The sequence below is a fragment of the Triticum aestivum genome, chromosome 7A (genome assembly GCF_018294505.1).
Source record: "Triticum aestivum cultivar Chinese Spring chromosome 7A, IWGSC CS RefSeq v2.1, whole genome shotgun sequence".
NCBI classification, from domain to species: Eukaryota; Viridiplantae; Streptophyta; class Magnoliopsida; order Poales; family Poaceae; genus Triticum; species Triticum aestivum.
Window position 1 is genome coordinate 14,845,017 of NC_057812.1, and position 72,089 is coordinate 14,917,105.

Below are 72,089 nucleotides of genomic sequence, written 5' to 3' on the forward strand. Positions count from 1 at the left end.
AGCTATCATGTGAGATGGACACTTTACCAAGGACAACCATCTTACCCTTTGAGTTATCACCAAAAGTGACATACTTTCGAGGGTTGTCATTTTCAGCAAGCTCATGAAACATATCCTTATCTCTGGTCATATGATCGGTACATCCACAATCAAGGACACATTCCTTTCCTCTAGCCATGTAGCCACGAAGATTAGCCATAAGAAGTGTCTCATAGACTCATCGAGATCAAAGTCACTGTCATCATCCTCATCATAGTATTCGTGTTCAACATCGTCTTGTGATAGGTCAATTCCTAGATAGAGTGATTCTTTAGATTTATGACCATGACAATGTGCATCTTTATGGATTCTAATGACTTCGGAGATGATATTGCTAATGATTCCAACATCTCCTTTAGCACGCATAAGGTCACGAATCTCAAACAAGCAATCACCATACTTGGGATCATTTGGACTCATCTTAGTCAAAGCAATAAACTTGTGAAGGATCTCATCTAAGTTTTTCAAGGAATAGTTTGGAAAACGTTCCTCATGAAATCTCCATATAGTGTAGGCACAATCAAGAGTAGGCAAGCAACCAATCAAGTTTCTAGGCAAACCTCTAGTGATAAGATTAACAGTTCTAAGGATGCGAATCATGTCAATGGACTCATCAAGGGTAGGATGCATAGGATCAACATGAGGAGCACACGGGCTAATAATATACTTGCTCAAATGATATTCATTGAAAATCACAAGCATCTCATTTTTCCAATCATGAAAGTACTATCCATCAAGTATAGGCACTCTATGTCTAAGACTCCGCAACGTAGACTCATCCATCTTCCTCCAATGGTGATTAAACCAAAGCAATGGAGGCCAATGCTTTGATACCAATTGAAAGGATCGAGAAGAGGTGTCTAGAGGGGGGGTGAATAGACTCTTAGCAAACAAAAGTAGCTATTTTTAATTTCCTCAAGTTAAGGTGGAGTTTTAGCACAAGTTTAAACATTCACAATACATATCAAGCAAGCATGACAAGAGTATATGAGCAGCGGAAAGTAAAGCATGCAATTTGCGAGAATGTAAAGGGATGGGATTGGAGTGTGCAAAGGCAATTGGAGACACATAGATTTTTGGCGTGGTTCCGATAGGTGGTGCTATCATACATCCACGTTGATGGAGACTTCAACCCACGAAGGGTAAGGTTGCGCGAGTCCATGGAGGGCTCCACCCATGAAGGGTCCACGAAGTAGCAACCTTGTCTATCCCACCATGGCCATCGCCCATGAAGGACTTGCCTCACTAGGGTAGATCTTTACGAAGTAGGCGATCTCCTTGCCCGTACAAACTCCTTGGTTCAACTCCACAATCTTGACGGAGGCTCCCAAGTGACACCTAACCAATCTAGGATACACCACTGTCCAAAAGGTAATAAGATGGTGTGTTGATGATGAACTCCTTGCTCTTGTGCTTTAAATGATAGTCTCCCCAACACTCAACTCTCTCTCACAGATTTGGATTTTGTGGAAAGATGATTTGAGTGGAGAGCAAGTTGGAGAAGGCTAGAGATCAAGATTTATGTGGTTGGAATGGAATATCTTAACCTCAACACATGAGTAGGTGTTTCTCTCACAGAAAATGTATGCCGGAAGTGTAGGCATGTTCTGATGGCTCTCCTCACGAATGAAGAGTGGGTGGAGGGGTATATATAGTCTCCACACACAATTCACCAAACTCGGTGGGACCGAATCAGAAAACTCGGTCGGACCGATTTAGTTCATAATGTGACCGTTAGGCATTTCGGTGGGACCGATATGATCAACTCGGTGGGACCAATGTGCTAGGGTTAGGGTAAAACCTCATCTCGGTTTGACTGATTTCACAAACTCGGTGGAACCAATTTTGGTAATGAGCTAACCAAAGAGTTGGTCAAGCAAACTCGGTGAGACCGATTACAAATCTCGGTAAGACCAAATTTATTGCAATAGGAACCAGAGAGTTTGCATGCCCATTTCGGTGAGACCGGGATCCCATCGGTGAGACCGAATTTATTAGGGTTTCTGGCAGTGGCTATGTCAAATGAACTCGGTGGCGTCGGATAGATCAAATCGGTGGGGCCGAGTTTGACTTTTCGTTTGGGACATATGTGGATATGAGAAAGTGGTTGAGAGCTTTGGAGCATATCACTAAGCACTTTGAGAAAGCAAGCCATTAAGCAACACCTCATCCTCTTTTAATAGTATTGGCTCATATGGACTCAATGTGATCTTGGATCACTAAAATGAAAATGTAGAGTCTTGAGCTTTTGAGCTTGAGCCAATCCTTTGTCCTTAGCTTCTTGAAGGGGTTCCACATCCTCTTGTCCATGCCACTCCATCTGTTGAACTTGTATGAAATATACTAGATGAAAACATTAGTCCAACAAGAGATATGTTGACATTAATTACCAAAACCACCCAGGGAGCACTTGTGCTTTCACCAAGCCTTGCCGAAAAACAGGGGGCATGTGTTGGCGCTCGAAAATGGCATGATCGCAAAGAGTGACTTGAGGCTATAATGAGATGAGGTATTTGATGTCTCTCTTAAAAATGATCCAAATAGATATGAAGATGGTCCAAAACGGATCTCAGAAGCAAAAGGTATGACAATTTCGGAGATACCCATGTGGACATCAAATTAGAAAATGGCCTAAAACTCCCTCAATATGACCTCAAATGAAAAAGGGTTTAACATGAAAGTTGTGCGTCTCGTTGAAAGGTTAATTTTATATAAAAATCATCTTAGTCCGAGAACGTATGCAAATGTTATAGCCCATTCAATGTGCTGCTGTGAGAAATCTGGGCTTGGCCGAATCATCCGGGCCAGAGGTCGTGAGAAGTCTGAATGTAGTTAGATTTTGATGATTTGGACGGCAAGGCAAGTCCTTTTATTGTATGGGAAGTCCATCCGCCTCTTATATAGATAAGAGGTGACGGCCGATTGAACAACAAACACATAATCGCAAACGCATCTACAATTTTTCCATCTACGTTTTGTCTCTCCCTCATTCTTGCTCCCAAATTCTTCGCCGTTCTTGGTGTCAGATAGCTGCGAATCGTGAGCCTCTAGGGGCGGCTTAACCGACCTAGGTCAGCCCATAGCCGCCGCACTCCCCGACGGGGTCCCTACCAAGAGTGTGGGGTCTCGAGTCCTCAAAACTTTGCTCCGGTCATTTTCCGAATCACGCTTCTGGTGAGAATCCTTCGACATCAGCTATAGTGCATCACCCCCGGTGTCGAGGGTATATGTGACCTGTTCGTGTGCGAACACACGGATCAAAGTTGGTTTTAAGGGCAGGGAAGATGGTCATCGTGGCCTTCGCCTCCGTTAAGCACGGATTAAAGTTGGTCTTAGGGGCGGGGAAGATGGTCATCGTGGCTTCCGGATCCACCATATTTTCCCTATGTTTGGCAGCGCCGCTCATCGGAGTGGCCCCCAGAGGTATATGCTTCAGCCAGAGGGGAAGAGTGGCTCTTCCGCTTTCGCGAGGCCAAGGCCGAGGACGACGGTGGCCTGCGAACCGGGCAAGACACCTACTGTATATGACGGCGGTGGCGGTGGCCTTCGTCGGATCCAAGCGTCGGTGGCCTCCCATGGTCTACATTTCCTCGGTGTCGGCTGCAGCCGCAAACGTGTTGGCGCGCCTCCGCTGGCAGGACGCAGTTCCGCCAACCTTCACAACGGATGGCGTGGCTGCAGGCGCGGGAGGAGCGGGACGAAACAACATGTGTGGTGTGGTTCTTGCCGGCATGGCCTCGTTTAAATAGCGGGCAGACGCAAGGAGCAAATAGACGTTAGGTTTAATGATGGTTGGCTCGCAGACGGATGTGTGACCGGAGTAGGTTTCTTTGCACACCCGTGGGTTTAATGGAGGTAGGCAGTAGTTTGAAGCCGTTTGAATGCCACGAGGAGACGTTTTCAATCTGTGGTGCAGCGAGCGGCGCTATCTCGGCCGGTGCGCCACTTCAATGCCAGCAGTGCGTGGTCGCGTCTGCTCTAAGCCGGCGTCATTGTGGACCGGCCTCTCTATCAACGACAAAAATGCGGGCAGCTGGCGTCAGGAGGGAAAGCATGGGGCGAGAGCGGAGGTTTTTAGGTGGGCCATGTTAGCCAAACACTGACGTGGAAATGGTATGAATACCCGCAACTCCCCCCTCCCTCCCACTTTTTCGGTTTGCGGTAAAACTGTGTGCCTAGACCGCCAGGCGGGCGGATATAGGGCCACGTTGGATGGTAGAACACGTCCGGACCACAATCTGGACGGTTGCAGGCGGTTTAAGGGTCAGCATTGCAGATGCCCTAATTATGTATGTCTAGGGTACATCTGAAGATGCCCTAGATTATTGTGCATCTAAGTGGCTCAATGAAGCATAAAAAGAAAAGGCACTACATGAAAAATAAATGAAGCCGGGTATGAAACATACACAGCTAAGAGCATTTTAACCTCGGCGAAGTGTAAACCGAGTGTTGCACTTGGCTTATAGTAATCGGCTTAGGCACTGTAAGGCGAGGGTCACTTATCGGGTATTCGGCTTATACATAAGGCGAGTATAAACCGTGGCTCTCGGTAAAAAAAATGCGGGATCATGGTCGGCGGTGCCACGTGACGTCTCTATATGCCAAGTGCACGGCTAAGCCGTGTGTTCGGTTGTCCTCATGGTTTACAGGTAAGCCAGGTGCTAGGCTTAAGTCGTGCGCTCATCACAAGCCCAAGGTCTGCCACGTGGACCATGTAAGCCCGACATGAATACTCATACACTCGGCTTGACCTCGACTGCCATACTCTTTTGGCAAACTCCCATATCCCATGTTTGTACGATGGTCCAAATGTTACTATATCAGACTGGTCCAGCGCCACCGTTGACATATTAAACCACCTGGTTCTTTTTTTGTCACGTGGAAATTCAATTGGTTTTGCTACGACAATTGAATTAGCCACTTCACCTACTGCTTAACCCATTACATCAAGGCCCAGTTTGCTTTCCGAAATTTGATAATTTTATATTTTAATGTACTACTTGGACACAAAGTAGATAAAAACAAGTCAATGAAACGCCAAAATTTGCAAAAACAAACTGAATAGACGGTCGTAGAGCGAGCTTCTTTTACAGTACCCTATACTGGTTGGGAGGAGGGACTAGCACACATCCATCTCACCGCTGATAGTTTTAGGGTAGTACAGACATTTCCAGTTTTTAGGGACCGTTGTGTGAGTTACATTGAGTACGGTCCTTCAAAAAGTTAACAACATATACACACCGCCATCGTTCGCCATGACCAAAGTCGGAATTCCGTTTTCACGGGCGGTCAATTCTCCTCAACTCGCAGTCAGCTGGATGGCCTCCAAGTCGTGTCGATGAACGACCAATGACCATCATGGAGCAGGCACGCAACCGGAAGATAGCTACGTCCTGGAGGCTGTACCACACTACGCCGCCGGAGCCCAGGACGCTGCCACACCTCGCGCCGCCTGCCAAGATCCAACGAGAGAGAGGGGCGCTCCACCGCCCGATGCTGCCAGCCCCGCGGTCGCCGCGCCGCCGGCGAACGGTCAGTTGTTGTTGACGAGAGAGCCCAGGGGAAGGGAGTGCCCACCGCCAGCAACACCAATCAGGCTTTGCATGATGATGCCTGCAGGCCACTGTAGGGAGGAAGGACGAGACGGGGGGAGCTGGTCCGGAAGCTAGGGTTTCTCCCTAGGTCGCCCGCGGGAGCAAGCCGCGAGGGATGGTTCGCGTGGATAGATATGAATACTGGAGAATTTCCGGTCTCTATACAATGTACTAAACCAATATGCACTGGCCCTAGTTGTCTGCCCCTAGAGATTATTTCTTTCCCTCTCATCTATTTTTCATGTCGACCTCATAGCTTTACTGCTGCGTAGTTACAATGACTTGACGGTTTTAATCTCTCTTTCATGTCGATCTGATCATCAGTGGTGGGTAATAACAAACATGGACCATTATTACTATTATCACTTTCATGCCGATCTCATCTGCATTGCTTGATAGTGACAACAACTTGGACCGTTCTTAAATCTGTCTTTTTCATATCCACAACATGTTCATTGCTGAGTAGTAACGACGGCATGGACTGTTATCATCTCTTTTTCAGTACGGTCTCATCTCGATTGATGGATAGTAACAATGCCATGGACTGTTCCATATTTGTTAGACCAAGCTAAGCGTCGTTACAGTTGTACGACCAACTAAATCATTGAATTTAAGGCTGGTGGTGCTGGCCGAGCGTCCCCGATGGAGTCTGCTTGACCTCGACTGCCATACTCTTTTGGCAAACTCCCCTATCCTATCTTTGTACGCTAGTCCGAAGGTTACTATATCAGTCTGGTCCAGCCCCACCGTTGACATATTAAACCACCTGTTTTTTGTCACGTGGAAATTCAATTGGTTTTGCTAAGACAGTTGAACTAGACACTTCACCTACTGTTTGACACATTACGGCAAGGCCCAGTTTGCTTTCCGAAATTTGAGTGTTGTTATTATTTTGTATTTTAATGTATTAATGAGACACAAAGTAGATAGAAACAAGTCAGTGAAACATCAAAAGTTGCCTAAACAAACTGATTGAACGGGATTATCATAGAGCATTTTTACATAACCTTATACTAGTTGGGGGGAGGGACTAGTACACATCCACCTCACCGTTGATAGTTTTAGGGTCGTACAGACATTTCCAGTTTTAGGGTAGACACATCCATCCCACCGTTGTGTGAGTTACATTGAGTATGGTGTCTATAGACTCTACACAATGTGGACTGCAGCGTTTCGGTGCCTAGCATCATCCGCACACGGTCAAAAAAGTCACAAAAAATTCAAAATTCCAATTTTCTTTTGCATGATAGAAAATTTATTGCGTGAGGTCCGCTCGAAGTTTCAGATACTTTGGACAGAGAAAAGGCACAAATAGAATCAAAACAGTACATGAACAGTAACCTTTTTTACAGACCCGAATTTGTCTTCTTTGCCGAGAGCTGCTCAGATGTCCAAATGATTTGAAAGTTGGAGTGGACCACACGCATCAAACTATCTACCATGCAAAAAACAATTGGGGTTTGTTGATTTTTTCTAGTATTGTTTTGATATTTTTTCTTCAGTACGGGTGCAGATGAGCCTGAGCTCAGAACTGGATTATCGTACAATGTGCTAGTAGTATACATGACTTGAAACAGTAGTACAAGCATGTTCTTCTAAACCAGTATATTTTCTGGACGCGACTCATCTGACGTACAAGAGGCATGCCAGAACTGCCGTAGAGCACCATCCCGACCATTCTTAACCCACAATACTGGTCTGACAAATAGGGATTGTGAAAATGTGGTGGCGGCAATTCATGATTGACTTCGATTGATGGTGCTTCTCGAGTACACCGTCTGGAGCTTCGGGGTGAAAACCCAAAGTCTGACCCATGTTGGTTATACCTAGCAAAGACGATATTTTTGCATTGTTATCTTGTTGAAGGCATTGCACAGATTCGCTCAGACTTTTTCTTCAGGGTGAAAACCTAGAATCTGACTTTTACTGGTTGGATCCAGTGACGAAGGCGCTTCAGCGTTGTTCCTTTCATGAAGGCGTTGTCGTTGAAAAATCTTGTTGTCCTTCTATTGTCAAAAGATGCAGATATGGTCATTGTCATAGTTTGTCGATCACTTTCGGATTTTTTTTCCTTGCTTCGGCATAGCTTTGGTCTTGTATGACTTCGCATTTTACCGGTGAGTTTTTTGACGTGCGTGCATCCTAGCAATGCAGAGGCCGGATGTGTGCTCATTGTGTTTGTATCCACTTGATACTCTATTTTGAGGTAATAAAATCCACCATTTATCGAAGGGAAGATACCAGTCGACGTATTCAATATCACAGTGCATAGTGCCTTGTATTCTTTGGTGGTGCCAAGTAGCAGCTGCGACCCCCGCAAAAAAAAGTAGCAGTTGCGACCCTTTTTTTTATTCATATTAAGGCAGTACAAAGAACACAAGGGACGACTTTGGCTCAGCTCCAACAAAAGCCGCTGGCTCATATTCTAAGCCCAACAATGCAGAGTCTCTCCGCTGGCTCATAGACGGATCGGTAGTGCCACCCTGGCCGCTGATCGGTAGTGCGCATCGTCGCAACAGACGGCCACCAATTCTAAAGACGGCGAGCACGAGATAATGTTTGTTTTAGAAAAAAAGGAAAGGTAATGTTTGTGGGCTGAATGCTTCGGTGATGAATTTGCATCAACACACTTTGATGTTTCTTGATTAAACTTTGCATCAGGGACAGTGGATTGATTAAAAACCTGAGATAAGCGTTTAGGAGCAGCCAAGGTGGCTTTGTTTTGTACTTTCTGGTTTTGTTCATGTGTGTATTAGGCTGGCTCAGTCTAAACTTCAGGCTTGCGCTGCTCTCTCGCCTTTGGCACACATGACATGTCGCTTCCGTGATGACCGGCGGCGAACACGGCACCAAAGACAGGGACGATGCGCGCTGTCATGCCGGCAGCCATGGCGGCGCGTCGCCGGACGTGCGTGCACTGTGCTTTTGGCGTCAAGATTGTTGTTCGGTGTCAGACGCTGTGCACTAGGAAGATCGTAGGTGCACGTGGACTGGGATGTTTCCTGTTCATCCGATCGGTTTAAAGGGTTATAAGGACGGCTGGGATGTTGTTCTAAGGCAGTTATGATGTGCCTCCTGCACGTCAGACGAGCCGCATCCGTATTTTCCATAACTGTTTCTCGGCCAGAGATTGCTTGTTTCTCTCTCATCTCTTTTTCCTGTCAACTTCATATATGTTGTGCTGGGTAGTTAGGATTTTACGACAAGGTGGACTGTTATCGTCTCGTTTTCATGTCGGCCTCACCTTCAATTCTTTGGAGTAACGACGACATGGACTGATATCCTCTCTTTTTCGTGCCAACGTCATATTCATTGCTGGATAGTAACAACTTCTGCAGGAAATTAAAAAAAAACTAAAATAGACTACTTGACTGTTCTCAAATCTTCCCAAAAACTATGCTTCAAGTAAACAGTTGCACTTGCAGGGCATCGTGATGCCATGACACACGAGACATGTGCAATATATGTTGAATCTTATATCGGTGAACGAAAATGACACTTTTAAAGTCCAACTCTTCCACAAAATCACAACTTCAAAGTCCAAATCTTGTGCATCCATATGATCATGCCTCCAAAGTCGAGGTACCACGTGTAATAATGTGCATTTTTATTTTCTTAAATACCAAAGCCCACACAAAGGAGGCCCCCTTCCATGGCCCGCTGCATTGTCAATGCATGTGCGCACGCCAAAAGACATCGAGGCTAATGCCCAGTACTGTGGCAAAACTGACATGGAATTTTCCCGTAGCGCCACCGTCGAGTATGACTTCGAAACTAATGTGGTCTCACGGATGTGGTCGTCTCCTTTGTTGCAGCCGCCAGCGCGTACTACGCCCATGTTGTGGAGGGTACAACTGAGCATGCAACTACGCCACCTGTGACCGTGTGGTCGATGCCCGTGTCCAGACCATATCGAACGGCTGTGTGGTCTGCCTTGTCATTGCCACCTGACAATTTGCCACCCTCGCGAAAGCCAAGGCATCGTTGGAGGAGTTATCTCTCTGTGTCCGAGGAAACTGGTGGTGTCAGGGAAATGTACTCTGTGTCCAAGGCAACGCCCGCACGTACAACGCGTCTGCGAAAGCCAGGGAAATGTACTCTAAAATCTTTCCCTACTAATAAACCACGGATCGCTTCTGCTCGTACGTCGTCGGCGCTTTTGCAGAAAAGTCCCTTCGTTTTTCAGAAATTAACCCGCAATCCTCCTAATATGTCAAACTGAACAGGTACGGGCGATGGAAAAGAAAAAAAACACGCTTACCTCCCCCGTCTCCACCTCCAGCGCGCCGCCGGCCCCCGCCAAGCGCCGTCGCAGTCTGCCCTCACCCTTCCGCCGCGCGCCGCCGCCGCCCCTCCGCCGTGCGCCGCCCCCACCCCTGCGGCTTTCCACCACCGGCGACACTCGACGCCGGCGCCGCACCTTCCCCCAACTCCTCTCTCTCCTCCTCCTTCGCCGTCACCGCTCTTCATCAGCCGGCAGACTCTGTCCAAATGGGCAGGCGGCGCTGGAGTTCATCGGAACGGGTAGGCGGCCGGCGGGCGGCGCGAGGAAGATGGCGGATCTGGGCGCGGCATCGAGGGTTCAGGCGGCTGGTGCGGCAGCTTGCTCCGATGGCGCTGGTGTCCTGCTCATCCAGAGAAAGAGAGAGATATCGCGTGAGGGAGAGAGGAAAGAGAGGAAGAAATGAGAACGAGAAGGGGCGCAGGGTGAGGGAGGCAGTCGCCGGCGGTGGCGCCGCTCTGCCGCTGCATCTCTCTTCCCCCACGTCCCTACTGCTGCTCCTCTAACTCCATCTCTCTGCTGTCGATTCTCTGCCCGCTGCTACCTCTCCTCTCTGCTCCTTGCTGCCTGTGACTGTCCCATCTCTCCTAGCGCTGCTGCTGCTGCTGCATTTCTTCTGAAGCTCTTCTCAAACCCGTTGATGCAGTTCTTCTCTGAACTCCAACATGTTGCTGCTTCTCTCTCTCTCTCTCTCTCTCTCTCTCTCTATTTTTCTGTAATTTTGTGAACCACAAACCATTTTTGTGCCATTATATGATTTGTGGTATTTGCTTGAGTGAACCTGTAAGGTTTGTACCTTCTGGAAAGTGCTAGCACCTACATATTATCCAATTTTTTCTAAATGTCATGAGGCATGAGCCACAATATTTCTCAAGAACGACCGTTGGTATATATAAGGCATGCATACAATTTTAATAACACTCTTTTTGCTCTCATTTATCTGTTGGCATAGAGCATCGTATAATATAGAAGAGTCATTCAAACATAGCTCTTTGAATATCGGACAAAATATTGGTTGCCTGATTTATTTATAAGAAGATTCTTCTATGTATTTAGTTACATGATTTTAATTTGATCGTCTTCTTTCAACTTTTTTTTGCCAAGTATGATATTTCCTTAGGTTCACCTTGACCTTCACTGCTCTTGTGTAAGAGCTTAAGTAAATTGATGTTGTATCATCAGAATCTGTAGCCTTGCATAGTTTTTTTTTTGTCTGTACATACACTTTAATTTCTTGCTCGCACTGAAATCCCTCTTTGTCACAGGATGAATCAGAAACTGAAGATGATGATCCCATGGATACAGAAGAAGCTTCCTCTGTCCCATCGCTGCACTGCAGTCTTTCAGCCAAGCTCTGGTGAACTTTGAAATCCAGTTTAGAGAATTGCTCATGACTTGACAGAAATCATTCTTATGAGCACATCGTTTGATTCTATTACTAGGTCAGTCAACTTGAACTACCATGTGGAAGTGGAACTATTGTTGTCTGTCAGTTAAGACAGTCGGGAACTTGGTGTTGTCATTCCTGGCTATTGTATTAGGATACTAGCAGCACTTACATGCAGATATGCTTGTGATTCTAAAGATAGTACACAAGGTGATTGATGTGTGGGTCGCTCAAGTCCTGTGGGGTGCTGGGCTAAAGGTGTTCCATATACATGAACCATAAACTGGAATTGAAATTATTCTCCGCACACACAAGTAAAACCTATGCAAAGTGAACAATCTCACAGTTGCAGCTTATATTCAGTACTTCTTCATTACAAATGTCGATTTCAAAGCATTTTCTTTCTCTAATTCTGCAACTTTATAAACTGCAGCTCAGTTTTGCTCACAAATGTTTTGCTCCTCATAAAACTAATTTTCTACTAACTGATTTCCGTATTTCCATTATAGTTTATTCATTACCATGTTCAAGGAATTATCAGCGTTTTTTCTGACTTGGTCAACTTACCCTTGCAGTAATTTAGCAGTTGAGATCAAGATGCTACTCCAATCTATATATGAAACCAAATCAGGTGGGCTTGATGACAAAGAGGTAATAAGAGATGAACTCTTCCAGTATAAAAAGTTGATGGTCCTAATTAGTTTATAGCTTATTCCTTGATCACTTTAATTTACACGACGTCTCCAGGGCCTTTTGTGTTCTTTGGTAATATATTTGATTATAGTCACAGCTTACGCAAGATGATTATTTACGTTCCTAATTTATCTTCCTCTATCATGGTGGTAGGGAAACATCGCCGTTAGTTTGCCTGAGATAGAAGGACTTCACATAATTTTGTCAATAGCATTGATCAGGACTTTTTTCTTATTCTTTTCTATTTGTAGACAAGGAAGAACCATAGAGAATCTCGATCCTTACACTATAGCAGTACCTGAAGCAGAGCAAACCGCTGTCTCAAATTTAATAGTAGATGGAAAGGAATGGTTGTTTTTGTTGCAGGTTACTCCAAGAACAAGTGCATTGTCAAGCTAGATGTTTTATATTATCCGTCCATAATCTGGATGCTTGTGTATCCTGCGACTTGGTTCATCCAGGAGGTATTTGTGTTCAAACACAAGTGTGGGCTGCTTGCAGGGTAGAGCATAATTGGATTTTAAAGCCATTTATAATGTCCTGCAAAACTATAAGTTTGAACAAAGGTACATTAAGTTGTGTCACTCACATGGACAGTGTTGCCATCTATAATGCCTTACAAGTCTGAGCTCCATCATGATAATCTGATTAGTGTGTCGCAAGTCTGCTATTTCTAACTGTACAAATTCTGCACTTATTTAGCATTTTACATGATGCGTAGATTTTTCAGAACAGAAATAAGTCAATCCTTATAACCTGATTTTGCTATATTATTTAGTTCGAAGTTACTTTGTAAATCCCAGTTTCCCCAGTATTGTAACTCTGTGTCAAATTAAACTGATATTTCTCTTGTGAACAACTTCAATTTGTAATATCATGATTTTCTTTTTCAGAAACCACTTCAACTAGCCTAGGGCTATGTCTATTAGTCCTCCAGTATTTCTTGGAATGAGATAACACATGTTTCTTCAAGTGTCTACACACTACATGAAGTAAGTTTCTTATAGGAGTAGTCAAACCTGGATACCAATTTATTGGAACATTATATTTCTTATAGAAGTAGTCAAACATGGATATCAATTTATTGGAACTCATCAAGGAAGAGACACTCCTGGAGGGTCAGAAGTAATGCAATATATTCTCTCTCTTATGCCTATTTGAAATACAGTTGTAGGGTTGTACTTTGCCACTCATATTGCAGTACTCAACTGTAGCATGGATGGAGCAGGAAAGTGTGCTAAACCTTCTAACATGGACACTGCACTTGTACGAGCTACGGGCCACTATTGTTTGTCATATGGATTGTAGATGTAGTGGTAATGTACCACATTTTTCATGTAGTAAGGATGATACGTTATACGGAGTATAACAGTATGGTTGCCGTGACCTTCCTATTGTCCGTAGAGCCAGAAGAAAAATAGAATAAAATTTTCATTAGACAAATAATAGAATTGGTGATTGAATATCACATGTCTGTAATTTTATATCTATGTGGGAGCTTGACGTAAGAGTACATGCAGAGTATACAAGTGAAAAACATTATTTATTTACAGGCGTTATTGTCAAAGTTTATTTTAACAGGGAGGGATCCCGAAGCTTTATTACCATCGTAATAACATGATACAACACATATGACATCTAGGCCCTAAAGAAACAAGAAAATACATAACAAAACCATGGACTTTTACAAAAAAGGACCTCAAACTGAGAGACAAAAACATGATCAGGTCCCTGCGTCAGTGTAGGTTGCATCTTGCTGCCGTCGGGGACGAGCCACTTGAGGCAACGAGGTTGCTATGGCAGTATGGCTCGAGGCCATACATAGCCCCAAATAGAAGAAACACTACCTCCTTGTTGGCATAGCCCTAGGAAGAAGAAAGAGGCGCGCAGACAGACCCATCGCTTTAGAAGGTTGCACTTCAGCCTGAAGAGTCACCAAAGCGACGAAGACCGCCCATCGATTGCCAAAGACCAGCTTCAGCGAGTGGCGTAGCTTCATAACAATTACCGGTGAAAATAAGCTCATATCCAATCGTATATTATATTTTTGGATGAAGTTAACACCAAAGCTTCTACTGGTAAAAATTAGGGCCAGTTCGGAAGTGAAAATCCTAATGAAGTCTTGCTGACCTCAAATGTTGGCTTTACAAGAAAATACTCATTTTTTCGCAATAATAGATGAGCAAGAATTTTCAAAACCGATGTTTCATTGTTGTTTCCCGTGGCAACACACGGGCATTTTACTAGTTTAGTTTAATGCCTAAATGTCAGGTATGGTTTAAATAGTTTAACTCTCTCTATTTTCTATTGCAATGAAACTGTATTTACATTTGTCCACTTGGAGGTGAATCGCCGAGAAGTTCCACAGAATATTAGTACTAAACATTGGCAAGTTGGGTATTGAACATGGTGAACCCCTCGGGTTCTCTCATCCTCAAATTGAGTGGTTAGAAGTTGAAGTCCGACCGATGTTGCGACACTCTAATGACTACTGAAGTGGCACTGGGATGCGATTTTGGTACATGGGCATAAGGCGGTTTCCATTATGCCTCTAAGCATTTGTTGATTATACTCAGACCGTTGGAGGTGGTTCCAAAACCGATAAGAATGCTTCCATTCGCATGCAAGTTACGTAAGAGTAAACCCTCCTCCTTCACCGTGCAACGAAGAATGAACCCTCCTCCAGGAGGCGTGTTCGCTACCTCTTCTACTACAGTATCATTGGGAGGGTCGCTCCAGGTCGAGTCCCTCAACACCGATCGTGATGCCTGCGGGGAGTTTGGCAGCAACCGCGCCCTCCACGGAAACGGGGCTCGCCTCATTGACCTGGGGGAACGTGAACAGACTGCACTATCCTTTCGCATGTGAGATCCTATTTTTCAGCTGTCAACTTATCCCTTTGAGGCGCTGCTCAGCGACCGGTGAGCAATTCTAGACATACGTAAAAAAGATACGTCTAACGGGTTGTTCCATATGGGGCATTATTATTAGGTGTAGGGAGAGGGACAGACCCACCCCCTGAAAATCAGGGAGGGAGAGATTAGTTGGTTGAATGGATTACGTAAAGCTTCATAAAAGTTACGTAGGTGTAGTATTATTGGTGACCAATACTGCAGGAAGTTTAGTGCAGTATTGACAGATCTGGACCCTTAGATAACAATAAATTAACAGTCCTTGTTAATCAGAGGGTACCGGAGAATGACTCACAAGATTTAGCTTTGTGAACTGTGTGCACTGACATCACACATATATTTTTTAATACGGTGCAGACATAGACACTCGTACATATACACATGCACTTATCCCTATGAACGCACGCATGCACATTTTACCTCTATGAGCATTTTCGAAGGACTGAGCCGGCACACCATCTTAAGATTGACGAAGTCGCTAAAGATGCCTCCGTAGCTTACTGGAACGTCTTTTCACACAGAACGTCTTCTTCCACTAAACGCACATCATCGAAACACCTGAAATAAATATAAGAAAATGCGAGCACCAATGTCAAGTTTAAGACATGGTTTGATTTGAGTTACACGGTTTACATTTTAAACTGCGTGCAATGGTATCATCACGTACAGTCTGTCCCTCTAACGTTTGTGATTGGGCTGTTAAAAGTACTTGCTGTAAAAGAAAATTATCTCCGCTCAGCCATCTCCGCCCCTATTTTGTTCTACATGTACCCCTACCGGCCGACCAAAAAATCTTTCATTTGTTCTGAGTAGCTGTAAATATTTATCCACCCTTGAAAAAAATAGCATGCTATAGCATCGCTAATAGGATGCTATAGTATTCTGAGCAATATCTCGCTAGATGAAACCAATCTTCAATCGTTCGCTATAGAAAGTTATCTCCGCTCAGCCATTTCCACCCCTATTCTGTTCTACGTCACTATACTGGATTTTGACGGCTGCGCTATTTTATCATAGCTTGCAGTTGTCTTCCTTGGTCCCACCATCAACACCTCCATAAAGCAAGCTACTGGAGCAACGGACCAACCGTCCTCCGTGCATGCTAGTGCAAGACTGAATTAGAGCTTCTCGCATCGCCGCAGGTACGACTTTTTGCATACTGTTGTTGTGAGCATTTGTTGGGAACCTGCTGTGGAAATTAACAAATGCCGCGTACGTTTAGTTTCAATGGGCACCGCCGTCGCTACGGCCTACACTATGGCGGGGGAGAATGAGGAGGATGGTTCGACAGTGTTCCGGCCAGGCACGGCGGCTTTGTCGCCGGTGCGCACTGTGGTGGCTTTAGCGTTGTGGCTTGGAGCCATCCACTTCAATCTGTTGCTTGTCTTGGCATCCGTCTTCGTCTTCCCCGGACACATCGCCGCCTTGTCCGTCATCTCCTCCATTTGTCTTTTCCCCTTCGTTTAGCTTAAGCTTTGCAATTTGTATGTAACCATGTTACTGCTTGTGAGCTTGTGTTACTTCATATATGTGCAGGGTACTAGGCACGCAGCTCTTCTTCATGTTCGCTCCTGTGAGTAACACTAACGGATGGGGGCGAAACGTCGCCAGGTCTAGACAATTTCCGTCTTTTCTTGGCCGACCGACCGGCCCGTTTTTCTTTCACCCATCTTTGCATTAGGATATTCCTGGATGATGAATGTTACTGTTGCCAGGTTCATATGCAAACACGCGGTCGGCTACTTCCCCATCACTTTGCATGTGGAGGACTACGATGCATTTGATCCCAATACAGCTTACGGTTTACTTTGCTTCTCTCGCATAGCTCTCACGCACGCAAGCGGTACTCGAATTGATCTTTTTGTGCGATCAGTACTGATGGGATCTTTGTCTTGATTTGCAGTGTTTGGTTATGAGCCGCACTGCGCTATGCCCTTGGGCTTGTGGGTCCTTGCAGCCCCCATGGGGTTTATGCCTCTGCCGAAGATGAAGATCTTAGCGAGTAGCGCGGTAGTTGATTAAGAACCTCAATTTTATTAATGTTTCTATTTGTCAGACTTGTTCAATATTATTCCCTCTTTACGAATAGTCAAATAAGTACGCATGACAACCCTAAAATATAAGGCCGCCTTAGGTTTGATAGATCACAAGTTAGATTCAGGAAACTCACTGGAAACAAAAGTTTAGGTGCTCCCTCGGATGTGCGTGAACCGCACCAAAGCCTCAGTGGTATTGGTTGTTATCATGCTACGCCGTTGACACGTGCTCGGCTCCATATGGCTCTGTGCAATATATGCAACGACGAAGGGCATGAAGGAATATTCCCTATAAAATCGACTTGGGAAAGTCACTATAAAGTCCTAGGGGATGATGCACATGTCCCTATAAAGTCGCCTTCAAAAAAGTCGACAGCTGTGCACATGCATCACAGAATTCTGAAAGAGCTTGGACGGCCATGCCGCACAGCTAATACACGAGCTGTAATGAGCCGGCTGAATTTCAATACTTTTTTTAAAATAATAAATTAATTCTGGCCATAAATTGATTAAAAAATATGAGTTATATTACAAAAAAATGTACAACATTTCTTTCGTATTTGAAAGAAGTTCCAACAGTGAATTTATGGCCTATAGTTTATATTATGTAGCATGCGACCAAGCACCCTGTGGGGTTGGAAGAGCACAAGTCACTGAACGACTATTTGATCATAAATTACTATTAAGTATATTTAATAAAGCTAAGAAAACTAGCTATCGGTTCCAAGTCAGTGGCTAGTATGAGAATTGCAAAATCATTGGTTTTGTAACTTTCAACTTAGGTCAAAAGGAAAGCAACTAGATTTCTCATTTGCTTTGTTGCAAATACAATTGCTATGTATTAGTTGCACATATATAGCTGTCAAAAAATTAAATCTGGAATCAAGAAAAAAAACGTTGATTGGTGTTGATATTATTCCTCTAACAATTAATTATTGACTATTTAATCAGGCATTCTACACACCTTTCCAGCGGCAAATATGGACCTGGCTAGGGTTAGTTCCGGCATCGAGAAAGAACTTCTCCTACTATCTCGGAGCCGGCTATAGTTGTGCCGTTGTGCCAGGAGGCCTGCGTGAGATGCGATATATGGATCATGAACCCGACTCAGAAGTAAATTTATTTCTAACTTCTACCATCATGGACTGAAAAAAAAAGAGTCTCAGAGCAACTATACTTCATGCTACTAGTAATGAAAAATTTGCAGGTTGCTTTCATTAGATCAAGAAAAGGATTCGTAAGAATAGCCATTCAAACCGGTTGCCCTTTAGTCCCAGTGTTCTGCTTTGGACAAGTAATTAACTTCATCAGACACATTACTTGAATGAATTCCTCCCATTGTTTCATCGATATGCTTTTCAGGATTACTATGTTTTGATAATTTAATTTGTACAATATTTGTTCCCAATCATTTGTGAGTTACTCATGTTTCTACGCATGCATTCGGTAATCATCTTGAAAAATTCAACCACAAGTGTTCTTTCATTATCATCTTTTTGCTTAACCAGGATCGTGTTTACAATTGGTGGAGACCCGGAAGTAATTTACTTGTTAAGATTGTTGGATTACTCAAAGCTCCCGCAATTGTCTTCTGGGGTAAATTCGGGTAAATGCTAGTATGATTTATATAATATGTTTGTCACACCATTCTTTCAGTTGACACGATGTCTCGTTCAGTAATTATGTAATATATATAATGTATCCATTAGATTCAGATTTAAGAAATGGGGTTTTACTATATCTTATAAATACTCTGTCATATGTTTATTCAAAATGGAAACTTTAGATAACTGCAGGTTTGCTCATACATAATACTCTAATGCAGAACCTTCATACCATTTCGGTTGCCTATGCATGTGTTTGTTGGAAGACCTATTGAAGTGACGAAAAATAACCAACCTACAATGGATGAGGTGGAAATCCTTCTACCTTATTCTGTTGATGTATTATAATTGATATGAACATATTTCCTATAGAGGTAAATCGACAATGATCAAGGGGTGGATGTAAGGGTAATAATATGTGCTCTGTAGCATCTGTATGTGAGAAAGAAACATGATTTGTTATGTCATAAAAGTAAGAAAGAAATAGCAATGACAAAATGGCTTAGAGATTTTTGGGTTGCATGAAATGAAAATTGTAGAAATAAGAAAGGAGGCATTAGAATGTCATGCAATATGGATTTCTACATGGACTAAAAACGTAATAACAATGTCTTTGGATGCTTTGTCCAAAACACATGAACTCTCAGGAATGGGGGCATTGGTGTCAAATGAGAAGTCAAATGTCATATACTTGGGCCCACATATTAGACATGATGTCGAGCAGATGCAAGATTTTTCTATTGAGTGGTAGTTTGCCCCGGTACTTGTGAAAGAAAAATACCAACAGTGGTGTTCTTCATATAAGCCTCAATTGTTGTGGTGCCCGAATATTTACTCTATAAAAGACAGTGAAAAATTAGCGCCCTATAGCGCCATTAATAGCATAATAGCACGCTATAGCGTTCCGAGCAATATCTTGCTAAGTAAATCAGTGTATAATGTCTCGTTAATAGCACACTATAGCACCATATGGCACGCTAAATAGTGTATTTTAAGGGCCACGCAATTTCATTATAGCATGCTATTTTTTCATTGATACAAAATCATAAAACCTGGAGTAGTTTGGTATTCCTATGAAATTCCCATAATTAGGCAAAGATAACTTTTATTGCAACTAAAAGTGGCAAGTAAAAGGCATAGTAATTTTTGTATTGCTTGCGAATTAGCATGGGCTGATTATTTTTAGTCTATAATGATGCCTGGTACGTGATGACTGCAGATAAATGAAGTGCATGAAAAATTCGTGATGGGTCTACAGGAGTTGTTCAACAAGCACAAGTATAAAGCTGGATGCCCTAACCTCCAACTACAAGTTATATGAGGCAACAAGTCTTGCTCAACATGCACGAGAATAAATAATCAGTGTTGTTACCTTAAAGTACCACAAAAAATGTGTGCTAGATAGAGCCAATACATGAAGGCTCAACATTATCGTTTTTCTGAAAGGGACATCCGTATGCTAATGATGACTGTGGATGAATGAATTGATCTCATTTTACTGGATGACGTTACTCATATTTTAAATAAATATGATTGTGTGCATTGCAACTATGCAAAGGCTGGGGGTTTCAACTTCTTTCGAAATAATTGGAAGTGTCATCTATATGCTGACATTTTCTTCTGCATCATCCGACCTGGTAGAATATTCAAAATTCAGTATGAGCGGAGGGTGAGGGTTGGAGGTAGCCTTGTGCAAGCATCTTATATGAGATAGCGCCACATGAGAAGCTAGGGGCGCTAATTGTTTACACTATACCGTCAAGTTCTCATGTAAAAGGAGTTTTTAATGATATAATTTTGATATCATATATTTCATTTACTATTAATTTATCCGTACCCCTTGGCGTCTCTCATGACTGCCCGGAAACTAGGGTTTCTCTACCTCCCGTTAGCACCGCCATCGATTATCCTCGTCTCCGGTGTCTTGGGGCCACGGAGGCACGGTGGATCTCAGCCCTTGCTTGAGAGAGAGTTCATGCTCTGTTTTTAGTTGAGGTAATATCACCAGGAGTCATAAAACTTGCGCTCAATGTTCAGTTTGGTGCTAAAACTTTAAAAATACGGATTTATGGTCACATAACTTGTCCCCGCGTGCATACACGGTGCTTCCTCTCGTATCCAGCCACATGGCCTGTCAACATGGCGTGCCAGCCCGGTGGAGGCCCACTTGTCAGTGGTTGGGAATGCACAACTAGGTGACCATAGCACGCTGGATTTTTTACAGAGAACTCCCTCACAATTTATTCAATGCGCACAAAGCCCTCAAATATAATGAAAAAAGATGGCACACATGGGGTTCAAACACGGGACCTGTCAATAAAATAGTTCGCCATACATCATTCCATCAGTGCTGATTGACGTTCAACATGATCAACTAAAATTCGTTTAATCACAAACAGAAGCCCCAACACAAATTGAGTGATAAAAAAGGGTGGCCCAACAGATTCGATCTCTCAACCTCAAGCGTGGACACACAGCAGCTAAACGCTACACTAAGTACCAAACAATGCCTGTAAAGAGAGAAGCCCAATTTGATATATTGTCCACGACCACTACTCGTATTCAGGTTCTTTTTCTCTCAGACCGAATTTTCGACAACCGATCAGTCCCCAGAAAATTTGGCGGTCCCCGGAAAAAATGTTGTCGCCCGAAATTTTGAATTTAAACGACAAAAACAATGTCAAATATAATAACTTTTGTGTGCATACAATATCATAATGACATAGTTAGCTTAGTGGCAGGGGCCGCGATTCTATTCCTTGTATTGTGAAATATATTTTTCTTTATTCATGCTCATTTATAAAAATGGTCTCGAACTATAACAATGAATTGAACATGCAAACTTCTATATAAGAGAGGAGTTGAGCTGACCGCTGTAACAGGCGTCACTTTTTTTTGCTAAATTAAATATATTTAGACGATAAAAAGATTTGAATTCAAAATTCATTTCAAAATTTTGGTAGATAAAAACTGGAATTGCCAAGATATTTTGAAACTCGGATTTTTTCCAACCCTCTCGAAAAAATGGAATAAAAAATTCTCGCTCATGACAAAGTTTTGTACAGTATGATTAAACATTATACATTTCGAAACAGTTTTCTTAATTGCTTTTTGGTGAAAAAAGGTGAGATTTTCGGGTATCCAGTTTTTACTAGCCGAACCTGGGAAAAACGGAATCTAGGAAGAACTGCGTCTAATATAAAATCAGGTTTACCTCTTTACAGTAAGGAATATGTAGTTGGTGTAGTGGTTTGCTTGTGCATGGATGTACCCGAGGTGTATGGAGTTAAAATCCCTGTGCGTGTACTTTTTATTTTCATTTTTCACACCACCTCATGCTGACAAGTGGGACACACAGAGGGGATTATGCTCAATTAAATTAATTAAATACAGAGCAAGGGTGCTTCTGCAAAGAAAAAATGCGGCGAGCTGTTTCGGTCACTAACAATGGGCCGTAGCCACGCTGGGGTGCCACGTAAGTGCGGGATACGTCTGAATATGACCAAAGTGACCGTATTTGCACAAAAACGCAAGTTGGATGACCACAAATCTGTACTTTTAAAGTTTTAGCACCAAACTGAACATCGAACACAAGTTCTACGACTTCCAATGATATTACCTCTTTTTAGTTTATTACTTAAGGTCAATTAATGTTTGTGTTCTGCTCAAGAAGACAAGCCAGTGGCGGCTCCCTGGAGATGAAATAAGTCCTCCTCACCTAGTCCCCATCTTGACAATGCGTCTAGCATTGTTGGAAGTGTGTTTCCAACGGATCTCTTGGGATTCGATTTGCGTTGGTCTTCGATAAATCCCCGTGGATACATTCTTTGTTCATATGTCTTCAGGTTGGACCCTCCTGATCTTCGCTTCTCTTTGTTGGCGGTGGTTGTAGTTCTTGTGCGCTGGTCTTATGGGGCCCTAGCACGACGATTTAAATTTGTAAATATTCTATATATTTAATTTTATATATACTAATAAAACACTTTACATGAAAAAATTGAAAAAAATTAAGAACCGATTTGGAAAATGATACACCTGTATAGAAAAATGTTAATTATGAGTATGGAAAATGGTAATTATATACTACAAAAAGGAACAAGACATTTAACTAAAATGAAAATAAAATTCAATAACATGTTTGTGCAATGTTAAAATAATGTAACACACATTCAAAAAGTGTATGTTACAACTGAAAAACTGTTCACGAGTTTCAAAAATTGGTTTGGGACATTTTAAAGAAAATTTTCCGAGATTCAAAAAACTGTTTGTGACGTTTAAAGTCTATTTATTCTAATATGAAAAATGTTCTCGTTGGTTAAGAAATTTTATTTCCATTAAAAATGTGTGTGAAATTTTTAAAAATATTCTAGTTTTTGAGGAAAAATATCCATGAAAATCTTAAGAATGCTTATACAATGTAAAAAAAATGTTCGTGCATTTTGGAAAAAACTTATTGCTAATACAATATATAAAAGTGTTTGTCAAAAATGTTGCTGTGTATCCAAAAAATTGTTCAAAACATATATTTTATAAAAAAATATACATCATTTAATTCAAAATGTCCAAAGTGTATCAAGAAATAGACAAAGTGTACTCACAAAAAGTAGATTCTGTGTTTAAAAAAAGGAAGTCGATTAAAACAGACAAAGAAAAACGGAAATAAAACTAAAGGAAACCAACAAAGAAATGAAAAATGAACCAAAAGTATAATGAAGAACAATTATCAAAGGAAACCAATGAATAACAAAGAATAACGAAAAGGAAATTTAAATAAAACCACTAAAACGCCCAAGAAATACCAGAGAAAAAATAATAAAACGAAAAAAACGGATGCCTTCACACACAGCCAGAATCAAGGAAGGGTTTGTTGCATCAATTATACTTTTCATTTTGCTGTTTGGTTTTGCTGTTAAAAGAGGGGGGGGGGGGGGGGGGGTGGACTGAAGTGAGCGAGCTAACTACAGCAATGTACGAGCGGCAGCGAATGAATAGCCCTGGCCGCGCCTGCCTATGTCTTACAGCGAGACGGAGTAGAAATTGTCTGCGACACATATTAGATGGGCCAGAACCAGCCCGTGACGGATACTTTGCCCTTTATCGAGGCTATAACACCTACGGACAGGCTTTCAGGTTGTTTTGTAACTTTTTTCCTTTTTACTCTTTTCTATTATTTACATGTTTGATATGAAAAAACTCATGTATTGTTAAACAAAGGTATGCACAACTTTACAAAAATGTGCTAGCATCAAAAAATGTTATGTGTATTGGACATCTATTTAACAAATTTTAAAAATATGAATCATGTATTTAAAAAATTTTAATCTGAATCAAAAGGTTATATATATATATATATATATATATATATAATAAAAATGTGTATGAAAAATGTGTTGGAAAAATAGAAATAAAAAGAAAACAAGAAGGAAAAACCAAAGTCCGAAGAATATAAAAAAAGGAAAAAAACATAAATAAAAAACTAAAATCCGAAGAAGGTCGATGAGAATAGTGAAAGAAAGATGAGAAAACCTCACAAAAAATTGCGGGCAGGTTGTTTATCATTTCCTTCATTTTAAAAAGTGTTCTGGTTTTCCAAAATATGTTTGTGGTATTTTTAAGAAATATTTATACAATGTTAAAAAATACTTTTACAATGTGAAAAAAATTATACAGTGTTAAAAAAAGGCACCATGTATTTGGAAAAAGGCACCATGTAATTGGAAAAAGGCACAAAATTAGTAATAAAAACAAGTGTTCATGGAATTCTTCAAAATCAATATGGAATTCTTCAAAATCAATACAAGAAAACAACATGATTAATAAAAACAAGTGTTCAAAGTTTTCCATGTGGAGCTCCTCAAGACTATCAGAAGTAACAAAAACAAGATCTTACCAAGTATTTTAAGATCTTACCATAGTGAAGAGTTTTACTTTATCCCTGTTTGAAGCTTCTGTTTTAATTTGTTTGACAACATTGATGCATTCCATATGTGGTAGATTAACTTCTATGACTCTATAATTCAGCTCATGCAATCTTCGTTCATGCTTAGACACATGGGACTGATTAAATGCATCGGATCTTGATCTCGAAGTCATCATATTTCCTGGTATGTAAAATTCAAAAATCGGTTAGAAAAGACAAGATAAAAACTAAGATAAAAACACCAACGGTAGCTACTATCCATTCGACATTTAGTTCAGAAGAAAAGAAAAAATTCTAGAAGCAATATCAGTTTAATACTAGAAAAAATGCCATAGGTCAAGAATCTATATAGTACTCATCTACGTGCCTTAATCAGTTCAGTGCTACTCCAATGGTAACTAAACTGCATAGAACTCTGTAGATAATCACTTCAGTGTTGTCATATTATTAGTTTACTGATTTAAGAAAAGATCATGTATGTCAGGGATGTTCTATAGAAGATCTCATGTGTAGCAAACAGGTTAACTGAAACCTGATGCAGCAAGATTAGAAGCAGATAACACAATACACAGTGCCTTCAATGCCATGATTTTGTGGTGTTTAGCAAAAACGCTGGCAAAAAAATGCCTCCTAATGACATACGTATTGTAGTGAGCATTTATCCTATTTCCTTTTAATATATATCAAAATTATCATATCGAGCTATTGAGTAAAATCGAGCGAGCAGTGTTGGCTCAAGATCATCTTGTTTCATACTTAGCTTATTTCTTTTCGAGTCGAGCTAAAATAAGAGTCGATCTTGAGCGGATTTTTCTTGCAGCCCTACCCTAATCCCGTAACTTTTGTCTTCACCACAACTTCATGCGCCCCACGCACGTCTACCTCTTCCCCAGCCCCCGCCCCAATTGACAAAATTTCTTTCAATATGTAATACATCTCATTAGAACTATGTAGGAATCTGGGACTTTGAAAATTTTGCTAAAACTACTGACTTCGGTACTCGATGTTATCCAGGAGTGAAGTCTAGAAAAAACTTTGAACATCAAAGGTAGGGGAGGAGCTGGGGCCGAAATAACCAAGGCCACGGGCCGCAGGGGGTGGAGGAAATAATAGCTTCAATATTTTACTTTGATGATCGGAAGTAGACCATGGCCTAGTAACGGATAGCGGTCGCCGATTTCCAGCGGTTTTCAGGACCGGCCCTAGGGATGTGGAGGAGCGGCTACCCCGTGCCTCAAAGATCTAGTGGGCCCTCCCAGGAGCCACGTACATGTATATAGGCCATATTCACAGCCCACGGAGGTAGGCATGTCATGACGCCGATGAACACCACTGCCCGGTGAGGCCCAGGCCTTGTGTTAGGGCAATATGTCGCTTGTACTGGCTCCTAATAAGAATCGCTTATGGAGAACAGTAGAGGGTCGGCCCACTTTGTAGCGCGGGTGCTGCATGCATGGGTTCGCTTTGTCTGGCTCATAGATGTCGCCGTCGAATTCGCTCGCTCTTTTTTTTGGTATTTTTCTTAGTTTTCTTTTGTTTTCTCTTCGGGTTTTTTCATCAGTTTTTGGATTATCTTATCTTTTTATTCTTTTATATGCTTCGGTTATCTTTGTTTTTTCCATGTTTTTTTTCCTCTTCCCTCTTTATACTGTGATTTTCGTTGTTTCTTTCTGGGTTTTGTTCGGCTTTTTTGGTTTCTTTGCTTCTATTTTTCTTTGTTTTGTCATTTTTCATTGGTTTTGTCTTTTCAATACATCTCTACGTTTCTCTCATCTATGTTGTACATTTTTCATATACAATTAAAACATTTGTTCTGTACCCGTTTAACATTTTTCAAATACATGTTTTCCACTTTTTACATAAACATGTTTTGAGTTTTTTTAAAGACGTTTTGAATTATAAAAAACATTTCTTTGCACTATTCAAACATTTTTAGTACATTGTAAAAAAATTATTGAAAATGTCATGAACACATTTTTCTAACATTTATTGCTATAATCAAACATTTTTTAAAATGCGATGTAAAAATTTAATTGCACGACACATTTTTGTTGAATTATAGAAATTTTTTTCCATTTTATATAAACATTTTTAAAAATTTCACGGACATATACAATTTATATTTGTCATATTTTCCATACATATGATTAACATTTTTTGTACATATGTGCGACATTTTCATAGATATGATTAACATTTTCGGTATACACAACTCACGTTATTATAATTTTTTATATTCACATTTATGCATTTTTCGTACAAATTTTTATTTAATGACCGGAACTCATTTTTTTAAACTAGTGAACATTTTATTAAATGGAACGTAGAATCAGTTTAATGTATGAATCATTTTTTAATTGCATGATTTGTTTTACAAAGTATCAACATTTTTCTTACACAGGATTAACATTTTCATACACATGGCTAATATTTTCTACATTTTTCACATTGTACATTTTTTTCATGTACAATATTAATATTTTCTACAATTTTATGTAAAGTATTTTTTGAAATATAGAGTTTTAGAATTTTGGAAATATAAACAAAAGTTTAAAAAGGAAAATAAAATGTGAATAAAAATGAAAAGAAGCAACATGGCGTCTGCAGACGAGCCGTGGCTACTGGGCTGGCCCGAAAGCGGCGCCCTACAGTCGAGACCTAGTACGACTCGCAGAGGGCAGCACAGAACCGCGCCCCCGGCTCCGTCTAGGCACTGAAGCATTTGGCCGAATGAGTCCCACTTAGGCTGCGTTTGGTTCAGCTTTTTTTACCAACTTCTGCTTTGAAAAGTCAAAAGCTAACCAAAGGGGTAAATGTTCAAAGCAGCTTTTGAGAATCTGTAACTTCTTCCTAGTGTAAATTTCAAAGCTGGGGGTACCCCAACTTTTCAGCTTCCAGCTTTTCCACAGCAGCTTTTTCGCAGCAGCTTTTTCACAGCAGCTTTTTCAGAATCTGCAGCTCAACCAAACATAGCCTTAGACACCAACCCACATCGTCGAGCGCCCCTGAGGACAGCCCATGTCACATCATTCCTGATGCTCAGCATGCTAAAAAAAGTTCGAACAATATAATTAAATAATTTTACCTTGGCATACATGATGTAAAGCTTACACTGCTCAATCTTTGTTGTATATTTATTTTTATTTTCAGCAGTCAACACTGTACGTAGTCATGACAACTAGAAAGTATGCGTCCAATAGGAAAAAGAAGTGTGCGATTGGCTTGATAGAATCACATATATGAGTTATTGACAGTTTTGCCGAATTATTGATGAAACCATAGAATGAGTTGGTGATGGTTCCCACGGAAGGAGAGGAACCAACTAATGGTAATTCTAAATTTGCACAAAAATAAAATGTTGACATCAACCAAAAATACAGTAACACTTCATAAATAAGTATATTAATTATTATGTTTATGGTGTTCATATCTCAATGGGCCCCGAATTTCTGATTCGCCTCGGGCCCCTAAAATCTCAGGACCAGACCTGGCGGTTTTAGGCACTTTCTAGGCCGGTTTTGGAACATTCCCCATGGTTTTTTCTTTTCTTTTTACCTGTTTTTCTTTACCAGTTATATCATTTTAGCTCTTGTTTATTTGTCCATTTTGCTTTCGATTCATTGTTCAGTTTTAAGTATAATTAACATTTTTTGCAATGACCTAAATATTTTCATTTCGCAATTCTATTCTTCATTTTAAAAACATTTATAGACACATTGACATATCTATAAATACACATCGAACATTTCCCAGTAAATGTAAAATATCTTCAGACACATGTAGAACATTTTTACGAACACATATGAAACATATTACAAATGCACTTGAACTTCTTTTAAATACATGGTCAACATTTTTGAAAAGTGGTATGAACATATTTTAAAAAAAGTGAACAGTTTTCAATTTTAACATTTTTCTGAATTTTTGACACATTGTTTTTCGAAATTACGTTAATGATTTTTTACACTTCGTGAACAATTTTGTAAATGGCATTAACAAACTCATAAAACCGTATGAACCGTTTTTGAATGTCATGAACAATTTCTCGAATGGTCTGAAATTTTCTTCTAATTATGCGAATAATTTTTCACAATTCCGTAAAAAATAATATCATGCACATATTTGTAAACTTGTGTATTTTTAGAATCATAGAATCATTTTCAGAAATATTTTTAATGCACAGTGAACATTTTTAAGTGAAAGGCATTTAAAAAATGCATGAAAAATAACTTATTCAAACTTATTTTTCTACAATATATTTGGAAATATATAAAAGAACTGAAAACATAAATTATGTAAAAGAACGAAAGAGAAAATAAAAAGAAAAGACAATGTGTGCGAGTTGTCATCGTTGCGTTTCGGCTGGCGGGAGAGGCTTCCGAGGTTGGAGCAACATAGCTACCCCTTGCGAGAGGCCCACAGAGTCATTTTTGTAGGCTGAGAACGCGTCAAGTGGTGCGTCCAGCCGCCGCCATGTGTTGTGTGCTGGACGCTCCCTCCGGATTTTTATTTTATTTATATACACGTTTTCAGGTTTCAGATGGGTTTTTTTTAGCTTTTTGGTTTTATGCCTAGTTTTCCCTAAGTTTTGGAGAGGAAAAAAATAGCGCAAAAAAAATTGCTTCCATGAAAGCACAATTTTGCTTCCACAAAAAGCACAGTTGTGCTTCTCGGAAAGGAAAAATCATAAACTTTTTTTGCGTGAACTTTTTATTTTATGTTCATGAGAAGTACATATTTGCTTCCGCGAGAAGCACAGTTGTGCTTCTCGAAAAGGAAAGAAGTTATGATTTTCTTTTTTTCTGAATTTACGTTTTTCTTCCACGAGATGCACGCTTATCATGGATGCATGGATTTGATTCCGCGAGAAACACTGTTGTGCTTCTCAAAAATGGGAAAAGACAAAACATATTGCATGAACTTTTTTTTGCTTCCATGAGAAGCACAAATTTACTTCTCATGGTGGCACATTTTTACTTCCGCGAAAAATACACTTGTGCTTTTTCAGAAAGGCAAAAAACAGTTATTTTCTCTGTGTTTTTATATTGCTTCCACTCGAAGCATATATTTTTATCTCATGGAGGCACAGATCAATGCTTCTCGAAAAGAGAAAAAGATAAAAAAAACATCCTTCTAGCTTCTGTTTTTTCTTTCAGCTTTTTCATGAAAAAAGGGTTCATCGAAATCTATTAACATGTGATCTACTCCTTCGTTTCTAAATATAAGTCTTTTTAGACATTTCAAATGAACTACAACATACGAATGTATGTAGACATATTTTAGAGTGTAGATTTACTCATTTTGCTCCGTATGTAGTCACTTGTTTGAATCTCTAAAAAGACTTATATTTGAGAACGGAGGGAATAGTTTTGAAGATAACTATGCTAGAAATCCAATGGTTAAAACAGTAAAAAAAAATATGACACGTGGTTCAAAAGATAAAACTTAAAAAAATAAATTTAGAAAAAGAAAAATTCACAGGATGCGAGTAAAGCACATGTAGTGCGTCACTTGTTAGTGACCGAGAAGAAGATGAGAGTGACCATTACAATGAAATCACTAATTAAGGAGTATGCATTGCAAAGATCACTCCCACCTTTCCAGGTTGCGACAAGTGGCGTGCTGCACGTGTGCCACTTTCTGCAACATGGGAGTTTTCCCTTTTTTCGTAGATCCGTTTATTCAAAATATTTTATCTTTTAAACCGTGCATTCAAATCTAGAACCGTTTTCACCATTGGATTCCACGCGCCGAGATCTTTAAAACTAGATCTCATGTTGATAGGTTTTGACAAACATTTTTTCCACGAAAAAAACGGACGAAAAAGCCGAATCGGGAGCACGGGTTTTTTTCCTGTCCGAAAGAGGCACGCTCATGTCTCTCGCGAAATCACAACTGTGCCTCTCACAAAAGAAAAAAAAACAGAAAACATGTTTTTCCCATTTCCGAGAGTGCCTAAGCACAACCGTGCCTCTCGCGGAAGCAAAACCGTGCCTCTCACGAAAGAAAAAAATCACAAAAAACGTGTTTTTTCCGTTTCCGAGAGGCATGGCCGTCCCTTTCGCGAAAGCACAACTGTGCCTTCCACGGAATGGAAAAAACAGAAAAAACGTTTTTTCGTTTTCGAGAGACACGGCCGTGACTCTCACGAAAGCATAACCGTGCCTCTCGCGGAAGGAAAAAAAACTAAAAATGTGTTTTTTCTGTTTCCGAGAGGCACGGCCATGACTCTCGAGAAAACACAACCATGCCTCTCACGGAAGGGGAAAAAAACATAAAACGCGTTTTTTTTTCCGTTTCCGAGAGGCACGGCCGTGCCTTTCACGAAAGCACAACCGTGCCTCTCGCGGAAGCAAACCGTGCCTCTCACGGAAAGGAAAAAAACTGAAAACGCGTAACGCGTTTTTTTCCGTTTCCAAGAGGCATGGCGGTGACTCTCGCGTAAGCTGGCGGAAGCAAAATAATGCGTTTTTTGCGAAAAGAAAAATTCCAAAAAAAATTGATCCAAAAGCTAAGGAAGACCGGTGAAAAACCGAAACGTCGAAAAAATCTAGAAAAACCCCATTTAAAAAGCCGAAAATGCATGCGTAAAAATAAAAAAATAAAATACGGAAGGAGCATCCAGAGCGCGACACATGACGGGCGGCTGAGATACCGTTAACCATGGTTTCCGAGATACACACGCACCCGAATAATAATAGCAGCAAAGGCAAAGTGGAGAGACTATCTATTGGGCCTTAATTCAGTGGAGCACAACCACCACTAGACCCCAGCCAGCCTCCGTAGACCCAGCCAACCCAGACCGCACGTGCAGCCAGCCAACGACGCACGCGCCACCGCCGCTCGGCTGCTCCGGCCTCCCAAGCCGCAGGCCGCTGCTGCTCACTCGCTTCGGCGCACCGCCGCAGATTGGCCGCTGGCCGCTCAGTCCAGGCCGGCGACCGCCGCGCTGCAGGCTCGTAACTGCTTCCGAGGTTCAGGCAACTGATGGCGCTTGGTTTTTGAAGCTGAAGTGCTTCCTTAGTTCAGCTAAGGTTCAGGCATCCGGCTGTTGTTTCTGACCTTGAATCTGCTTGTGTGTCCTACTCCTGTGTGTATATGTGCCAATGTTTTATATACTTTATTAGTGCTGAAATTAAGTGAAAGATGTGCAGATTTTGTTTCCGATCGTACTACGCGCGCGTGAATGTGCAGGCATGAGTTTTAGTTTTAGGTTTATTATTGTGCAATTGAACCGTATTTTAGGTTCTCAACTCACGGCTTCAGGCAGCTGACAGTGTGTTTTTGACCTTGTTTTTGCCTGTGCGTCCTATGTATATGTCAATGTGTTATACACACTTAAGTGCTGAAATTAAGTGCAAGATGTGGAGATTTTGCTTTCAATTGTACTATGAGTGATTGTGCAAGCAGGACCGCTTTTCGCATTTCATTTCAACTTTGGCAAAAGTTGTCAAATACGGAGTAGAATGTGAAGATAATTCTCCCATCTGTGTCCAATGACATAAACATGCGGGCGCTTTCAGTTTAGGTTTTAAAATTTGTTGTGCAACTGAGCCACATTCAGTATGTTTTCACATTGGATATTTTGTCAGGCAGCTTTGAAGGTATTTTTGGGGTTGTTGTTCTAGGCGCTAAAGTTTTTCTCCATGCTGAATTTTGTGCGGCCCGGGTTTTGCTCCAATCCTGGCTGCACCACTTATGTATCTCAGTAAAAGAATCAGAAGAAGAAATGAAGTGCTATTTTCCGCAACACAAGAGAAAACACCTAATTCAACCATAGGGAACGGTCAGGATTTGCTGAAAAGACTTTGACTTGTTCTTGCGGCCAAACAACAAATCATCTTATTTTCTTGCTTGTCATCATCAGTCCGTGTTTTTCCATCTGTCTCTCTCCAAGTGTCCTTATCCATCAATCACCTATCAACGACCGTCGATGAGAGTAATCTATCACCTAAAGCATTCACTAACTTACAACAAAAGCCAGGCCAAGGCTGAACTCAAGTGAACTGGTCAAGCACATGCTCTGACCTCTTCATGTCACTGTCATGCCAAAGCCAACAACACATATGCTACTACCTGGTCATAGATATCCATGTGACAAAAAAAAAAGACGACCTTTTGAAAAGTTCTTGCAGACCAAGCACAATGGGCAGATGCAACACATAAAGGCAAGATTTGCTGAGTATGTCATGGTACTAGGTCAAATATAAGACGTTTTGTCAGTTTAAATTGAACTGCCATAACGTCTTATATTTAAGAACTGAGGGAGGGAGTATATCTCACTCAGTTGCAGTGCAACAAGTATTCTAAGACATGTGAATTTTTGTACTTGAGATGTTGTCTAGGTCCAAACTGAACATAAATCAACACAACCAAAAAGATCAGGCTCTTTTTTACCAGGACTAGCCAAATAGATGGCTACAGGTAACACAAAAAGGCAAGTTTTGCTTTGGCTCACTCAACCAGATGCAATGCAAGAAGAATGTGGGGACTTCGAAAAGACTCACTGAGAACTTCTGAATTTTTGTACTTGATGTTGTTCAGGTCCAAACATCTCAGGAACAGAATCAAAAGAACAAATGAACTACTAGTATGATCCAACATTTTCTGACAACACGAAAAAAACACCTAATTAATTTAACCACAGGGAACGGTCAGAATTTACTTTACTCCCCACCAGCAAGCTGCTGCTGCTGCTGCTGCTGCTGGAACAAATGGTATGTAACTCATATATGATATATGGGTAGGATCAGGGGAACTGGAAGGAGCCTCCGATCTGCGAGTTCTGCGACGGCGGGTTGATGGCGACCCACAGCAGGGAGATGGTGATGGCGAGGAGGCCGGACCAGACGAAGACGATGGTCGGCGTGCGGCCGCGGCGGCCCATGAGGCCCTTGGCGAACGGGTACAGGTGAGCCAGCACCCAGAAGCTGAAGAAGACGCCGCCCAGGAGCTTGCTCCACTGCGGGATCTCGCTGTAGATGGTGCGGCTGAAGCCGACAGCGATGGCGATGAGGTTGACCATCATGATGACGATGGGCGGGATCATGAGCGAGGTCCATTTGACGATGTAGAGGTCGGCGAACTCGTCGTTCTCGTCGTCGGCGCCCGACTTGGAGGTCAGCGTGAAGGAGATCTCGATGCCCGCGATGACCTTGAGGAGGCCCTGCAGCACGGCGGCGAGGTGGGCGCTGGTGCCGCCGATGAGCCAGAACTGCTCGTTCCTCCACCACTCCTCCAGGTTGATGCCCGACCACTTGATCTCCAGCACCGCCAGCATGCACAGCGTCAGGGTGATCACCAGCAGGTAGGTGAGGAAGGTCACGTCCAGCTCCTTGACGATGAACTGCCCCGAGAAGAGCGACAGCGCCGGCAGGAAGCAGTACACGATGAGGAAGATGGACGTGAACGGGTAGATGCCCACGTTCAGGTACGCGATCCTCTGAAGACACTTCATCCTCCGGCTCGCGAGCAGCGCGTTGTTGCGGGAGAAGAAGATCTCCACTGAGCCGGTGGCCCACCGGAGCACCTGGTGGAGACGGTCAGTCAGGTTGATGGGTGCAGTGCCGCGGAAGGCGTCACGCTTGGTGACACAGTAGACTGACTTCCACCCACGGTTGTGCATCCGGTAGCCTGTGACAACATCCTCTGTGACTGAACCATAAATCCATCCGACACGCTGACCCCACTCTGTCTTGTCTTCATACCAGCATGAGATGACACTGATAGCCTCGGCGACCGTGGAGGCGTCGAGAAGGTCACGGGGGACAGTGAGAGCACCAGGAGGACGGCCATTCTTGACACCAGGGTGATCAGCAAGCGGGCGCCCTTGGAACTCGGCAATCGGGATAGAGTTGATGAGGAAGTTTGAGTTACCGAACCTCTTGGGAAATGTTGACATGTTCATCTCCTCATCATCAAAATCTGCCATGCGCAGAGCCCGTGTCTCTTCAGATGTACCTGAGGAAACAGTGCTCTTGATCTTGCGCTTCTTCGGGAAGCAACAGCTGCAGCAGCCACCGTGTTCTGTGGAGCGCGGAGGGTCAAATCCATAGAGTGCAACACGGCGGAACAGACAGCCAGTGCCGACATAGACTGGTCCCATGAGACCATCCAATGCACGCATGTTGACATCAAAGAAGACTGTGTTGTGGTTGGCGTAGCGATCTGATGGATCAATGCCCTCAAACCGTTGGGGGAACTGGACATAGGCAATACGGTCACCACCACGGTCCATCATGAAGCACATGCCTTCACGGAAAGCTTGGGAGTTGTAGACATAATGATCACAGTCCAGGTTGAGGATGAAAGGTCCATTTGACATGACAGCAGATGAACGGACTAGAGCATTCATCGCACCAGCCTTCTTGTTGTGGTCATAGCCTGGGCGCTTTTCTCGGGACACATAGACCAACATTGGCAGACGGATGTCAATGTCAGTGAAATCAAGGGGTCTGCCTTCTTCACCGTCACCGCCATACAGGGGATCATCACTAGGAGGTTTAAGCATTACCTGAAGAACAGAGCAACAAATGGTAAGCATATGTGTGCATATGTGCATATAATATAACTCTCGGCTAGTTTTCCTGGAATCTGGATATTAGATTGTGATCAAATTGTTAAAAAGTTGTACTTAAAAAAGCACTTAATAATCAGATATCCCAATATGCACACACTGTTGCTTAAGAAAGCAAAACTAGTCTAATAATTAGATATTCCAATATGCACACTGAAAAGGATGTGCGCATTTTGTTCAAAAGGAAAATGGAATGATTACTCATTAGAGGTGCATATCTGTCTTACTGATTACCCTAAGTGAACAATATCAAGATGGTTCAGCTCTGAAACATAATGCATCATTTGTAGGTATATAGAGGACACATTGCAACAAATATGAAATAGCAAAGAGAAGAAATGCTGCCTGAGAATGTCTACCTGAATTATTCCAGCATGGTCTCCCCGAGTATGCTCCGCAGAGGGTTGAATCCAGGTACCGGGCCAATGTGTGCCATCAGCCATCCAGGTAGCTTTAGCAATTTTAACAGTCTCCACTGCATCGTCAAGAGCAGCTTCACGCTGCCTCTTCATGGCCTTGATTTCTTCTCTGGCATGGTAAGCATCGGAGCGGCGACGTATGGAGTCAGGGAGCCCATTGATCCTGACTTTGAACTCGTCATACTCCCTCTTGATCCTCCTCCTGTCCTTGACAAAGTCTGAGCGTACCTTGTTCTTGTAAGGGTCCCTCTTCAGACTGAAGTAGCTCTCAGGATTGCGAGGCTCGATGCCGTGCTTGCGACAGAAAGGAACCCACATGTTAGCAAAGCTAGCGGCTTCAGCCATGGCTTCAAATGTAAGGAGGGCGCCTCCGTCATCAGAAACGTAGCAGGAAAGCTTCTCAACAGGATAGTCAGCAGCAAGGATGGACAGAATGGTGTTTGCTGTAGTTAATGGGGGTTCTTTCTCTGGATCAGCAGTGGACACATATATATCAAGCCCCGGCAGATCAGATCTTCCGTTAGGATTTGACGGTGTTGGGGTCTCAAACTTGTCTTTCAGGACAGCAAGGTCCGTTGCTCGGTTAACAGGGCACAGCTTTGGCAGCTGGTCCAAGATCCAAGAAAAGCCAAACCAGAGTTCACAAACAACAGACATGCCCCACAGCCACATTGCATCTTCATTCTTATGCTTAATTCTCCATGTAAGGAACAGACCAAGAACGGCCAAGCGGATGAGAACAAGAAGCCTGCAGGAAGCATCAAGGAAACCAAGTTAATGAACAGGACATCATCATTCTAGAAATTGCAGGGCCAGGTCTTCTATCAGCAAACTCAAGGGAGAATGAAACATCATTTCACATTTTTTTTAACTTCAATAGTAAATATCAAACTGAGATGCTATCTACAAAGTAGTATGAACTTGAACGGTAAATATCTAGTGTGCATATATAATAGAGAAGTTGGTGAAGAATTTTTTCGGTGCTATTAATATGATAATATCATGTTTGTTTTGAAGCCAGGACAAGATAGGAAGATGTAGCACAGATCTAACATCTCACCTAACCTCCTAGTTTATTGAATAGATACTGACTGAATCATAGCAACTGGAGCTAATCTATGGATCCAGGTTGAACCAAAGTTTGACTTTAGAAGCATTTTTAAGATTAATCAACTCAGGTGTATCATGAAACAGTTCATTTCCCATGTGACCAGGGAACAAACAAGCCCAACATCCACATGAATCAGAACATGAAACAGAACATGCAGGTGTAGTGAAGTTCAGCAATACCTGTATGGGCTGAGGATGCCAGCAGGGATCTTGAGCTTCCGAGTGAGCGGCCTCCAAGGCTTGCTGGTGAACTCCGGCGGCTGCCCGTCAGGTCCACCATGCCCGCCTCCACCGCCACCGCCGGCACCGCCATTGTCGGCATCATTCTCCTTTGGCCATATGGCATTCCCATACCCATAGGTCCCCTTGGTCTCAAACAGCCAGCGGTTGTGATCCCAGTCGCCGGTCTGGCTCCTTGTCATGGCCTTCTGCGACCGGACTATCGACAGCCGCCTCTCCATCCTGGACGCGGGGGCGCCGCCGGGCGGCGGGGGCAGGGAGAGCGTGGGCCTGGCCCCGCCGTCGGCGCCGCCGCCGACCAGGTCCTCCATCTCGGTGGCCTTGTAGGGCTCCTTGCAGCCGGGGCAGAGCGCGCCGGCGTTCTTGACGGCGTCCCCGAAGCACTCGGCGCAGATCTTGAAGTCGCACTCGCAGGGCAGGATGTCCTGGCCGCGCTCGTCGCTCATGACCTTGCCGTCGCAGCCGTTGACGGCGCAGGAGGAGCCCTTGGAGCCGGCCATCTGCGGGTGGCTGGCCTCGGAGTCGATGACCTTGTCCATGAGGTGGGCGCGGGTGACGCTGTTGAAGCCCCCCGTGAAGAGCGAGTTGGAGACGTACTGCTCCTCGACGCGCGCCGAGATGGCCGGGTCCATGGGCTGGTTGTCCGGCGTGACCGGGATGTGCACGTGGTAGCTGAGGAACTCCTCCCGGTCCGGCGAGAAGCCCCCGCCGCCGCCCGCCAGCTCGCTGTTGGCCAGCTCGCTGTCGAGGTCGTCGCGCGAGTAGCTGACGTAGCGGCCCGAGTGGGTGCGGCGCGCGAAGGTGACCATCGGCCGGTCGGCCCCGGCGCCGCCACCGGGGGCGGCACGGGCCTGCGCGCCGCGGCCGTCCTCGCCGGAGAAGGACATGCGCGAGAGGCGGCTGCTGTTGCTGTGCCGCAGCACGCCGCCGCCGCCGTTGTTATCCATAGCGTCTGTCCGTCCGGATGCCTTTTCTTGAGCTGCGCGGATGGATGGATGGATCACTGGCCGATCTGCGGAGGGGAGAAACAAATCAGAACCGAAATCAAACTTGAATCAAAAGAGGGGGAAAGATCGCAATCTCCGGCGCCTTCCATAGTCAAATCAAATCAAATCAAATCGGACCGCCCCCCGAAACACCGGCCCCAAATCTCGGCCGGGCGCACGGACACAGCACAGATTCAAACGCTTCCCGCAGCAAGAACGCGCAGGAGAAACAAATCCGGGCGGGAAACCCGCGCAACACCGCCCACGGGCGCAAGAAAACCCACGGATTCCGACCAAGAAAGCTCGGGATGCTTACCATTCCACTGGGGGTCAACCCGGCAGCGAGGCAGTCAAAGGAGCGGCGGGCAATGAATCGATGGATCCCAGGACGGAGCAATGAATGGCGGGGGAGGGGGAGGGGCAAGAATGAGGCTGGAGGGATTGGTAGGGGAGGCGAGTACAAGTAGTGGTGGGGATTGAGGGAGGAGGAGGAAGTCCGCAGGAAGGCGGAAGGGGAGGGAAGCAGCTGGCGAGGAACTGGTAGCAGTGGGAAGGGAAGAGTGTGAGGGGAAGAGGTCATGGCCACATGGGCATGGGGGAGCCAAAAAGTTTCAAACGACCTTTTCTTTTTGGTTCTTTATTTTTTGCAGATGATGGAGGGAGGGATGACGAAAAAAAGCTTCTTTTTGGCTCTGGTTTGTTTGCATGGGGTGGAGAAAAGCTGTCCCCTCCCTAAAATGGCGTCCGCCTTAGTCAACAAGGGAAAAAACTGGGGGAAAAGTCCAAGGTTTGTCAAAAAAAAAACCTAAAATCTAAAAAGTGCATACGCACTATTTGGACAGAACGAGCGGCCAGGAGCCGGCCGCTCGATCTGGCTCGTATCGTCTCCCGCGTGGCCAGGTGCCACCTGGTCGGGGCGCCTTCCCAAGCGCGGTCTTCGGCATCGCCTTTTACAAGCGCAGCTCCTCCTCGACATCTGGCGTCCTCCATCCTCGACCCCCATCGTCCGCATCACCGCCGACGCCGCTGACCACCCGTCCGCCTCAGATCCATCCACTCCGTGGGTGGCCGCTGCCGCATCTGCTGGAATCCAGCTGCTCGCTGGAGATTCGTAGCAGGAGGTCGAGGAGGGGAAGGAGGTGGCTGCAGTACCGGGGTGGTTGCCGTGCTGCTCCTGGTGGTGGTGCGCCTCGTCGCCGACGGTCGGCCTCCAACTCCTGCTGCTGGTGATGCTATGACCAGCTGCGGCCCCTCCTCCCCCGGCATCACAGACAACCAGATTGAAGTGGCATGATCGAGCGGGAGGTAGAGGTCGAGGTCGTGGGGGTGGGGGAAGGCAAAAGGGCAGGGGAAGGGTGGAGATAGGAAGGGGCCGGAGGCGGAGAGGGAGGAGGGGCGGGGCGAACGGGAAGAAGTGCTTGTTGCAACAGACCGCCGCCGCCGTTTTGTCCGTGTTCTCTGCCTCTCTGGTCATCATGCCGCACCCTGTTGCATACCGACCGGCCTCTCTCCTGCTGGTTGATTGCACGCTGCCAACGCATCGCCCAGTCTCGATCGACTGGAGAGGCTGCAATTGCGGTCGAGCCCACGATCTGCCTACAGGAAAGCAAAGTCCTTTTCTTAAAAAAAAATCTCTTAGTGATTATCCTAATCCTCCAAACAGAGACAGAAATGAGAAGTGCTCGAAGCCTCCTTCATAAATATTTCTTGCTTAGTGACCTATACTCCAAACACACTACATACTTATCCTCCAACTTTGCTTTGGGTCCGTCAATCTGGACGGTCTTTTTTCTTACGGTCATGTTTTGAACGCGGGGAGTGGAGATACTAGAATGGTGATACTAATGCTTCATACACACATGCTAAATCAATCTACAGTAACTTTTAGTTCATGAAATTTTGAAGGATTGTAAAGCTTATCCTAAATCACTCTATAACATTGTTTGTAAGCTCGATCAACTACTACTACTAGAAACTAGAAGCATATCGTGTTACAAGTAGGCCGCATCGTCGGAATAGTCGTACACGCGTGGTCGTGAAGTTACACACTTCCGATTGCATAGTCGTACACGCATCATCACGGAGTTGCATAACTTCATCAGCATTGTCGCATACAAGCAACCACGGAGATCCACACCCTCCGTATAGTAGCTCATGCACTATTTCGGGAGATGCACCCGAGTGGCAACATAGTGGCACACCCAGGACCATAGAGCTACACACTCTCGTCGACGTAGCAGCGCGCACATTATTTTTTGTTGATCTATTGTTATTATTTTTTGTTGGCATCCACAGTAGTTGTAGTTGCACACATAGTAGTCCTAGTTGGCACATGTATGGCCACAGAGTTGCACAATCTGGTATCTATAGTAATTCTAGTTGCACACATAGTTGTTTTCGCCGGAGATGATATTATCTATAGTAGTTGTAGTTGTACATATAGCTATTTTCATTTGGATAAAATCATTGAAAAATTGCACACATGACGATCATTTTTTGTTGGCATCTATAGTAGTTGTAGTTGTACATATAGCTATTTTCATTTGGATAAAATCATTGAAAAATTGCACACATGACGATCATTTTTTGTTGGCATCTATAGTAGTTCTAGTTGCACACATAGTTGTTTTCAATTGGATATGATCATTGGGAAGTTGCACACATGATGATCATTTTTTGTTGGCATCTATAGTAGTTCTAATTGTACACATAATCGTTCTCAGTTGGATACGATCATTGGGATGTTGCACACATGACGATCATTTTTTTGTTGCCATCTATAGTAGTTGTAGTTGCACACATAGTTGTTTTCAATTGGATACGATCATTGGGAAGTTGCATACATGAAGATCATTTTTTGTTGGCATCTATAATAGTTCTAGTTGCACACATAGTTGTTTTCAATTGGATATGATCGTTGGGAAGTTGCACACACGGTGATCATTTTTGTTGGCATCTATAGTAGTTCTAATTGTACACATAATCGTTCTTAGTTGGATACGATCATTGGGATGTTGCACATATGACGATCATTTTTTGTTGCCATCTATAGTAGTTCTAGTTGCACACATAGTTGTTTTCAATTGGATACGATCATTGGGAAGTTGCATACATGAAGATCATTTTTTGTTGGCATCTATAGTAGTTCTAGTTGCACACATAGTTGTTTTCAATTGGATATGATCATTGGGAAGTTGCACACACGGTGATCATTTTTGTTGGCATTTATAGTAGTTCTAATTGCACACATAATCGTTCTTAGTTAGATACGCGTGTGCGAATGCGCCAACAAGAGTGTATCGCTCCGTGATCCTGTGTGTGCGACTATGGTGATGCGCATGTGCCACTCCCACAGTCATACGTGAGCTATTATGCTGGTGAGAGTGTTTGACCACCTCAACAACCCTTGCCATTGAGATTTGCAACTTCATCTGCTGCCCCAGCCAACTGCCTACCCAATGGTGTGCAACTTCGTCTGATGCCCGGCCAACTGCCTACCAGCCGTTGTGCAACTTCCTCTGCTGCCCGGCCAATTGCCTACCAGTCGTTGTGCAACTTCGTCTGCTGTCCTGGCCAACTGCTTAGTAGTCGACGCGCAACTTCCCCCTATTCCGCGGATGTGCGGATTACACCATTTTTAACTACCCCTTATCGTGTGAGATATACAACTTCATCTGCTGCCATGGCCCAACATTCGCAGTTGATGTCCGGCTTTCTTCCCTACCTGTGGACACTCCAGCCCCAGCTACCCCTACCAGTAGGATGTGCAACTTCAGCAGCTACACCAGCCAACTGCTTGACAGTCCATGAGCGACTTTAGAAGCATGATTGTGCAACTTCTTCTGCTTAATCATGAAATGTGTTTGCCCCTATTAGAGAGAAAAACTTTGATGCAAACTAAATCAATTTGTTGCTAAAAAAAGCTAATATCATTCAAATACGAAAGAGTGATACATGAAAAATATTTAAGGTACCAAACATTCAATGCCAGCATGACATGTCATCTAGCCAACTTAGTATCGCTGTGTGTGAAACTTTCCAATGATCATATCCAATTGAGCCGCCTTCAATCTTTGATTCTTCACGGGGAGGTTCGATTCCCCGTCTCAATCGTTGATCAAAGCTTGAACAACCGAAGATTACGACACCTGTGGTCAAGCATGATGAGAATGGAGCATGGGCGGCGCCATACGGGGTGGCGGCAAGATGGTCGCGGTCGAGGCAGACAACGGCCCTGGTAGGGAGCAAAATGCGACCTACTCTTCCTTCCTAGCGCCACTGCCGGCGAGATGGCCATGGCTGAGGCGGACGGGCATGCGGGCTCGTGGTGGCAGCTACTTCCATCAATATGCCCGCGATCGAGGTGGACGAGCGCAGGTGGAGGTGCGCTTGGGAGTGGCCGAGGCGGAGCGACATGCTCGTGATGGACGCGGTCGAGGAGGGCGGGCGAGCTCGTTGTAGCCTCAAGTTCCATCGCGATGGGATCTATGGGGAAAACGATAGGCAAAGGAAAAGAGGAAAAAGGGGGTGATTGGTGGGGTTCAAATGATTGTAAGGGTCTATTTTGAGTATATTTTCTGAAAACACTCCGTTTTGTAACTTTGAAAGTTTCTTATCTAACCGAGAATTACTATGTGTGCAATTAGAACTATTGCAGATTCCAACAAAAGAGTGAATAGGAAAATAGATTAACTTAATAAAAACATCATCTATCAAACTTAGAATCATCGTGCAACTTCCCAATTATTATATCCAACTAAAAACTATTATATGTGCAACTACAACTACTGCGGGTGCCAACAAAAAAATGACTAGAAAAAATAGATTAAGTTAAGAAAAAAATATCATCTAGCAAACTTAGTATCGCGATGTTGTGCAATTTTCCAATGAGCATATCCAACTGAGAAATACTATGTGTGCAACTACAACTACTACGGATGCCAACATAAAAAGTGACTAGAAAAAATAGATTAACTTAAGAATAAACATCATCTAGCAAACTTAGTGTCGCCGTGTTGTGCAACTTTTCAATGATCATATCCAACTGAGAACTACTATCTGTGCAACTACAACTGCTGCGGATGCCAACAAAAAAAGTGACTAGAAAAAATAGATTAACTTAAGAATAAATATCATCCAGCAAACTTAGTGTCGCCGTGTTGTGCAATTTTTCAATGATCATATCAAACTGAGAACTACTATGTGTGCAACTACAACTGTTGCGGATGCCAACAAAAAAATGACTAGAAAAAATAGATTAACTTAAGAAAACATCATCTAGCAAACTTAGTACCACCGTGTTGTGCAACTTCCTAAGGGTTAAATCCAACTTGAACTACTACCATAGCCAACTATGTTCTAACCAAAGTAATTTCCTTGATTGTTTTCTATCAATCTTATGAATGAGCTTAAGCTGCAGGTGTGTGAGAGTTGTTTCTCCCCGAGGTTTACCAAAGAGGGTCCTAGTTGCTTTGGTTAGGGACACCATCGCTTCATGCATAGGCCTCTGTATCATGGGATTCCAGAATCAAGCCTCGCTATCGCAGACCACATTCCTCACTGCCATTTCTTCAAACACCATGCGTGCAGGACCACCAACACAGCAGTCTCTTCAGGTACATGACGACTCGTCATCGACGAGCAGCTTGACTGCTCGCTCAACTCGAGCACGGGAGGGCAGCTTGAGTACGAAGACACGGTACGTCTGCACGGGCAGCGGCCAGAAGTCCACCCCGACGAGCATGTGGAGGAAGAACTCAGCGGGGGCGAAAGGGTCGGCGGCATCGGTCGCTGGAGGAGGGTGCCAGTGAGCCGGCGCAACGGCTTGCACACAGTCGGCACGAACTCCCTAAGGCAGGCGTACAACAGCTAGAGATACAGACAGAGCTCCGATTTTTGCCCCGGCAGTGGGCGCGAGGGTGGAGACCCAGGACTGGATGCGGGGCGCGATTTGTGGATCGGGGCGTACGCGGAGGCGGCGGGATCGGAGAAGGAGACAGGAGAAGAGGAAGTGCTCGAAGACGGAGAGGTGGAGCTCGGAGTCGACGGGCGGCGAGGAGCGGGGATGCGAACAGGCCGTAGCCGGGGGCGCCGGCGAGCGCGATGAAGCAGATGAGGGCTCGGCGGTCAGCGACAGCGAGGAGCTGGCCGCTAAACGCCAGACGGTTCGCGGTTGTGGCACCTGGCGCAAGAGCCTTCCGATCAGGAAGAGATTTCAGGTAAAAAAAAATTTAGGCCGGCCGTTCGGGCAGGCCAACGAGCAGCCGGCCGCTGCGTAGACTCGTCCAAAAAAAATATCTTAGTCGTGAAGAAAGAAAATGGATATAAAAGCCCAAGATTTACCGGAAACTCTATTCCCGGTGGCGTGCCCATGTCGCCCGCGCGCGCGCATGGATTGTGTCCCGGATGCAACTCTGGTTTCGGTGGCGTGTCCGTGTTGCCCGGAGTTTCCATTCTGGACGACATTTTTTTGCTGCCATTAGTTTCCATTCTTAAAATGGGGTCCTTAGTTAATAAGAAATGAAAATAGAAAAAGGTTCAAATTTTATTGAAAATTCTTATCCTTTTTAAAATCTAAACGCTCTTACATTGTTTTTACAGAGGGGGTAGTTACCAAGAAAGAAAAATATATTAAAAAAATCTCCCCAGATTTAAGAAAATATTATGTTGACTTGTAATGTGTGATCGGGGTTATGCACGGGCTAAATAGAAATGAGGGGTGGCTTTATGAATACAGGTACATGTGGTGTGTCGATATTGTTCTGGCGTACGAACTATGTTCCGGATGCAGAACCCAATATGTCCGACGATATTAATTGGCTTGATATCCCTGTCTATCATTCAATTTGATATGTTCATATATTTCGCCGATTCATAGATTTAATGCCTGATGATTTCAGTAGTCTCCCCGTGTAAAACTCGCCTTCTAGTCTGTAGAAGACACACCGTGCAGTTTATGATTTTTACTGTGCTGGCATGTAATCATTAATTTGGTGTATCTTCACCTTTTTTTGTATGCAAACTGTTGTCAAAACTTTGAAATTGTTGAGTGGTGACTACAATTCCATACCACAATTGTAGCACGGAAGAGTGGTAGGCATTTTTTTATACTTGAAAATCGACAATGATATGTACGAACATGATATTCACTTGCTATAAGCTTAGTTGTTGTCGAATTCTTATTGTAGACATTCACAAAAATTGTCAGGACATGAATTCAATGCAAAAATAGTAATTATCCAACAACTTCCAACCATGAACACTACGTCGTTTATGATACGTGCATATACACCACTCCATCTTCTGAAGCAGTAGCATCGATTTTTATTAGTTACAACACTTCCCGTTGCACTCACATTTTGTGGCAAATGGAGGGAAAAGAATATCTAGTCATAAACAGAGAAGAGGGTGAAAAGAAGCATCAAGGAATAAGAGACATTCGGAATGTAAGAAGAAGCCGTGGATAAAGGGCTAGTCCTAGTGTGTACATTCAAACTTGTTCAAAGATGCATCGCCTTGTCAGTGAACGCATTTTTGCTCACCTAAAATGATGAGAGAGGGGGAGAAGGACATGTATCGACTTTTTTTAGGAAGAAAATACCCTCCCTATATTTTTTTAGTCTGCATATAAGATTTGGTCAAAGTCAAACTTTGTTAAGTCCACATGGCCGCTGCCTGGAGGTCCACTGTTAGTCCCGGTTGGTAACACCAACCGGTACTAAAGAAAATTTTTTGAAATTTCTTTTTTGATTTTTTTATTTTCAAATTTTCAAATTATTTTAACCTCTAATCTCTAATCACCCCTCATCACTGCTCAATTTAACCTCTAATCTCTAATCACCCCTCATCATTCCAAATCATCTAACTTCCTGGACGGTCACCCATCCTCTCACTACTCCAGCCTGAGCACGCTTAACTTCCGGGTTCTATTCTCCCTCCTTTCTAAGTCTGCACTTGTTATTTTCCTGACAATAGTAGGATGTCAATCCTATTAACCCTCAGGAATTTTAGCTTGAGCATGAAGTCACACATTTTCACTGTTTGAGTTTGAAACTATTGTTCTAAAAAACAATATTTATTTAGTAACACTAATATTTCTTGAATAAGTAGTTTGACCACAATTTGACCATAGTTTGACCACAGTTTGACCAATGTTTGACCAGATTTGACCAAAATTAAAAAAACAGAAATAATTATTTAGTAACACTAATATTTCTTGAATAAGTAGTTTGACCATTGTTTGACCACAGTTTGACCAGATTTGACCAAAATTCATAAAAAACTGAAATAATTATTTAGTAACACTAATATTCTTGAATAATTATTTATTAACACTAATACTTTTTGAATGAGTAGTTTGACCAGATTTAACAAAAATTCAAAAAAATGAAATTTGAGCATAACTTTTTTTCCTTTTAGAATTTGAGGATTCTAAAATTTGCAAACAGGTCATAGGCCGTCAAAATCGGATGCGGATTTTCGTGCTGAACATTTTGATATATTATACATTTTTTTCTGACATCGTATGCAAAAGTTATAGTCGTTTTACATTTTCCCTGCACTTTTTGGAAACATGTCCAAATTTAAGTTTTTAAATTTTCCTAACTAGTAGATGTGGTAACATAACTACATCTCGAAGGATTTTAACTTTTGAAGTTTTTATCATTTTCTTTTCCTTTTTACAAAATTGAAAAGGCGATACACGGGGGGGGGGGGGGGGTAGGATTTGAAAATTGCACCATTAGTACCGGTTCGTGGCACCCTTTAGTACCGGTTCGTGGCACCAATCGGGACTAAATGTCCCATTTGAACCGGGAGTAATGCCTGTACGGTGCCCTCGCCGCTCGAACCGGGACTAATGCTCACATTAGTCCCGGTTCGTAACGCAACCAGGATTAATGCTCTTTTCTGGCCGAACGAAAGCCCTGTTTTCTACTAGGGATATACTACCTTTGTAAAGAAATATAAGACTTTTAGGTCACCAAAATTGTCTTAATGCTCACATTAGACTAAAGACTAAAGTAGTGACCTAAAAGGTCTTATATTTCTTTACAGAGGGAGTACTCATTAATTTAGTGTATTCTTTCACGTAAGTAAGTACAAAGTTGTCAAAACTTTGAACTATAATTGATGGGTGGCTATTGTTCTATACCATACTTGTAGCAGAAAGACGTCACATGCATTGGTTTTTTATACTTGAAAATTCACCAGTTCAACGTATATGGTTTATATATAATTGATGAAATAACTACACGTTTGTAGATTTGTGAATTTGCCTCCGACCGAGCTCTGCTATGAGGTGCTCCCAACCCCGGTTGGAGGTAGGCCTCACTCTCGGGGTTGATATCCCTTGGGATCAAGGTGGATGATCTAATGGAGATCAAAGCCTAGCTATATATATGGTTATAAAGAAAGCGCTGCCAGGAAGGTAGCCCAGAACTCGGTAGGTGTCTTTCTTAGTTTTGTGTCTTTGACTCTAACTGCATTCATGTTTGCATTGGCACATATAAGTTTTGCATAGTTGCTATTTTAGTTGGTTTCAGACTAATCTTCATTGGTAAAAAATTTAATGTATCGGTGGCCTGAACATTTGTTGCACACCTCATATTTCATCACAATTTTGCTATGTGCTTAATGTGAGGAGGGAACACAATTTTCTTTATGAAGTTTTGCAGCTCCAGAAGAAAAAAGGAGTGTGGTACGACCGCTCCTGGTCATACCAGCACTCGTACTAGCTCGAAGCCATGACAAACATAAGGTCCAGAAGAAAAACACGGACCGCCGAGCGCTACCCGTGCTTGCACTGTCAGTGGTTGCACTCCTACGTAGGAGCATCCTTCAAAGCAAAAGACAATGCACGGTATGAGTGCTCTCACTGAGCGCTCGTACCCAACATCAATAGCACACAACTGAAAGTCCAAAATTCCACGATGGTTTCGGCACTAAGCATTAGCAACAGCCGCCGGAGGCGGTTGTGACCAGGATGATCAAAGCCTCTTATAATACACCTAATCTAGAAAGTTTACATTGTTGTAGATAGCTCAGGAGGTAGTCAGAACAATGAAACCACTAGCAAGAAACATTAGATGTGATTGTTGTTTTATAACCGCCTCAAATTTGTTGTCGATGCATGCATTTCAATTTTGCAACCGCTTACATCGATTCAGATCGTTGGAGGCGTAGCCTTGCTGCTCTATTTTTCTACCATTCCTCACTACCCTTCTTATTCCACCACGAAACCCTAGCACCAATGACCTAGTCGCACGTGCGCCCATTTGCCGCGCAGCTCTGCCCTTTCGCGGCGGCGCGTTGGTTGATCCGCCACTCCTAGGCAGTGAGGTGGCAGATTCGCCCGTCAACCGCTGCGCGGTGGAAGATTTCTGTCCAAGGTGGTGCGGTAGCCCGACTGCCCGTCTACTGCTGCGCGGTGAATGATCCACTATCCCCGGCGACGAGGTGGCAGATCCGCTCATCCGCGGCGGTTCGTAGCGTGGTCGTCCGTCCGCCATTGAGTGGTGGAAGAACCCCTATCCGCGGCGATGAGGTGGCGGATCCGCCCGTCTGAGCAAGGTTGATGCCTCTATTTTATATGCATTTTAGAGCTCATTTGTTGCATATTATCTCCATATATCATGCCCGCCATTCCTGCCATATCCACTGGCGCCAGCTCCACAACTCCGCCATGCTCCTCTCCTTCACCGGCTCAATGTCGGCTTGTATCACGCCTCTCCCTTCAATGTTTTCCCTTTACATGTTTGAGTAGTTGTATTAGTTCTTGAGGATTTGAATGAACCCTTGCATGATTAGAACCTAATGACTATGAGCGATCCTATCAGCCTCTTTTTATGTGTTGTGTTGATTTCCTCATGGTGTTGTGAAGAGGGCTCACTTAGCATTAGCTCCTTGTGGACTTGAGGGGATTACTATTAGTGTGACAGTGGGCTCTCGGAGGTTTGTAGTGAATGCCTATCTCTCTCCTTCCCCACTCATTGCAATAGGGAGTAACAGAGTCCCCTAAAGCTTTATGCCGTGTTCATGGGGAAATCGGTAATCATCATAGCGAAAAACCGGAATGGGGAAACAATGGTGGTGGCGCGCATCATATGTGGCTGTGACATGTATGCACATATCTTTTTTTGTTACTCAAGCACCGCTTTGCCTAGTTTAGTACCTTCTATTTTCCGTCTTTTACCCTTTTGTTTGTAGATTAGTAAAAACCCCTTTTTATTTGTGTTCCCTAGTAACCGATTAAAGCATACTTTTTTCAAACTCGTGTTTAGGTGCGTACGAAACTGTTCAAGTGACAAGGTAGTTGTTGGGTTAAGTGTGTACGTGACTGCTTAAGAGATAAACCATTGTACAAGGAACCACAGTGCATTTGTAAGCAACCACATTCGTCACACAAGCACCTGAAAATTCTGCCTCACGCCTAGGATGTTGATAAATTGTTAAAGCATGCTTATGTGAACCACGATGAATCAAGCGGGTCGAGCTTTGGCATTTGATATACTAAATGCAGATATTTTTCTATATAAAAACTTGATCAAAGTTAGCAAAATTGACTTTTGAAAAATCTACATGCACTACACTGAAACGGTTACAGTATGTCTGTTTTTTTTTTAATTTACCATGAATGCAAGAATCGATCAAGTCATGTAATCTCAGGGCCTGCCTCGGCCTGCAACTGCCGGGTTTTCTTCAGTTCCCGGTAGATGACAAGTAATCTCAAGGGAGAAAGATTATTACTACTATAAAAGTTAAGGTATGAAGTACTCCCTCCGTTCCTAAATATTTGTCTTTCTAGACATTTCAATAAGTGACTACATACGGAGCAAAATAAGTGAATCTACACTCTAAAATATGTCTACATACATCCGTATATGGTAGTTCATTTGAAATGTCTAGAAAGACAAATATTTAAGAACGGAGGGAGTAGGTCACACAAACAAATGTCGCTCCTGCATCACTGATATATGATGGTGGCACTATGCCTAGTTGGTAATTCAAGAAGCTAGTGATGTTTCCTAAAAGAAAAAGGGAAAAGCTAGTGCTTGCGAGCTAGTAGTAACATGCCATGCGTCTGCTGGCATAACTATCCTTGGCACGGTACGGCAATGTCGTCGTCGAACATGAAGATTATTATAAAAGTTAAGGTATGAAGTAGGTGCCGGAAAACTTCTGTCACGAAAACAAATGACGCTCCTGCATCACTGATATAAGATGTTGGTAATTCAAAATAGCTAGTGCTGTTTCCCAAAAGAAAAGAAAAAAACTAGTGCTGGCATAACGATCTTTGGCACGGTACGGCAATGTCGCCGTCGAACATGAATGCAATTAATTGATCGCCATTTGGCACAGGAGAGACGGCCATGTGTGCAATTTCTATGTACAGTACATGGAAATGATAATTAGACACGGCATTTTGGTTGATGAATTCGCATGATGACCTCAGAAGCGCTAGCAGGGGCCAAACGTTGATCAGTAGCTAGCTCAGATGCTTCCAATTAATTAAGAAAAACTAAACTATAGTACTCGAGTCGTGACATGCAGGCAGGTTGGTTTTCACCCACACCACAGGTCGATGCCCTGTGCATATATATGTTCCTCGCTATTTTCCTTTGCCTTGAACGGACTTGACCATCGGGGTTACAATAAATAAATAACCGACTTGGGTCGTAAAATATGTGCGCTCATACAAAATGCACCTTCTAGTGTACACTAGAAGATATACAATGTGAGCCTAACAGTTTGATAATATGAAACTAGAATTTAGTGTCATATATATTTTATGTAAACTTACCAAACTTTGAATTTTTTATTCACATATAGGAGTAGTTATTATGCTGTAATATACTCCCTCCGTCCCAAAATTCTTGTTTTAGATTTGTCTAAATATGGATGTATCAAGTCACATTTTAGTATTAGATACATCCGTATCTAGACAAATCTAAGACAAGAATTTTGGGACGGAGGGAGTAGATATGTGTGGCATGATTCATGATAAATATTGGTTTTCTATATATTAAATCATGAAATTTGATATTCACTTGTTACATGCCTCGCCATTGTCCAATTATTGTCTTCAACCATTACGAAAATAAAGACACAATGTCAATGAAAAATAGTACTGACCCTTATATCTGTGAACAGTCATTCTGGTTGAGTCGTGTGCATATATACCGCTCCATTTTCTCTCAAGATTTCCTAGTTAGAAGACCTTCCATCACATTCAAATATGTGTGGCAGATGGAGAAAACAACAGAGCCGGAGGTAGTCCTGAACATAAGAAGGTTAATAAGCATTATGGAATGAGAGACATCAGGAACCAAAGGACCGTTAGTCAGTGGACCATGCATCAACTTATGTTATTGTTAACTACTAGAAAGTTCCACAGCACCATTAGGTCTTGTGTAGAAACAAGTATAATTAGGTAATACCTTGTGTGGAAATGGTGGCCTTCGAACTCTCATTTATGCATGCTCCTAACACAAGGTAGAACACACTATATATTGCTGACCAGTCAATCGCAGATTATGTGTCCACTCAAGTATTGATTGCTCTCCTATACCGCTAGGATATAGCATATTCTTGTTGTCACCATGCATGCATACTTCATCTCAAATTATTGGGTATTGTGAAATTCGAATACCCCACAATTAAACGGTAAGCCATTTTTTCTTGTTGTCACCATGCATGCATACTTCATCTCAAATCATTGGGTATTGTGAAATTCGAATACCCCACAATCAAACGGTAAGCCATTTTTGAAGGAAACTATATGATTATAAACATATGGACTGCTACTATTAATTTTCTTGGACGTTTATTTCATAAGGCAGGTGTCGCTCCTATAGTTTAAGCGGGCACATGTGGGTGTAGTGTTGTACCCACAACCCTCAAACTATTAAACATAATATTTGGTACCAGGCATTATAAGGACAAGTCACCTTGATGGGGAATGCACTTACTCCTAACTAAAATGGAGGAGAAATGAAAAAAGGGCATTGAGTGTTCTTTTCATGTAGATAATACACCAACACTCTGAATATCATCTTTCCAAAATTTGTGTTTCATACCTATCATATATCAGCCATTTCTTTGTTTCATATTCTCATACATATCCGATCTCTGGATGACACTATTGCCTCATTTCAGAAGTGATGCATATTCAATGTAATGTCTTGGATAAAAAATATCCTGTGACATTAATTCAAGCTTGTACGAACAACACATCGGCACAATCCAAACATGAGTTCCCAAAGGAAAAAAAAAATCAGCCTACTCATTCATGCCAATATCTACTGCTTAAAAAAAGAATAATGTTCATTTTCCTGTCAGACATACTGCTTCGTCCAACCTTACATACACCCCCACTCTCTGTTTAGATTTTTTTCCGTCCCATTTCTGTTTTATTCCTCAGTTATCCTTGAAAATCGTTTTAATTGTCTAATCTTTTATTGACTTACCAAAAATATATGTTTTCTTTGATACGCCAATAAGTTTTACCAAATAAGTGTTTTTTGTTTAGTTGGGTAAATCACGACAAGATTTTATTAACGTTTATTTACACAATAACATTAATATAGAAAGCTAATAAGGGAGTAACTTATTAGAATCTTTATATCCGGTTGTAACGCATGAGCAATTCTCTACTCTTCACCAAAAACAGTCGCCCAACAACTGTGGTGCATGTGCCACTATCTTTACTTGGCATCGCCTTATAGTGACTGAACAATATTGTGCCGAACTTGGAAGAAGTAGGACGATGAAGGAACACCTCACCTACACCTTTAAAAAATGGCAGGACCTAAAGTTAATACCAAATCATACTGATACAACAACTCCCAACATGAACACCTGCTCGTTTCTCGTGTCTGCATATATACCTCCCCATTTTGACTCAAGCAGTAGCATGGACTTCTACCAGTTGGAACACTCTACCGTCACAATTAAATATGTGGAGAATGAAGAAAAAAGAGGAGCTATTTGTGAGAGAAAATAGATGATTATCAAAAGAATGTGAAAATGTATAAGGGGTTAAGAGACGTCGGCAAGAACTGGATCGTTGCTATGTAGACGTCGGCAAGAACTGAATGTGAAAATGTTCTATTGTATCATGCTTGATGGACTCCCTTTACCTGCTACTAGTGCCATTCTGACAACAGAACAATACTCTGAAGAGGTTGGTACTACTGGAGACAACGGGTATTGGGTCCTTGAAACAAGCATCAGCCAAGTGAGGTGCGGTTTGGAGTAGCTGCATGAACACAATCTCATTTACCTGATGGACCTGCTACCGTTGAGCATGCCCTTATTTCTGTCGACCACTAGGCTCCCTCTACTGTTGAGCATGCCCTTATTTCTGTCGACCACTAGGCTCCCTCTACTCAGGCTGATCATAGTGGGAGTAACTTAGCTAGTAACATAGCGCATTTTAAGACAAATTTGCTTATGTGGCATGTAGTTAATGAAGAAAGAGGTGTTTGGAGTAACATAATATGTTACTGTAACATAGCGCTTACTAGTATGTTACTTTGCATTATGTAGATAGTAATTTAGACTAATGTTATATGCATGTGCACTAATGACGAGCCTCATCTATCAGCTCTCGCGTGTGCACTAATTAAAGAGTAATGCATGTGGAGTGTGGACCATGCGTGCATGCAAGCCTTTAGAAAATCTCACTCATGCTTCCCACAAGAAGCTGGTGCACTGTATCCATATGCCGGCCCGTCCCAGATGTCGATCCTTGTTATATTAGTATGATAATAAAATAATATATGTTCCTTTTGCCGCCACGTATGCGTACGTCGATCATCTCACATTCCTAATTCTGGCCTGCCTCGATATGATGTGCAACCAAGGGTTTTCTTCAATTTCCAGTAGATGATAAGTAATTTTGTTCATTATTATAGACTCAAAAGAAAAAGATTGATCAATATACAAGTGAATAGATGAAGTAGGTGGCGTCAGTTTTTTTGTCGCGCAAACAAATGACGCTCCTACGTCCACTGCTACATGATGGTTGCACGCTATGTATATTCAAAAATTAGCGATGTCTGCAAAAAATAAAGGAAAAGCTAGCTGGTGCTTAGCATATGTATCTGGTGGCATGGCAATCCTAGCTTGACAGGGTACCTCAATGTCGCCATCGGAACATGCACACACACCATTCTATAACCATTTGGCACAAGGGAGACCATGTTAGTATTTGATTTGTAAGGGCATCTTCAATGCTAACCGGCAAATTTGTTCCGGCATACGTACAAAGATAGGGGAACCAGTCCACGTATACGAATGTAATAGGCGGCCATGCAACGCTTTCCGCATACATTTTAAGCTCGGTTTCAACTAACCGGACAAAATTCATGCAAACACGGCGGATTTCATCAAAGTTCAGATAGAAAATAGCACGGATCATCCATATATAGCATGCAAATAAGTCTAGTACAAGAATAGTTCTAATGCAATGAGATTAACCGGATGTTCAGCAAGGTTTCATGAATGGGTCATGTCATCCCATACATACTGCCCCTTCAGTTTCATCCAAGAGTGTACGTGTGTAAATGGCCATCCCACTGTGCCGTGGTACATCACGACAATGCGTGTGTGCTACATAATATGGAGACCAACACTGAGTGAATGATTCAATCAACAAGTTGAGAGTGAGAAGAAGCAAAATTTACGATCTCCTCCTCTACCGCGCGTGATGGCCACCTTGCCTCTAGCCGACCAATCGTGTCACGAAACTTGGTGACGGAAGTTTGGGTGGCATACCATCGATACAATATGACCTCACACTGTGTTGTTGATTAATGTGCATGTCGTAGGGTGCAATGTGCTTTCGCACGTGAAATGAATCATGCACGCGCTGCCAGAAGATCCCCCCTCTGCTCTGGCTACGAAATCCGCAGATATGGCCAACCACGCATCGCACAACAACTCATCTTCCATGACCGGGTACCCCGCCATCCTAGGCGCATGGAAAATTCACTAAAATTATGTTCTGGCAAATTCTGAATTTGTTTACATGGCAAACAAATATAAGTTTACATGGAAAAAACACCAACTAACTGATGGAAATTTTATCTTCTACACATATGTCAAAATTTATTGCATTTTTACATACGGTTGCTCTTTGTCTAAAACACGGCAAATTATAAATCACGGCAAATTCTAAAAACTTCTAAAATATATGACAAACTTGCCATGCTCCAAAAAGTTTGTGTTCTACCTACCTATTGTCCCCTTTTGACAGGTCTCTGTGTAAATTTAAGTTGGAAGTTTGTGCATGCCATGGCAATTTGAATGTACCAATCAACTGAAGATTCCAATGTACTCCCTCCGGTCTTTTTTACTCTGCATATAAGAATTGTCTGAAGTCAAACTTCACAAAGTTTGATCATATTTATAAGAACAAATATCAGCATCTACCATGCTAAAGATATACAATATGAAACCTTAAGTCATGACGCATCTACTCGTATTGATTTCACATTGTGAATGTTGATATTTTTTTCTATAAAGTTGGTCAAACTTTACGAGGTTTGACTTCGGACAAATCTTATATGCGAACTAAAAGGGACCGGAGGGAGTACATGGCAAGTTATAGGATTTTTGTGTCTTCGAACACATGGCATTGTTTGAATTTTTATGTGATGTCAAGTTGATATGTTCCCCCACTGCAAACGTGCCATGTTTTTAGCTTGGGAAACAACAACTTTTGCCATGAAAAATTCATACATTTTGCCATATCTTTTGGAAACAAGGTGTTTTTTGGTTCAATCATCATATAGAAGTAGAGATGTCATGGAAAATTTTCAACCTATTTTTACCATGGGTATATTCAATCTGCAGTTTTGTTTTGGCAATGTTTAATACTTGGACCATGGCAATTCTAGTACTTAGACCATATATTCTTGATAATCATATCAATGACAATTTTAATAGAAATCATTCGTATACGGCAACTCCATCAAACTTGTTTCCATGGCATTATATATATATATATATATTATTTGGTACAATAATTTTCCATATACACTATCAAGCTTGGTGCCATGGCAATTTTTTCCAACCCATGTCAAATTGTTTTTGTTGGCACGTATGTACTACTCCCTCCGTATGGCAAGTGTATTGTTTTGGAACAGAGGGAGTATATGTCAACTGTATTGTTTTTAATTTGTCTCTACCACACTAGTAGAAAAAGGGCCATTTGTCCCGGTTCGTAAAGGCCTTCTGTCCTGGTTTTGGAACCGGGACCAAAAGGTCGTTACTAATGCCTTTGGCCTTTAGTCCCGGTTCTTACACGAACCGGGACAGATGGGCCTCCACGTGGCCGCTGCAGCCAGCCCAGGCAGAGGGGACTTTGGTCCCGGTTGGTGACCCCAACCGGGACCAAAAGGCGAGCTGAGGTTTTTTTTTGAAAGGGGCTGGTTTAGGGGTTTGGGGGGTTAATTTAGGTTGTTATTAGCTAGCTAATAGAGATAAGTGTCATCTTTTAATTCTCCGTGCTTGGTTTACCAACGCTACTGCTATGCCTAAACATGGCTTATATTGAAGTGAAGGCAACATGTGGTCCATGTTGAAAGTAATACTAATCCTAACTTGATCAAGTTTGGATTGTACTACTTTCGACATGCACCACATGCATGTTGCCTTCACTTCATGCCAATCCATGTTCATTTCACCTACTTATATATAATAACTCTTCATGCTCGTATCATGCATCATCATATATAGGATTTTTGTGTCTTTGAACACATGGCATTGTTTGAATTTTTATGTGATGTCAAGTTGATATGTACCCCCACTGCAAACGTGCCATGTTTTTAGCTTGGGAAACAACAATTTTTGCCATGAAAAATTCATACATTTTGCCATATCTTTTGGAAACAAGGTGTTTTTTGGTTCAATCATCATATAGAAGTAGAGATGTCATGGAAAATTTTCAACCTATTTTTACCATGGGTATATTCAATCTGCAGTTTTGTTTTGGCAATGTTTAATACTTGGACCATGGCAATTCTAGTACTTAGACCATATATTCTTGATAATCATATCAATGACAATTTTTAATAGAAATCATTCGTATATGGCAACTCCATCAAACTTGTTTCCATGGCATTATATATATATATATATTATTTGGTACAATAATTTTCCATATACACTATCAAGCTTGGTGCCATGGCAATTTTTTCCAACCCATGTCAAATTGTTTTTGTTGGCACGTATGTACTACTCCCTCCGTATGGCAAGTGTATTGTTTTGGAACAGAGGGAGTATATGTCAACTTTATTGTTTTTAATTTGTCTCTACCACACTAGTAGAAAAAGGGCCATTTGTCCCGGTTCGTAAGGGCCTTCTGTCCCGGTTTTGGAACCGGGACCAAAAGGTCGTTACTAATGCCTTTGGCCTTTAGTCCCGGTTCTTACACGAACCGGGACAGATGGGCCTCCACGTGGCCGCTGCAGCCAGCCCAGGCAGAGGGGACTTTGGTCCCGGTTGGTGACACCAACCGGGACCAAAAGGCGAGCTGAGGTTTTTTTTGAAAGGGGCTGGTTTAGGGGTTTTGGGGTTAATTTAGGTTGTTATTAGCTAGCTAATAGAGATAAGTGTCATCTCTTATATCTCCGTGCTTGGTTTACCAACGCTACTGCTATGCCTAAACATGGCTTAGATTGAAGTGAAGGCAACATGTGGTCCATGTTGAAAGTAATACTAATCCTAACTTGATCAAGTTTGGATTGTACTACTTTCGACATGCACCACATGCATGTTGCCTTCACTTCAATCCAATCCATGTTCATTTCACCTACTGATATATAATAACTCTTCATGCTTGCATCATGCATCATCATATATAGGATTTTTGTGTCTTCGAACACATGGCATTGTTTGAATTTTTATGTGATGTCAAGTTGATATGTACCCCCACTGCAAACGTGCCATGTTTTTAGCTTGGGAAATAACAATTTTTGCCATGAAAAATTCATACATTTTGCCATGAAAAATTCATACATTTTGCCATATCTTTTGGAAACAAGGTGTTTTTTTGGTTCAATCATCATATAGAAGTAGAGACGTCATGGAAAATTTTCAACCTATTTTTACCATGGGTATATTCAATCTGCAGTTTTGTTTTGGCAATGTTTAATACTTGGACCATGGCAATTCTAGTACTTAGACCATATATTCTTGATAATCATATCAATGACAATTTTTAATAGAAATCATTCGTATACGGCAACTCCATCAAACTTGTTTCCATGGCATTATATATATATATATATATATATATATATATATATATATATATATTATTTGGTACAATAATTTTCCATATACACTATCAAGCTTGGTGCCATGGCAATTTTTTCCAACCCATGTCAAATTGTTTTTGTTGGCACGTATGTACTACTCCCTCCGTATGGCAAGTGTATTGTTTTGGAACAGAGGGAGTATATGTCAACTGTATTGTTTTTAATTTGTCTCTACCACACTAGTAGAAAAAGGGCCATTTGTCCCGGTTCGTAAGGGCCTTCTGTCCCGGTGTTGGAACCGGGACCAAAAGGTCGTTACTAATGCCTTTGGCCTTTAGTCCCGGTTCTTACACGAACCGGGATAGATGGGCCTCCACGTGGCCGCTGCAGCCAGCCCAGGCAGAGGGGACTTTGGTCCCGGTTGGTGACACCAACCGGGACCAAAAGGCGAGCTGAGGTTTTTTTTTTGAAAGGGGCTGGTTTAGGGGTTTTGGGGGTTAATTTAGGTTGTTATTAGCTAGCTAATAGAGATAAGTGTCATCTCTTATAACTCCGTGCTTTGTTTACCAACACTACTGCTATGCCTAAACATGGCTTAGATTGAAGTGAAGGCAACATGTGGTCCATGTTGAAAGTAATACTAATCCTAACTTGATCAAGTTTGGATTGTACTACTTTCGACATGCACCACATGCATGTTGCCTTCACTTCAATCCAATCCATGTTCATTTCACCTACTGATATATAATAACTCTTCATGCTCGCATCATGCATCATCATATATAATAACAAGTCTACTAATCATCATCATCCTCATAGTCATCGAACCAACCCTACTTAATTGTTCTTAGCACATGATCATCAGTATTAGGTAGGACCTAAATACCCTCTTTAAGGTAAAATAGCATAAAACAATATAGACTCTGACTCTCCATTATGGAGAATGGAGATCATCATGTCTCCAATTCTTGCGCTTCGCTTCCTTTTGATTCCAAGAACCTCCTTATGACTGTCCATACATTTTTTCCATCCTTTGATTTGCATGTCTCCATTTCTTTTAGAAATCTGGTATGGACAGTTGAGATTCGTAGGATGACCTGGCTGTATGTTCAAAACATTAAGGCTACCTTTCTGATACATCAAATGAGGCACACAATTCTCTGGGATTATCTGTTGAAAAACATAGTAATAACTTTGTAGTTAGCAATGATGTACTAGTTTTAGAAGTATGCAAAAGATGCACGGATGTTGTAATAGTAAAAAAATCTTACCAGCGTATCTCCATGGTAGTTATTGTAGTTCAAAACATGCACTAGTGGCACATATTGACCATAATGTTGAGGAGTTTGATTGTAGATATTGTAATTCTCAATATCAGTACAAAATCTGACCAGATGATTTTTCTCCTGATAAGTTAATTCGGAGCCATCGGTGTAGTGGGTTTTGTCTACCATCTCCCGCACATTCTTTGAAGAATGAAAATAAGCTGTCAATGGAAATAAGTTGTCAACTATTTTGAAATAAACAATATAAATTAGCTAATAACTATGTTTGAGAAACTCACATAGCGGCAGAATTGGAGGCGTATCAACAAGAACCCAAATGTCCATATTGTCTTGCTCGATTTCAGGATCACCAAGATCCATGGTGACAAGCATACCCTCATCAAAACCATACATCTTGCAAAGTGCTTCCCATTTTTTGCAACCAAAATGGGTTACGCTCTCAGAATTGTACAACTTTATTTCAAAATCCACACCATGATGGGTCCTTCGGTGAATTTTCTTTGTTTCGAAACTTTCATGGTCTTCAAAACCCATCCTCTCCAAGACATAGCGTCTTGCATGGCATGGGATAAGCTAGTCGGATTGCAAAAGATGAAAAGTACACGTTGAAATATTTGAAGTCGTGCTTAATTACGAAAAAATAACACTTGTCGTCATTGCGTACCGTTTCAACATTGAAGGTCTCCTCTAGCTTAATGCTGAAGTGCCGATCTTCGTCCAGGTGAGGCCTGTCGCACAGACCTCGGTCGTCGTGGCACCAGCCGCACTCCCCCGGGAGACTTTCGTCATCCGAGTACGACATTTCCTATGGTCATAATTCAAATATTAAGCGTCTACAATTAAATATATGTACTAAAAAACCTAAGTTAGATCATTATTATTCATCACGGGTTGACTATCGGTCTGTCTAGTCTTTTCTTGAAAACTCTCAACACGGGAATGAAGGAGAAGCTACCCCCATATATGGTGGAGACTCGAAAGACTTAAAGTCAACCCGAGGACTCATGTTATAGGACTCATATTGACATAGATATTTCAATAAGAAAAACCAAATAATAAAATAAAGTAGTATTCAAATTAGCATGCATTCAATTATAAGCAAAACTACATCATCTCTTGCGTCCGTACATCGTTGAATATTATCACTAATACTCCTCGAATACTATCATACATATAGCATCACTAATACAACTAGAACCGTAGCGCCCAACGGGTATCGGCGCGGGCGGTGGACACCCAAAGAGAAAGGAACCATCACAAGATCATAGCTCCAGCGAGATCCCTGAAGAACATGCCATGTATTGTCGAACCTGCTCTCCAACACAACCATGTAGCGACGGACGTGCTTGTCCTGCTCGCTTACACGATGACGTACCACCTCTGCAGTGTCCGGAAGCCTTGGCACCGTCACTGGCCCATGCGACTGCCACCAAACAAGGATTGGGTCAACGACGGGCTGGCTCCTCACCAACCTACGCCCCCGGAAGGTAGCACCTCCCAAAACCAGCCCGGCGGAGCCCAGTCGCGGACATGGCCCCTCTGATCAAGCCGGCCTCCTCCGCTGAGTCGACGACGAGGATGCGGGATAGGCATCGTCGACGTCGATGCGGGAATAATTGCTTTAACTAAAAAAATAAACTAGTTCTATTAATTTTCTTGCTAAAAATAAACTACTTCTATAGTAAAATAAACTAGTTTTATTAAATCAACTAGTTCAACTACTAAGCACTTACTATAAATAGAATAAAGTAGTACTTACTAAAAATAAACTAGTTTAACTAGTTCTATTATTTTTCTAACTAATTCTATTAAACACTTTCTAAGTAGTACTTACTAAAAGTTATCAGGGAGGTGGGGGGGGGGGGGTATATCGACAACGACATACTCGATAAAAAAATAAGAAGAGGAAGAAGAAGAAGAAAAAGAGGAGAAGAAGAAAGGAATAGAGAAGGAGATCGGAGAAAAAAAGAAAAAAAAAGGAGAAGAAGAAGAAATAGAATATTTTTTCTTCTTTTTCATCTTCTTATTTATTTCTCCTCTTCTTCCTCTCCTCTTCTTCTTATTCTTCTTCTTCTTCTCCTTCTTCCTCTTCTTATTTTCCTTTTTTCTCTCATTCCTTTTCTTCTAAATATGAACATATACATAAATGACTTTGATCATACACAATTTTCCTATACATACACAATATGAACATATACATAAATTGACAAAGAAGATTCTATGAACAAAAAAATCATAAAAATTCTATGAACAAAATTACAACAGAAACAAATCATAAAAATTCTATGAAAAAAAAAATCTAAACTACACATCTAAATTAATACAACTAAATTAACTACACATCTAAACTACACATCTAAATTAATACAACTAAATTACAACATCTAAACTACACATAATAGGGGGCGCGGAGGTGCGGCAGCAGCGGCGGCGGCCATTACAGGGAGGAGGAGGAGGGGATCGGGGCGGCGCTCACAGGGTGCGCGGCGACGACGAGGAGGAGGCAGGGCCAGCGGCGTCGGGGCAGGGGTGGCGCGGGGCGGCGACGGCATCGGGGCGGGGCTGCACGACGTCGGGGCGGCGCGTCGGAGGCGACGACGGCGACAGCGAGAGGCAGACGGGCAGCCTGGCGGCGTCGCGGCGGGAGAATGAGAAACTGAACGAAAAATTCACAAGTCCTGGTTATATAGACGAGGCATTAGTCCCGGTTCGTGGCACAAACCGGGACCAATGCCGCCCTTTAGTCCCGGTTGGTGCCACCAGCCGGGACCAAAGGTCTCTTTTCAGGGAAGCAGAGGCCTTTGGTCCCGGTTGGTGGCACCAACCGGGACTAAAGGGCGGCATTGGTCCCGGTTGGTGGCACCAACCAGGACCAAAGGCCTCGTGCTGCCCGTGCCCAAATGTTTAGTCCCACCTCACTAGCTGAGAGGGGCGCACAGTGGTTTATAAGCCCCACTGCTGCACCCCTCTCGAGCTCCTCTCCATTGCAGGCTTACGAGCCTAATTGTGACTGCTATTCCTGATGGGCCTACTGGGCCTTCTGCGGGCCTGAATCCTGGCCCATGGATGGGTTTCTAGTCGTATTCAGGCTGTGGTGGCCCAATAGGTGGCATATTTCTTATTTTCCCCGTTTTTTTCTTTATTTATTTTGTTTTGTTTCTACTTACAACAAAAAACTTATTTATTTTGTTTTATTTTGTTTCTAATTACTTATTTATTTTACTTTATGATAATTCTTTTTGCTATTAAAGTTTCTAACAAAAAAAGTTCTTTATGAAAATTCTTTTTGCTTTTAATGATTTTGAACAGAAAATACTTCGATAATTTTAGTTGCACCAATTTTATATAATTTTAGTTTCAATAATACTAGAGGTTGCTTATAATGTTTTGAACAGAAAATACTTTGATAATTTTAGTTTCATAAATTTTATTTATGTTATTAAAGTTTATTTTATTTTATTTTATTTCTACTTATATATATTTTATTAAAGTTTATATTATTTTATTTCTAATTACTTATTTATTTTATTTTATGATAAATTTTTTTCGAATGTTGGTAGTTGATCTACCAAATTCATTGATCAGGAGAAAGAAGATTGGTCCAGTTTATGAGGGAAACCGGACCCAAAAACCATACAAACGGCGCCTTTCAGCAAACAAACACACACGCCCTCACGAGCCACGAGTCCCTCTGACCGGATCCACCTCCAGAAACGATGCCCCCAAGAGAGAACGCGACGCCAAATAGCGCCACCATCGTCCGATCTAAACTAGATCAAGGGTTTCCCCCGAAGCACGTCGGGAAAGGCAAGATGAGAGCAGCTACATCGATGCCTCCAACGAGGGAGCGACGCCGGAAAGCGCCGCCATCAATGACTTCGGCCGCAACCGGAGTACGACTTTCGCTGGCAGTCTCACCTGCATAGCCCGAACCCAGGATCCGATCAGCCTACACACCAAACCACTATCCCTGCCTCCACGGCCGACCACACCTCCCCGACAAGCTCGACGTGCTTCCAACCTTGCATCTGCATCCCCCACTGGACGGAGGATGCAACCCCTAGCAGCGCCATTCGTCTCCCATCGAAAGGATGCAACCAAGCACAACGCCATTCGTCTCCCCGAGGATGCAACGCCTGCCGGCCATTCCTCTCCCAACGAAGGATGCAACAACTGTAGTGAGGCCATTCCTCTCCCTCCAGCCACCACCATCTCATCCTCCCACCCGAAGCAGCGTCGAGCTTGCCGAACCACCAACAGAAGGATGCAACACCGGGGTGCCATTCATCTCCCGCATCTTCTCCCGCGCCCACGCCTTGGCAACGTCGCGCCCTCACTCGTGCAAGCCCAGATCCGGACCACACGCCCACGGCGGTGCCCGGCTGGCAGCACCGTGAGGCAGTGGCACAGCAGATCCGCGCCGGCCACCAGCCATGTGCCCGACTGGCAGCACCGCAACGCCCCGGAGTGAGGCCGTCGAGACGCGGCCTGGCAAGGCCCTGATCTGGCCCGGCCATCGCGAATCACAAGGACCTCCACGCACCGGCGGCGACTCGCCCGCGCTCCTGACCGCGCCGACCCCCGCCTGTAGCGCGCCGACACTCGCCACTTCAAGCCGCCGCCGGGCCGAGCGAAACCACCCGCGCCCACGACGCGCCAGAGAGAGCTGAAGTCCCGCCGCCGCCTTCCTCAGGGCTGGCCCGAGCTTTGCCGGGAGGCACCCTCCAGCAGCGGCGAGACTAGGAGAAGGAGGGGATGGGTGTCGTGGCGGCTAGGGTTTTCCCCCGAGCCGCCAAGGAGGCGACGCGGGGGTCGGGGGGAGAGACTGGGGACATCATGATAATTATTTTTGCTATTAAAGTTTGTAACAAAAAAGTTCTTTATGAAAATTCTGTGAACTCGTGACTTTTTGTTTGTTCAAAATGCACCATTCAAAGTCACATTATCAATTTTCAACCCTTTCTGACTTTATTTGTTATTTTTCATGCATTTACTGATTATTTTGAGCTATAAGACCCTGAAATTGAAAAGCATTTCAAATGAACTCTGAAAAGGTTGAAAGTTGGCATGGTATCATCATTTCATCCACATAGCATGTGCAAGAAAGTTGAGAGGGTTACGGCAAAAACAGGATGCACTTTCGGTACAAAACGGACAATCTCTTTCGAAGTATCAGGATTTCATACAGAAACTTGTCTGTTACAACATGCATTTCAAATGAACTACGAAAAGGTTGAAAGTTGGCATGGTATCATCATAATAGTTGTGGAGAGAAAGTCTTCAATTTTTTTCTTCGCTTGTGTCCTTTCCTTATTGTGCCGTAACCATAGATAATCTTCATCATTTATCAGGATGCATGGGTCAGCTTTGACTTTAAAGGGAGAAATTTCATGAATTTTTCATAATCTTCGGACATGTCTGTCTTGCCCTCCACTCCCATGATGTCCCCTTTTCCTGAAAGAACTATGTGGCGCTTTGGCTCATCGTATGATGTATTCGCTTCTTTATCTTTTCTTTTTCTCGGTTTGGTAGACATGTCCTTCACATAGATAACCTGTGCCACATCATTGGCTAGGACGAACAGTTCGTTAGTGTACTCAAGATTGTTCAGATCCACTATTGTCATTCCGTATTGTGGGTCTACCTGTACCCCGCCTCCTGACAGATTAACCCATTTGCACTTAAACAAAGGGACCTTAAAATCATGTCCGTAGTCAAGTTCCCATATGTCCACTATGTAACCATAATATGTGTCCTTTCCCCTCTCGGTTGCTGCATCAAAGCGGACACCGCTGTTTTGGTTGGTGCTCTTTTGATCTTGGGCGTTCATGTAAAATGTATTCCCATTTATCTCGTATCCTTTGTAAGTCAATACAGTCGAAGATGGTCCCCTGGACAACGAGTACAGCTCATCACAAACAGTGTTGTCACCTGTGAGACGTGTTTCCAACCAACTGCTGAAAGTCCTGATGTGTTCACATGTAATCCAGTCGTCGCACTGCTCCGGGTGTTTGGAGCGCAGACTGTTTTTGTGTTCATCGACATACGGGGTCACCAAGGTAGAGTTCTGTAGAACTGTGTAGTGTGCTTGAGACCAAGAATATCTGTCCTTGCATATTACTGAGTCCCCTACAAGCGTGCCTTTTCCAGCCAGTCTCCCCTCATACCGCGATTTAGGAAGACCTATCTTCTAAAGGTCGGGAATGAAGTCAACACAAAACCCAATGACATCCTCTGTTTGATGGCCCATGGAGATGCTTCCTTCTGGCCTAGCGTAGTTACGGACATATTTCTTTAGGACTCCCACAAACCTCTCAAAGGGGTACATATTATGTAGAAATATGGGGCCCAGAATGACAATCTTGTCAACTATATGAACTAGGACGTGCGTCATGATATTGAAGAAGGATGGTGGAAACACCAACTCGAAACTGACAAGACATTCCACCACATTACTCCTTAGCCTTGGTATGATTTCTGGATCGATTACCTTCTGAGAGATTGCATTGAGGAATGCACATAGCTTCACAATGGCTAATCGGACGTTTTTCGGTAGAAGCCCCCTCAATGCAACCGAAAGCAGTTGCGTCATAATCACGTGGCGGTCATGAGACTTTAGGTTCTGGAACTTTTTCTCTGGCATATTTATTTTTCCCTTTATATTGACGAGAAGCCAGTCGGGACCTTCATACTAAGTAGGTATTCAAAGAAGATTTCCTTCTCTTCTTTGGTAAGAGCGTAGCTGGCAGGACCTTCATACTACTTTGGAGGCATCCCGTCTTTTTCGTGCAAACGTTGCAGGTCCTCCCGTGCCTCAGCTGTATCTTTTGTCTTCCCATACATGCCCAAGAAGCCTAGCAGGTTCACGCAAAGGTTCTTCGTCACGTGCATCACATCGATCGAAGAGCGGACCTCTAGGTCTTTCTAGTAGGGTAGGTCCCAGAATATAGATTTCTTCTTCCACATGGGTGCGCGTCCCTCAGCGTCATTCGGAACAGCTAGTCCGCCGGGACCCCTTCCAAAGATTACATGTAAATCATTGACCATAGCAAGTATGTAATCACCGGTACGCATGTTGGGCTTCTTCCAGTGATCTGCCTCGCCTTTCTTTCGATATTGATGGTTGGTCGGAAGAAATCGACGATGGCCCAGGTACACATTCTTCCTGCATTTGTCTAGGTATATACTTTTGGTGTCAGCTAAACAGTGCGTGCATGCATGGTATCCCTTGTTTGTCTATCCTGAAAGGTTACTAAGAGCGGGCCAATCGTTGATGGTTACAAACAGCAACGCGTGCAGGTTAAATTCCTCATTTTTGTGCTCATCCCACGCACGTACACCGTTTCCATTCCACAACTATAAAAGTTCTTCAACTAATGGCCTTAGGTACACATCAATGTCGTGTCGGGTTGCTTAGGGCCTTGGATGAGAACTGGCATCATAATGAACTTCCGCTTCATGCACATCCAAGGAGGAAGGTTATACATACATAGAGTCACGGGCCAGGTGCTATGATTGTTGCTCTGCTCCCCGAAAGGATTAATGCCATCCGTGAAGGAAATATGCCCTAGAGGCAATAATAAAGTTATTATTTATTTCCTTATATCATGATAAATGTTTATTATTCGTGCTAGAATTGTATTAAATGGAAACATAATACTTGTGTGAATACATAGACAAACAGAATGTCACTAGTATGCCTCTACTTGACTAGCTCGTTGATCAAAGATGGTTACGTTTCCTGGCCATTGACACGAGTTGTCATTTGATTAACGAGATCACATCATTAGGAGAATGATGTGATTGACATGACCCATTCCGTTAGCTTAGCACTCGATCGTTTAGTATGTTGCTATTGCTTTCTTCATGACTTATACATGTTCCTATGACTATGAGATTATGCAACTCCCGTTTACCGGAGGAACACTTTGTGTGCTACCAAACGTCACAACATAATTGGGTGATTATAAAGGTGCTCTACAGGTGTCTCCGAAGCTACTTGTTGGGCTGGCGTATTTCGAGATTAGGATTTGTCACTCCGATTGTTGGAGAGGTATCTCTGGGCCCACTCGGTAATGCACATCACTTAAGCCTTGCAAGCATTCCAACTAATGAGTTAGTTGCGGGATGATGTATTACGGAACGAGTAAAGAGACTTGCCGGTAATGAGATTGAACTAGGTATTGAGATACCAACGATCAAATCTCGGGCAAGTAACATACCGATGACAAAGGGAACAACGTATGTTGTTATGCGGTTTGACCGATAAAGATCTTTGTATAATATGTGGGAGCCAACATGAGCATCCAGGTTCCGCTATTGGTTATTGACCGGAGACGTATCTCGGTCATGTCTACATAGTTCTCGAACCCGTAGGGTCCGCATGCTTAACGTTTCGATGACAGTTATATTATGAGTTTATATGTTTTGATGTACCGAAGGTTGTTCGGAGTCCCGGATATGATCACGGACATGACGAGGAGTCTCGAAATGGTCGAGACATGAAGATTGATATATTGGAGCCTATATTTGGATATCGGAAGTGTTCCGGATGAAATTGGGATTTTACCGGAGTACCGGAGGGGTTATCGGAACCCTCCGGGGGTTAATGGGCCATAGTGGGCCTTAGTGGAGAAGAGGAGAGGTGTCCAGGGCAAGGGCCACGTGCCCCTCCCCCTAGTCTGAATAGGACAAGGAGAGGGGAGCGGCACTGTGACGCCCGGGTAATTAGGCTACAGTAAAACTCTCCTAATGATGCCATGTCATCTTTGATTACTGTTGCTAAACCTTCGTTAGTTCAAACCAATTCAAAAATCAATTGAAAAAAATCGCAAACAACAAAAGTTCTTAAAAAGTTAAAACCAAAATGTTCAGGATGTGCCAGTTAATGCATAGGTGATTAGGGTGAAGGAATCACATTTTTATAAAATATTTAAATGCAATAAAGTAATTAAAACCGTAGTTAAAACAATTAAATAAACACCTATTGAGTTTTATAAAATATTAAACTATTTTATTTTGGGTTAAGAATTAAGGTGGTAGTAGTATATTTATAATTACAAATTTAGGTACTAGTGTTTATTTTTATAAAACAGTAAAGATAAAATAAATAGAGAAGAAATTGAAAAAGGAAAAGAATAAAAACAAAAAACAAAACAAAAAAAAGAGAAGAAAAGGAGAAAGAGAACCCTCGCCCCTCACTGGACCCCTTGGCCCAACTGGGCCATGGCCCAGCCGGCCACCCCCTGGCCTATAGGCCACCCCCACACCCCGGAAACCCTAACCCACCCAACGATCCCCACTTTCCCCCCACCTCTCGATACACTCGCTCTCCCTCACCTCCCTCAATCCAGATCGGATCGAGGCACCGGACGCCGCCGCCCAGAACCCCCCACCGGAGCCCCTGCCACCCGCTGTCGTCGGTGCCGTCACCTCGCTGCCGACGCCACGCCTCGCCTCCTCCCCGGAGCTCCCCGCTCGCTGGCGCCCCGCTGCCTCACCTCACCGACCGCGCCCTCGCCTCCCGGAACGCCGCCTCGCCGGACTTCTTCCCCAACGTCGCTGTCGTCCCCGACCTCCGTCAAGCCTGTTGCCCCGACTCCTGCTCCGCACGGTGAGGCCACGGACTCCCTCTTCTCCTTCCCTCCTCCTGCGCTCGCGCACACGGCTGCGGCCTCCTTCCTGCGAGGCCGCGCTCGCCCGCGCCCGCCGTCGCGCCCCAGTGCCCCTGATGCTGCTCCTCTGCACCCTCCTGCGCAGCCTCCCTGGCCGCGGCTCCCCGCAGCCACGCGGCGCGCCCGCTCCGACCGCCCCCTCGCTTCGGTCTGCATCCGCCCTTCCCGCCATGGTCGCGCCTCCTGCGCGCCCCCGCGTCACCTGCCGCGGCCCCTGCTCGCCGCGCCCAAAATCCGCCTTGTCCCGTCGTGCCAGCTCCCGCCTTTGCTCCCGCTCGTTGTCCGCGCCGCTTGCCCGCGCTGCCCCATCTCGCCGACGCTGCGCAACTTCGTCGGCCCGTGCTGCCGCACCCCCTCCGCTCCTCGCATGGCACTAGCTGCCGCCCAGCACGCGCGGGCCAGCGCCCGGCTCCACCCGGCCCCGCCGCTCACCATGCCGCCCCTCCTGTTGCTGCTGCTCCAGTAGTGGCCGCCGCCACAACCGCGCCGGCGCCAGCCCCCGGTAGCCCACGCCTGCGCCGTTCGGGTGGCGCCCAGCGCCCATTGCCCGCACCCCCACCCGTTAGCACCCGATCCGCTGTGGCCTCCCTTGTGCCTATGACAAAGGGGCCCACCCCCTGAGAACGAAAACGGAAAAAAGAGAGAGTTCAAAATAAATAAATAATAAATTATTAATTAATTAATTAAAGGATTAATTAACTTAATTAATTTTGATTAATTAAACTAAAACAACTAATTAAGCCTAACTAATTAACCTAAACCCCTAATTAACTAAAATAGTCAATGACAGGGGGTTTCACCCCTGTTGACCAGTCAAACATTGACTGGTCAACTGGGTCCCCCTGGCCCACATGTCAGCCTCTGTGTACACAGGGCTGGGTACCCATAGCATTTTGTCTATTAATTTTGAATTAGTAATAATTTCAGAAAATGAATAAAACTTTGAAAAAACATATAAAATAATCCATAACTCGGATGGAAAAACTTTGTACATGAAAGTTGCGCAGAACGATGAGACGAATCCGGATACGCAGCCCGTTCATCCGCCACGCATCCCTAGCATAACGAACATGCAATTTTCCCCCTCCAGTTCGTCTGCCCGAAAACACGAAACACCCGGGATAATTTCCCGGATGTTTCCCTCCTTCACCGGTACCACCTCGTACCGCGTTAGGGCACACCTAGCATCACGCTTTGTCATGTCATGCATCGTCATGCATTTGTTTGCATCATATTTATTGTTTCTTTCCCCTCTTCTCTCGCTAGACACCGAGACCGACGCCGCTGCTACCCAGTACGACTACGGTGTTGACGACCCCTCTCTCTTGCCAGAGCAACCAGCCAAGCCCCCCCTTGATCACCAGATATCGCTTACTCTCCTCTATACTGCTTGCATTAGAGTAGTGTAGCTTGTTACTGTTTTCAATTAATCCTATACTGCTGCATAGCATGTCCTTGCTACTACTGTTGTTACCTTTACCTGCTATCCTACTGTTTAGTGTAGGATGCTAGTGTTCCATCAGTGGCCCTACACTCTTGTCCGTCTGCCATACTATACTACTGCGCCGTGATCACTTAGGGAGGTGATCACGGGCAAGTGATCACGGGCATATACTATATACTTTACACTGTTACATTACCTGTGGTACTGTTCAGAGTTGGGGGCTGAAGGGGCAGGTGGCTCCATCCCGGTAGAGGTGGGCCTGGGTTCCCGACGGCCCCCGACTGTTACTTTTTGGCGGAGTGACAGGGCAGGTTGAGACCACCTAGGAGAGAGGTGGGCCTGGCCCTGGTCGGCGTTCGCGGATACTTGACACGTTTAATGAGATCTTGGTATTTGATCCGAGTCTGGCCACTGGCTTATACGCACTAACCATCTACACGGGGACAGTTATGGGCACTCGACGTCGTGGTATCAGCCGAAGCCTTCGTGACGTCAGTGACTGAGCGGCGCATGCCAGATTGGACTGGAACACCTGCTAGGCTAGGTCTGCTTCCGACCGCGTTCGCAACATGCAGGTGTGCAATGGGCGATGGGCCCAGACCCCTGCGCCATAGGATTTAGACCGGCGTGCTGACCTCTCTGTTGTGCCTAGGTAGGGCTGCGACGTGTTGATTTTCCGAGGCCGGGCATGACCCAGGAAAGTGTGTCCAGCCAAATGGGATCGAGCGTGTTGGGTTATGTGGTGCACCCCTACAGGGAAGTTAATCTATTCGAATAGCTGTGATCTTTGGTAACAGGACGACTTGGAGTTGTACCTTGACCTTATGACAACTAGAACCGGTTACTTAATAAAACACACGCTTCCAAGTGCCAGATACAACCCGGTGGTCTCTCTCTAATAGGGCGACGAGGAGAGGATCATCGGTTAGGATTATGCTATGCGATGTTACTTGGTGAACTTACCTTCTACTCTCTTCTCCTGCTGCAAGATGGAGGTTACCAGAAGCGTAGTCTTCGAAAGGCCTAGCTATCCCCCTCTTATTCCGGCATTCTGCAGTTCAGTCCACATATGATACCCTTAATCCATTTGATACCAATGCATACATATGTAGTGTAGCTCCTTGCTTGCGAGTACTTTGGATGAGTACTCACGGTTGCTTTACTCACCCTTTTCCCCCTTCCTATACCCGATTGCCGCGACCAGACGTTGGAGCCTAGGAGCCAGACGCCACCGTCGACGACGACGACTACTACTCGGGAGGTGCCTACTACTACGAGCAGCCCGCTGACGACGACCAGGAGTAGTTTAGCAGGATCCCAGGCAGGAGGCCTGCGCCCCTTTCGATCTGTATCCCAGTTTGTGCTAGCCATCTTATGGCAACTTGTTTAACTTATGTATGTACTCAGATATTGTTGCTTCCGCTGACTCGTCTATGATCGAGCTCTTGTATTCGAGCCCTCGAGGCCCCTGGCTTGTAATATGATGCTTGTATGACTTATTTTATTTGTAGAGTTGTGTTGTGATATCTTCCCATGGGTCCCCGATCTTGATCATACACGTTTGCGTGTATGATTAGTGTACGATTGAATCGGGGGCGTCACAAGTTGGTATCAGAGCCGACT

The 72,089-nt window shown here is 43.4% G+C and overlaps 2 protein-coding genes and 1 long non-coding RNA gene across 3 annotated transcripts; 2 read left to right on the top strand and 1 right to left on the bottom strand.

Annotated features, from left to right (window-relative positions):
* The first annotated feature begins 10,331 nt into the window (after positions 1-10,331).
* LOC123152279 (uncharacterized) lies at positions 10,332-13,381 on the top strand. The gene is made up of 2 exons (XR_006476090.1): positions 10,332-12,987; positions 13,164-13,381. It is a non-coding gene; the product is annotated as an uncharacterized lncRNA (long non-coding RNA).
* Positions 13,382-14,665: 1,284 nt separating this feature from the next.
* LOC123152798 (diacylglycerol O-acyltransferase 2D-like) lies at positions 14,666-19,868 on the top strand. Its single transcript, XM_044572239.1, has 10 exons — positions 14,666-14,859; positions 16,050-16,334; positions 16,444-16,518; positions 16,623-16,708; positions 16,811-16,917; positions 17,895-18,056; positions 18,151-18,237; positions 18,452-18,549; positions 18,769-18,856; positions 19,767-19,868. Exons 1-10 carry the CDS (start codon positions 14,666-14,668, stop codon positions 19,866-19,868), a joined length of 1,284 nt encoding a protein of 427 aa, XP_044428174.1.
* Positions 19,869-32,970: 13,102 nt separating this feature from the next.
* On the bottom strand, positions 32,971-38,399 carry LOC123151803 (cellulose synthase-like protein D2). Its single transcript, XM_044571446.1, has 4 exons — positions 38,115-38,399; positions 36,753-37,824; positions 35,403-36,210; positions 32,971-34,980 (listed from the first exon to the last, which is right to left on the bottom strand). The coding sequence occupies exons 2-4, from the start codon at positions 37,757-37,759 to the stop codon at positions 33,217-33,219; spliced, it is 3,579 nt and encodes a 1,192-aa protein (XP_044427381.1). The 5' UTR covers positions 37,760-37,824; positions 38,115-38,399; the 3' UTR covers positions 32,971-33,216.
* Between the last annotated feature and the right edge of the window lie 33,690 nt (positions 38,400-72,089).

Coding starts and splice junctions, on each gene's coding strand:
- LOC123151803 (XM_044571446.1), bottom strand. CDS start 37,759: ATGGATAACAACGGCGGCGGCGGCGTGCTGCGGCACAGCAACAGCAGC. Junction 36,211..36,752: donor GGCATCCTCAGCCCATACAG/GTATTGCTGAAC, acceptor TGCTTCCTGCAG/GCTTCTTGTTCTCATCCGCT. Junction 34,981..35,402: donor ACCATGCTGGAATAATTCAG/GTAGACATTCTC, acceptor TCTGTTCTTCAG/GTAATGCTTAAACCTCCTAG.
- LOC123152798 (XM_044572239.1), top strand. CDS start 14,666: ATGAACCCTCCTCCAGGAGGCGTGTTCGCTACCTCTTCTACTACAGTA. Junction 16,519..16,622: donor TGGGGGCGAAACGTCGCCAG/GTCTAGACAATT, acceptor TACTGTTGCCAG/GTTCATATGCAAACACGCGG. Junction 18,057..18,150: donor ATCATGAACCCGACTCAGAA/GTAAATTTATTT, acceptor AAAAATTTGCAG/GTTGCTTTCATTAGATCAAG.